Source organism: Alligator mississippiensis, chromosome 5 (assembly GCF_030867095.1).
Source record: "Alligator mississippiensis isolate rAllMis1 chromosome 5, rAllMis1, whole genome shotgun sequence".
In the NCBI taxonomy this organism is placed as follows: Eukaryota; Metazoa; Chordata; order Crocodylia; family Alligatoridae; genus Alligator; species Alligator mississippiensis.
Window position 1 is genome coordinate 61904556 of NC_081828.1, and position 60948 is coordinate 61965503.

Below are 60948 nucleotides of genomic sequence, written 5' to 3' on the forward strand. Positions count from 1 at the left end.
GTTGATTATGTAAAAACTCTGATTATTTGAAATAATCAAGCAGGGTTTTCAGAGAAGGGGGGGGGAGGGCGCGGCACCGGGCGGGGCGTGGAACAGCCGCATGTGGATTGGTGGCAGCTGCAGGGTTCAGCATGGAGCGGCATTCAGCACGACAGAGCAGCAGCAGCACAAGGCAGCACACGCGGAGTGGCAGCACAGTTGCTGCGGGTGAGCTTCTGAGCACACCCCCCCCCAGTGTGCAGCCAGTGGCAGGCGGGGGGAAGAGAGAGCAAAGGCCATATGTGGAGCGACAGCAGCACAGAGTGAGGTGTGGCACCAGCAGTGACAATGTGCGAGCTTTCCCCCACCCCCTCCCTGCATCTGGCCGGACAGAAATTCCAGTTAGTGAAGTATTCTGGTTATTTAAATGCCGGGTAACAAGGATTTTACTGTAGTATAAACACCTTAAGCCATTTTGAGCAGACCTGTCATTTTACTAACAAAGACAATAATTTCAGTATGAACAACAAGCTGATGGCTATTTTTCTCAGACAGAATATTTGGGCTGGAAGGGACTTCAGGAGTGTCAAGTTTCAGATCTATCTAGTCCAGTGGATCTCAAACTTTTTAGACTCAAGACACCCTTTACTAGCCTTGAAAATGCCAGCTCTTAAGTTTTCACTCCATTTTTGACTACAGAAAAAAAATAGAGGAATTCTTCTGTTGGAAGGTAGACCACAGCAGGTCAGCATATTTTAACTCTGTGGATTCTTATTTTAAGTCTCTGGTTTTAATTTTATGAATTTTCACACACCTAAACAATGCTAACACTGTGTGGTACCCCATGGCATCCTTCAAAGGGTATCAAGGCACCTCAAGGTGCCATGGTTGAGAATCACTGATCTAATTTGTTCTCCTACTCAAGGCAAGATTATCCCTAACAAAAATTACCCGAGTCAAGTGTCTGTTTAACCTGCTCTTAAATCTGCTTCCCAAGATTTGTGTCTGCCATTAAAAAAAATCTGGTATTTTCAAGTCTTTGATGAATTTTGTTTTTGAGGGGGAAAAAGTCTGTCAAAGTATAGGTTGAAAAAGTTAAAATTAACAGACTATTAAATAAATAATATTTGTAATGCCTCTTCAAAAAAACTGTGAACTTCATTACATCAAACTTGCAATGCTCCATTCAAGCAGCCAATACTTCCTATGCCAAAAGTTGTCACACTGTCCTATAATAAAGCTGCAAAACACAACCTGAAGAAAGTTTGCCAAAATAAAAATGGGAATATTTATTATCTTTTCTACTAAAGCAATGCAGATCTTTTGAGATTATACATTGGTCTTTGCAAATGTTTCCATAGCTTAATTCATACTTTTCAACTCTATAAAAAAAGAAAAAAAATCAGACAATGTTCATAAAAACCAAAAACACAAGGGAAGTCACTGAACAGACAGAGACTATTATAACTGTTAGTGGTGATGAGCAGAGAAAGCTCAACCGTTATTTTGAATTGCTGACACTCTCTGTATCATTATATATCCAAATCCTTACCATGGGACAAGATATTGAAAATATTTTGTTAAAAAAAAAATTAGAAGGTATGAATACATTATTTTGCACATTTTTAGGTCTATAACACTGGCAGTTCTATTTCCCAAGAAGCCATGAGAAATCAGATGCAACTGTCAAATAATGAAGTTTGATCAAGAGAATATAGACATTATTTAGTAGATACACATGCACATGATGCAAGGGAAGAAGTATTTATAGACCCATGAATACAGTACAAGACAAACTGTTACAACTGTCAAACGTGCGTTGGACATATCTGAAGTTTATGAAAAGCCTCGCAGTCTTATTTGTTGTCCTGAAAACAGTATAAGCACATTGTTTTATGTATTTTTCCAAAATTATCTTCACTTGGCCTCCTGAACTTTCTTGGCATTCTGTTTTTCTTTTGCCTAGAAGGCAAAGATGGAAACCAAATTAAAGTGCAGAAGAGTAACAATACATCCTATATTTTTCTGTAACTCAAAATAAGTTCACAAATCATACAATATAATATCCACTATACGTCATGCCAGAACTTTTAAAACAAGATTTGGATGCTTGAATGCCCTAATACTACTCAAAAGCAGATACAAGGCTTTAAAAAAAACCAATGTTGGAGCTTAAATTTATTGACCAAAAAGGACATTAAGTGACCCATTTACTTTTCAAGGAAAGATATAATCTTAGATATTTGTATTTCTGTTCTCATTTCACCAACTTAGACAATGTGCCTAACAGATTTTTTTATTGCTTTGGAATTTATCTTCTCATGTTGCTTATTGCCCATCTGAAAATCGTAATCCTTTGGGTAAACATTCATAAGTGGATCCATGCGTCATTGGAAACTTTTTGCAAAAGATGATTCTGAGGAACACAAGGAACCAAGAGCAGATTGGAAATGGTCTAAGATAAAATTGGGGACAGGAACTCCAGACTGACTGTAAATGGTGCATGAAAGGGTTTGCAGATGAAAGGGTGACGGCAGGCAATCAAAGGTGAGCTCTTTATGTTGTCATATTGTTATAGCCACACACCTGCCTAAAGCATCCAACAGCCACTCGGAAAGCAATCTGCATGACTTAGTTGTGCTCTTCCATCCTTTTAACTATAGAATGGCGGACAACAGATATCTGCTACAAGACTTTAGCAGGCTTGGTAACCCTTCACTTGCTATGAGGGCAATCCTGATCAACATTAGTATACCAGACTTCTCAGACTACTTCTAAAAAACAAAATTTTATTTCTAGACAATTTAAAATCCATTCTTATAAGCAGATTGTGGAAGATCTTACTATTGCAAGTTACTATTGTCTTGCACTGATACCAGTTCTAGGGTTACTATTTCCTCTGGTGAAAAAGATAAGAAACCTTTGGGAAGCAAGGAAGACTGCAATGTGGCTGCCAAAATTCTGATTTACCTGATAATAGTTATCTGGCAAAAATTAACAGTGAAGAGCAAGTTCAGTTGCTGGGACAGTATGGGAATTGGCTCGCATGGACTACTCCCCAGTAAACTCAAAAATACCATGGCAGCATATGACAGGAGATATGGCTAGGCTATCTTACATTAATTAGGTCAGTGGCAGTGAAATTGTGATGGGGCCTTATAAAAAGAGAACTGCCTGATCTTTCTATGGCATCACTTGTTAATGTCAGCCAAGAGGTCTCAAGTAAGAAAAGAACACATATCCTTCCTTTAGAAGGAATCATCCTAATGAGGGACTGATTCCTTCTAAAGGCAGTACCAGTACACAGGGTACTCTTAGAATCATGGTGGTTGCTAACGCAAGTCTAGATTTTCCCCATATCATATATATACTAGTATCATACTATGGTCCATGTTGGCTTTGGTGCCATGTCTTTACTCTAGGCCCCAATCTTGTGCTGTGCATCTGCTGAAAGCTGTGTCCATTGATGTTTCCTTCAATACTTGTTGGATTTTGATAATCATTTCATCTGGGTTTGAAGTACTTTCCCTGATTGCTCCAGGAAGAAGAGCCTAAATCCCAGAACTTGAGTTCTTCAAGAGAAGACTGACACACTATGCATCCATTAGCTATAAGACTCTCACCCAAGCAAGGTCATCTGCTATACTCATTTGGTATTGGATCAGGCAGCTGCAAGAAAAACAGAACCTGAAGCCCAAAGGTTTAGGGTTCAACATGGGGGGGGGGCGGCGGGCTGACGACGAACTGCCCTGTATAAAAGGTATGATAAAAAATAGCCCACGTTGTTGAATGGGTATAACAAGTTTCCTCTAAAGGACGTAACGCAGGAAACTGGTATGCTCTACAGTTCTGTAAAGTTTAACCCAACAGTAAAGAATAGCAAGCTGGACATTGTCTCATTTTACCATACTATGGGTTCCTACATGCTAACCCATAATGTAATAAGAATCCCAATCAGGCCACTGCTTTAGCGGTTTTATATTCCTCCCAGGGTGACAATGGCCATGTTACATACTTTGCTTGAACATGCTTCAATTTAAACCTCAACAATGAATTAGGGTCAATAGCTGGGTCAACAGCTGGAAGTAGGAAAAAACAATGAACTGGCAGATGTAGAAGCAGGAAACAGCAAATGAAAGGAGCAGAAATCTACTGCATGCTGTACTGTATAAATTCTTCTGTGTATGCATTGCCACCTAGTGTTCTCAGCTAGACCTAACAACTGGGCATAGCAATCTGAATCCGATTTTCAGATCTGCTAAATCAAAGTTATAAGCCTTGAATACATAACTTTTAGAATGTTGGGAATGTAAAAGTCCTACTCAAACTTCATCAGACACTTCTGACAGCACATAACAGGGCTGCCAATACACATTATTGATATAAGAAATTTTAAGTACTTTTCAGGAAAAAATGGATTATGTGTCAGAGTTAGTCATATGACAAATTTAGCCTTTCCTATTCTTTTCCCTCAGACTTGACACATTAATGTCTCAGGATTAATGTGCATGGCTAAGACATTCTGGCAGAAGATGCCTGGGGCCTCAGTACATTAGTGTCTACCTCCTATATGTGTAATTACAACTAGAGGTAAAGAAATTCCATAATTAGCCAGCAATTTAACTGTATGTAGCATTTTAAGCAAATAAAAATGCCTTTTGCTTGCGATTCTAATTTAATTTATCTAATTTAAAAATGTAGCTATATGTCTATTCAAACAGCAAGTATAAGAAACTATGCATGCAGAATTATTTCTTAAAAAGAATTATGAAAACCCTCACCTTTTCTACTAGTGGTATTAACTGTTGGTGTTCTGCTAAAGTCTTTAACAATTCCATGATGAAAGGCAAGTAATTATGTTTTCTTCTAATATTTTCAATCTGAAAATTAAAATTTCAGACATTAATGGAAATGCTGTGTTGCAAAACCTGCTAGGTAGAAAAGGTTTAAATGAAGAAATCCAAAAAAAGTGACTGTATTCTATGCAGAACCATTACAAAAGTTTTCTATTCAAATGTCACCTTTGACGGTACACCTCATTATTTAAAACAAATAATCATCATTATCCTCCATTTTGTACTTCACAAAGATTAAAGATTTAAAAACAAAAGCAAAGTTGTTACTTAATTTATCCTTTAGTTTTCCAAGTATTCCCTGGAGAAAGAGAGTATCCTGTAGATGGCAAGAAAGACTGGAACTGGCTAAAACTCTTCTAAATTCTCCAGCTCTAATGTGAAAACCACACATCATACTGACTTTTTATTATGATCCTTCTAACAGTAATCTGAGAAGAAAAAAACTCCACATACCTTGTATCTTTTTAATTTTTGGTTCTCTTCATCAATTAGCATCTGGTATTTTGCAACTTCTGACTGAATAGAACTCAGCATATTACTACTCTGGTCTGTATCCATGGGCTCCTCCTTCAACAAAAAGGTCAAATATGCCACAGATGAGGTTAGGATTTTTTAGACTCTCCTGAAGTTTCTGGCTTGATTCACGGCTGTACAACTTCTGAGTGACCGGGGGGCCAAATACTGTGCTGGCCCTCTTCCTCTCTCCCTCTCTGGGCCCCTGCAGGCCATGCTGCCCCATCTCTAAGGGCAAGACAGGAAGCAGAACCTGGAGCACAAAGGGAGCCTGGAGAGACCATAGTGACAGCAGGAGCAGTGGTCAAGTGGGAGCTCATGGACTGGGTGTTAACTCTTCACAGGCTGCATATGACCTGCCAGTTGGAAAGCCCTGCCTTACTTGCTTTTTCAGTTTTGATGCAGTTTTAATGATAAACAGAAGTAACCAAAGACAAGAAAGATATGTTAGAAATGTATGCCTCCTGGTTGCAGCTGGGGACTGGATGCAGATAAACCAACTGAAACTGCACCTAGCCGAGACAGAAGCAATAGTGGTGGGCTTGACCTCAGGAGAGGGTAGGGAGAGGAAGAGCCAGAACAACCATCACTGATGGGGTTCAGCCTCCCCTTGCACACAAGTTCACAACCTGGGTCCTCTGCTGCACTTGGGCCTTCACAAATTCCATCGTTCAGATCAGGTCCCCTTGCTGAAAATATGTAGAAGGCCATTCTCACTAGTTGCTCCCCAGTTCCTCCCTCTTGAAGCCCACCAGAGCCCAAGCCTGGACAACTTCCAGAAGCACTTTAAGACCTTATTTGGGCAGGCATTTAGCAAAAAAAGCTAGATAGAGACAGATATTGTTCAGGGAGGGGGTGTATCTGTCCAATGCTGTCCATTAATTCCCCTTTTAGTTGTTCTGTTGTTGTCTTATAAAAACAAGTATTCTGTTTCTCTTGTTAAGTCATCCTAAGCCTTGTTGGGAAGGGTGGCTTGTAAACTGAATAAATAAAGTCTCTAGGCATACCATATAAAATCAACAACACAGCATAGTGCAAAGCCATTTAGACCTAGCTTGCATATCAGAAGCAGTACAGTTGCCAGGGCCATCCCAGGGAGGGTGGGGTACGAATCGAGGCAACTGCCCTGGGCCCCCTGGATTGTGCCATACAGGGCCTGCCACCCCCCCTCCCCTTGCCACCCCTGCCCCTGCTCCGGCCACTCTCCACCCCTCAGCCCCACATGGGCTGATATCCCCCAGGCCCTGCACACCCCTAGGGACAGCTCTGATGACTGCATTAGCCACATAAATTAGTTGGATTGGAGTGCTGTACTAATGCAGCCATAGTGCTTCCAGTATCTGAGCTAGTTTGTTCAGAGCTATTTTGGGTACCAATACATGGGACTATATTGTTTTGTGTAGATGTAAACATTCTCTCTTGCACTTTTGCTTTTTAGAGTCACTCCAATTGGGGAAGTGCTTTCAGGAAGGGGTGGAGGGAGACAGGGAAAGAGAAATGATTGGCAGGATTTGGAATATAAATGGGTAGTGGTAAGATAAACACTAACCTATTTAGGAAGTTCCACAGCATCACCAGTCTTTGCAATATTTGTAACTAATGTATTAATTTAACTACCATGGCCTACCTCTGCAAGTTGCCGCTGTAATTCTGCTATCTTCTGTTCATATATCATTTTTCTGTCCGACACAATGGCCATTAGGTTAAACCTTATCTCACCTTCACTATATCTAAAAGGAGAATATGCATTTCAAAATTACAGATTTACAAACCTCAGAAATATTACTCATCTGTCCCCTCCCACCCAACCAAGTTCCCTTCATCAAAGATCTCACCACTTAAATCACATAATAGATTATTATGCCGAGATACACAAATGCAAAAATGGCAAATAGCCCAACATTACCTTTTGTCAGCATTTGTGCCAAAGTTTATTTTCTCAAATGGGATTATATATTAATTTATTTACTTATACAATTTAGCCGTTAGGCAACTGCTTTTCCAAATAGAAGTGTTTTAGAGGTGAAGACTCCTTTTGGAACAACCCCATAACTAACATGGCCAACACAGTTTCTACTAATAACTTCTACCAACATTTCTGAAGATGTTATTTGTGGTCAAGAGTTGAAATTAAGAAAATTGATGGGCATACAAATGTAACACAAAAAATGACAATAGTGTCTTTACAATTAGAAAGCTAGTTTTGTGTGTGTGTGTGTGTGTGTGTGTGTGTTTTAAAGTCATGATTGCTTACTTTTGTATTCGTTTCTCTATGACAGGTCTTACAGCACTGATCCAGTCATCTTGATTGCATGCACCTAGGTAAAATATATGAAAAGGCAAAAATCAGCATCACCACAAAATGTAATACTATTTCAAGTTATTCAGGCCCCTAAGATATCCCCCCACAGGTAGTACCAGAATATATTTTTCTGGAGAATAACAAAGCTCAACTGTTCAAAGTGACATTTTTAGAGACAGATAAAAAGGTCTACCTCTTTTTAAATATAGGAAGATACATATTGGTACTTGTTATTAATTTTTAAAGCTTTGAGTAATATTTTTACATTGTATTGGGGAATGCAACTGAGCTGGAGAAGATTTTTAAAAGGGGAGAAAAAGTTCTAACACTAAAAAAGCATGAGTCTTTTTGCATGTGAGGTATAGATCTGGTTTTACAAATGGGGAAAAGTAATCAAAAATAAGCACACAGAAATTTATCTAGCAATTTCTCCTCAGTAATTCTGACTCTGCAAGCCCTTGTGAAATTAAAATAATGTTTCCTACTTTTCAATTGTTATGTTTGAACAAAACAATATTTTCAACGTGCTTTGAAGATGATATAATATGTGGACATTATATTTATCCATGTGAGCTAGGCCTTTTCTTCATCTCAAAGAGGCAGAAAACATGGCAGAGAAGTTAAATATCTCATGAAAAGTCAGAAAAAGTCAGTTGCAGGTTTGAAGGCACAAGCTCTATCCTAATCTTTGTGATTTAAAAATGCCTCCAGAGTATAAGAAGGGAATGAAATACTAGTTAAGTGGCACTCTCCTTTGAATCAGCACCAATTTCTCCCAAAGAGTAGATTAAATAAAAATCTTGTTCTATTGAAGTCATTAATTACACCTTGAGTTTTCTTTTTGTTCTGCAGCTGAATCAAGTTTTAACTATAGCAATTCAATTTTGGTATCTAAATCCCACTCATCTTTTCAGGGGCTGCCAACCTTTAAGCCATGGACTGGATCTAGCCTGAGGGCTGCCGACCCCTGGCATACATCATTCTTTGCATCCTGTCCTATGAGGCTAGACAGTGTACTCCTTTGCTATTGAGATAAGCTGAACAACTATTACATGTATTACATGTATACACCTGGACTCTGTAGTTTGATCTATGACAGAGGTACTCAACCCCTGGTCCATGGGTCAAATGCGGCATACACATGCAGCCCACAGGGTTCCCCATGGACCAGGACATTTGGCAGCAAGGGAAGTGGTGGCAATCAATACAGTCACACTCCCCCACTGCCAAATTCTCAAACCCTGAGTCCCTTGCAGCAGGTTGGGGCCAGGTCACACCCCCTCCCCCCACTCCCACACCTGAATGAGGCCAGGCCACATCCCTTTCCCTAGGTAGGATGGGGCTGGGCCATGCCCCCTTTTCCCATAGGGCTGAGCTGGAGCCGGCTCTGGTCAAACCCCATTTCCCCCCCCCCCAGCCCCATGTGGGGCTGAACCATGTCCCTCTTCTTCCATTGGACTGAGCCATAGCTCCCCACCCCCTAGGTGGGACTGAGGCTGGGGGGCATGGCCACCATGGGGCCACGTTTAGGTTGGGCCATATCCCTTTCCCTCGCAGGGCTCGGCCCCGACATCTCGCTCTCCCCTGCAGGCCCAGGTTGGAGCTGGATGCGGCCCTGTGGTGACTGCTCCATGCTGGATCGGAACCATCAGTTCATTCTGGCCCATAAATAGCCTAGACACTGCCCATCCAAAGGTTGAGCACCACTGATCTACAACAACAGAAATTTACGCTGACAGGGAGTCTGTGCTTCAGGTGAGACGAGCAAGTTTGACTGCAAAATGAAGGAGTCATAGATTCATAGATGTTTGTAGAGTCATGTTTGTAAGTTTTGTTTAAAAAAAAAAAAAAAAATTATATATGAACTTACGGATCCTTCAGAATAAAACGTCTGCTTTTACTGGAAGTTTAATATTTCACTCTTCTGCCTTAATAAAATTTAAGGGATCACATGAGATGAGAGAAACCAGGAGCCTCTCTTGATCTCTAGAGGTTCTCAAGTGCACATGAAAATGCTCACTGGCTATCCACCATACTCACTCGCAACTCTCCTAGTCAGAGAGGAAAGGAGGGAGGTGGGGGGAGGGCAGGGAGGAAACAGAACACTTAGGGCACTTTTACACATGCTCCAGGGGTGTCAGGGGCAGCAGTTTAATTAGAGTAGCTCCAAGAGCCACTCTAATTAAAGCGCCTCCACATCTTCTGTATCAGCGTCCCCGCACTTGAAAATGGTACTGGGGGTGCTTGAACTAAAGCTTGTTCAACAAGCTTTTAGCTCAGGTGCCTCCACTGCCATTTTTAAGCATGGGGATGCTGATACACAAGACACAGGAGGCTGCTGAAGTGCAGCAATTGCCACACTTTGCAAGATTAATTGAGTCTGCTCTGACACACTGAAATTCCAATGTCAGAGCAGCCTCTGCGCTGCTGTATAGGTGCCCTTAGGGATGCTGAAGGAGAGCTGAAGCATACAAATACTCAGGAAGCACTTCAAAAATGTTTCTCCTTTTTTTAAAAGCATTTTTGAAGCACTTCAGCCATGTATGTCTACACGCTCACTATTTGGAGCACTTCAAAGGTAACTGGCGTGTTTCAAAGAGTAGATCCATCCAGGGCCAAAATGGAAATCAAGAACTTATTTTTTGATACTTTATATTTAGTAATTGTCCTCCCACAGAGGAAACTGAAGGAGAATGTCAGTGCAGCTCCTGAAAAAATAATTCTTTGTGGACCAAATATTTTAAATTTCTTAACAGGATGAACCCAATGATCTCATGAGGTCCCTTCCAGCCCTAAGCTTCTAAATATTTCCAGCCCTAAGCCCTAAAATATTTGGTCCACAAAGAATTATTTTTCCAGGAGCTATACTGACATTCTCCTTCAGTTTCCTCTGTGGGAAGACAATTACTAAATATAAACTACTACCATAAATTACTAATCTGTGAACCAGCTGGAAAAAAAGAAGATGCAAATGTGATAAGAATGCATGCATATATTTTATGCATCTTAAGAAAACAAATGATAGGATAACTTATGACCCAGAAAAACTTGGAATCCTTGATAAAATTATTAGGCTGACTACTGCAGTTTGTGATTCAAAACAATATAAGAAAAGGGAATGAAATGCCCCACTCATTGTCAATATGGGATTAGGGCAGGGAGATGCAGTATCCCTGGAAAAAAGTACTATGACTATGGAAAAGTTGGGAGATCATTCTTAAGAGAGGAAAATTTAAATAGCCTCCCCAAAGTTTTGGGATATGCTGATAATCTGTTTATTTTATCATGTCGTCCGTCTCTCTCATTAAGGATCCCTGGAAGCCTGAACGAAATATTATTAGAAAACACTGAGATTTAAGATTAAAGATAAAACCGAAGTACAAGACTGCAAATGTATCTAGATAGAAGGCACAGCAATGTGGTACCTTAGAAATTAACTAAAATATCAAAAAGTATTAACAAGAATTATATGCTCTCTCTTGCAGACAAGATAATTTTTTATGGTCACTAGTTGGATAACAAATTTATTACCATAAAAGTAGTGCTAAATTACAAGTTGGTCAGATATGTAAATTAGGTTCAGTGAAATAAAACATTACCTAAATCAATTGGCCCTTCCCTAAGTCCATCTAGCTCATACAACCTTCCATTAACAGGAACATAGCTTACGAAGTGAAATGCATCTTCTTCTTTTGCTGAAGCCTTTGCATCGAATTCAAACATCTGTTGTCTGTAAACACAAGTAAAAGACAAAGCTGAAAAAAGTGCGCACAAAATCCAGAAATTATTAATGTGGGTTTTTTTTAATTACTACCTGGCAAAACTGTTGTGAACCTGCCGAATCACTTCAGAGTTGCTTAGTGCCAAACCCTTCATCTTTAACATAAAAGTAATAAAAAATAAAAATATAAGTCAAACATTCAAGTCAGAATAGTGGAAATCCAAAAATTAATTTTACTTACCGCTGCATCAAAACTTTGTGAAAATTCTTTAAATTCTGATAGTGTCTCTCCCAGATGGATATCTTGATGGGTACAGTTTAATAGCACACTTACTATGGCTTGAGTAGCACAAGCATTATTTATAACCTGGCAGGGGAAAAAATAATGAAGTTGGGTCAACTTATCCTTTATAACCCCTTACTTTCTTGAGCTATATTGTTCTGGCTAAAATTGCAGACGTTTCGATCTTAAAGTAGGAGAGAGAGCGAGAAAGCGAGAGAGCGAGAGTCTCCCTGATAAATTAGCCTGAATAGTCAAGGAGAGAGAGTGCTGGAGACTAACCAAGAGAAACCTGGATGGTAGTTTTAAGGGATTAATGGACAAGCATAACACTTAAAACTGCTCTTATTCTAAGTACATATTTTAAAACCACACTGTCCTTTACCTCTTGCCTATTCAATTAAACAGAGTAGAGAATCAACTATGCAATGGTAAGTAATGTCATTGAGAACTAAAGGACAAAAGCAGACAAAAAGCTTCAAGAACCATTTGGTACTTTCAATTTATATGAACTAATGATTCCCAGCTGAAGTCTGTCAACCTTTTAACAATATTACTAGCAGAGCAAAATACTGGGCAAGACAAAATCATCTGATTTTAGCTGCTAGCAACTCAGTTTTCTAAGAAAAGCATTTCCCCTAAGAACATGAAAATGCAAAGTAGAATGAACAACCATTAACATATTTTTAAATGATAGAGAAAAGAATAGATTAGTAGGGAGTAAGAATATAAAAATACCAGTTTTAGAAGACAAGATTCCTATGGAAACTAAACATTTAAGATGGACATATCAGGAAAACAAAACCATTTTATCAAACATGTTGGAGCTCTGTTAATAAAGTTAAGAGAGATTTCAGGTGGAAAAATATATATATTTGGGAAACCACCACTCAAAGACTTTGATTTTTTACTTATTTTTTCTTAAATGTTTCAAGGCACATCTCTGACTTAAGCCTAGTTTCTTGTTAAGAAGTACCATACTGTGCCAGATCAATGGTTCATCTAGCCCAGGATCCTGTCATTGACAGTGGCAAGGAGCAGATGCTTTACAGCAGCGGTGCTCAACCCCCAGCCTACAAGCCAGACCCATCCTGTTGGATGAACAAGAAGCAGTAGCAGTGTTACTTGCCACTCCTGTGCTGCCAAATTTCAAGACCCACAGGGACCCTGGTGGGCCAGCTAGTGTGAAGGGCCATGCTATAAAGTGCATGGGCCTGGGGCAACAAGGGGCCCAATCCAGATGCATGGGGCTGGGTCAGAACAGCACAGGCTCCGACCCTTTGAAGGATCCAGCTTGCAGAATGGCTCCACACCACTCATCTAGCCCATGGGGCTCAAAGGGTTGAGCATACAGGACATGTTTAATGTATTGGATCCCCATCCTATGCTCCCTGGCATCAATCAGCACTGGTTTAAGGATGTAAGATGATACATTCCTGACTGATCTATTTAACAGTTCTCAAAAGACCTGTTCTCTAAGAATCTGTCTAATCCTTTTTTGAACCTGGCTATACTGTCTGTCTCTACAACCTCCAGCAGCAGCCAGTTCAATAGGTGAACTGTGAGCTGGGTAAAAAAAAAGTATTTCTTCTTTTACACTTGCCTCCTATTAATTTCAATGGATACCCACTTGTTCCCATGTTCTGGGATTTGGTGAATAACCATTCCCTATTCACTTTATTCTCACCCTTCACCATTTTATAGACCTCGCATACGAGGGCTGTTCAGAAAGTATTGAAACTGATGCTGTAAGAAACAAAATATTTAATTTACAGGGGATTTAGCATAATCTCCTTTGAAGTATGCTCCTTCTGCAGCCACATGCTTCTTCCAGCATTTCTGCCATTGTTGAAAACACCTCTGATAAGCAAATTTGTAGAACTACTAAAAGCTGCTCAGTGGCATGTTGTTTTATGGTTTCTACATCACAAAGTCTTCTTCCTTTCAAGGTTTTCTTTAGTTGAAGGAAGAGAAAAAATTTGCATGGGGCCATATCAGGTGAATATGGAGGCTGCAACACTTATAGGATAACGGTGTTTGGCTAAAATTTGGCTAAAAATTGCTTCACAAGCTGTGCTGAGTGGGCAGGCATGTTGTCATGGTGAAGCATCCAAGAGTCAGACACCCACTTCTCTGGTTGTTTCATTCCCAAATCGCCAGTTAGACTTGAATGACGCAAACCAACAGAAATACAACTTCTTCTGCTATCTCTCGGACAGTCAATCACCTATCATTTCGAACCAAACTGCAAACCACTGCCACATTTTCATCATTTTGTGATGTTGAACAGTGTCCAGAATGCTCATCACTTTCAACTGATACCATTCAAAAACTCTTGCATGGCTCATAGTGTCATTACCAAATGCTATTTTAAGTAAGTAATTCTAATGTTTCACTTGCCATTTTCCCAATTTTCATGCAACATTTAACGCACATGCATTGTTCTGGACACACTGACATAACAAAAGGGGACACAAACGATCTTACTTCAACTGCTGGCCACAAACAACTGGGGAAAATATTCAGCAAAGCCATGCCCCCCACCCAATACCTTGTACCACAAATACATGCTCAGATACTTGTTGAACAGACCTTGTATCCTCCCTTAGCTTTCCATGCCAAACTGAAGAGTCGTTGCCTTTTCAGTACCTTGTGGGATGGCAGCTGTTCCATAACCCTTATCATCTTTGCCCTTCTCTATACCTTTTCTAATTCCAATACATTCTTTCTGAGAAGGGGAGACCAGAATTGCACACAGCATTCAAGATATGGTTGTACCATGGATTTTACAGTAGCATATTTTCCCTTTTGTTTTTAATTCCCTTCTTAATGATACCCAGTATTTTATTAGCTTTTTTGGTTGCTACATGCTTGTATTTTCAGAGAACTGTCTACAGTGACTCCAAGGTCTGCTTCCTATGTCATAACAGCTAGTTCAGAGCCCAACACTATGTATGTACAGTTGACATTATCAACAATGAAGTTAACATGCCACTATTTTGCCCACTCACTTAACTTAGAGAGATTTTTCTGCAACTCCTGACCATGAGCTTGGGATCTGACTACCTGGAATAATATAGTATCAGCTACAAATTTTACTGTGAACTCCCTGTTCCAGGTGAATTTATAAAAATGTTGACTAAGACTGGGCCCAGCACAGATCCTTGGAGTACTCCACTACTGACCTTTCTCCTATGCTTTGTTTCTTATCTTTTAACCAGCTTTTGATCCATGAAAGGATCTTCCCTCCAATCTCATGACAGCGTAGGGGGGGTTTTTGTCTTTTTTTTTTTTTTTTTTTGACACACAGGTGAAGGGGTTTGTCAAAAGCTTTTTGGAAATCCAAAAATGTATCAACTGGATCTCCCTTCTCCACATGCTTATTAACACTTTCAAAAGAACTCCAGAAGATTGGTGAGGAATTATTTCCCTTCACAAAAACCATCCTGACTCTTTTCCAAGATATATTTATATGACTGCTGATATTCGCTTTTATTATAGATTCTACCAATTTCCACAAATAAAAGTAAAATTCACTAGGTTGCAGCTACCAGGATCATTTCTGGAGCCCTTTTGGAAGCTAAGTATTATTTTATGTTAGCAAGCCATCAGTCTGCTGGCACAGAGGCAGTTTGTAATAATAGGTTAGGTATCACTGGCAACAGTTTAGGAATTTCACATCTGAGCTTCTTCAGAACTCTCAGGTGAACAACGTCAGGTTTAATTTAGCTAAGTAACTTCCTAAGGTTTAAATTAATTTATTTATTCTAAAACCTCCTCTATTAAAAGAGAGCAAGTATGAGAGCGAGCACACAACTAGTTTATGTAACAATCTTATATACTAATGGTATTTATATACAAACAATTTACAGTGTGGAGGGGAAGGAGGAAGAAGCAGGGGAGACAGGGATTTAATGTACAGTTGCCGCTTCATAGCAACTGCCCATGTACAGTTTTACGCCAGGATTTGCTGAAGCTAAAAATGGAAATAGGTTGGCTTTTAAAGGAAGGAAGTAACTTACTACAAGTTAGCTTACACCTACTATGGGTAAAAAAGCACATGAGCTATTACCATAGAACTGTTAAGATACAGTAAGACTTATCCCTGTACTCCAGGCAGGGCCATCGGGGGGGGAGAGGGGGGGAGCGGGGATGGGAGGCGGGAAGGGAAGGGAAGGGGGAACTGGGGCGACTGCCCTGGGCCTTGTGGAGCCAGGTGGAGCAGTGGTGGCATGAAGCTGGGCAGAGCGGTAGCTCCGCATCCAGCCGGTCGCTACCCCTCCCCTGACACCAATGCCGCTATGCGGCAGTGGCTTCTTCAGGTCCAGGGCCGGAGATCGGAGCGGGGACGAGGCACCGCATGGTCTGACTTGCACCCTGCTCGGGTCGCCTCTGACTCCAAGGTAAATTTTTCATATATTCATTCCTAAGAAATCTAGGTAAGTTAACAGTAAGGTGTAATACCCCCTTAATTCACCTCGTAGGATTTCTTTTTGTTCAAAAACACATTCAAATTGTAAGTCAAGCTTTAACATTAGTTATATAGCTTTTGCCCAAAAAGATATACAACTTAACGCATGACATTTCAAAAAGGGAATGTGAATCTGAAATGGGGCTACATATTAAATGACAGACAGTAATAACTCAAAAATTATCTTAAAAAGGCAGAGGTCACAATCTGTTCTTGGTTATCTTTGTGCTACCTGAACTGAATAGAATCTATGAAGCTGTAATTATATGCATAAGGAATCAAGTAATACTGAGCACATGCAGCACAAGGAATTTTTTTTTAGTGCTTTCCCTTCAAAGAGCTTGCAGGCTAGGAAAAGCAGCATATAAAATTTAGAGTCAGTTGGACTACTGGCCAATATAAAATGTTACAAAAAACTTTAGCACTGTGTAAGGGATTGTTTTTATAATATGGAATAGAAAAATATTTCAAGGCTGTAAAACATGAAACCACTTCCAGCAAAAAGGTAAAACAGAAAACCATCTGTTTTGTAGACAAAATAGGTCAGAACAAACTGACACCTTTTCTTTAGCGAGATCAAGAAAAACAATGCTAGGGTACAACAACCAGTTCTACTATGTATTTCTTATAATTAACAATGTATTGCTTAACTGGGTCTATCATTACTCTTCATTTTCCCCCAAAATAAACCTGTCACTAGAACACTGGAGTGCATCGTTTTCTGAAAACAACTTTTATACCACAGAATTTTAATCCATATATAGGATTTTCCTCAAAGCCCATCTGCAACTTTGCACACAGAATATAAAGTTAATTTGTATCAACTATCTAATGAATGGAGACAGTGAAGATCTTGATCAAAGATTTAGTGTTATATCTCTTGCAATATAGTTAGGGGGTGGTGGCAGGAAGACAAAAATTATCCTTGTTACTTACCTACATGAAATGTAACTATCTAAGGCAGAGGTGCTCAAACCCTGGCCCACAGGCCAGATTTGGCCCCTGGCACCATGCCAGCCAGCCTGCAGGGCCACCCACAGGTTGTGGCCCTGCATGCAGGGCCCAATCCCCACACACAGGAATGGACGGAGAGGCAAGGGGCCTCTGAAGCCTAATCCCTGCACACAGGACTGGACAGAGGCAGTGTGGGGCTCCCAGAGCCTGATCACTGCATGCAGGACTGAGAAGAAGTAGTCCTGGGCCAGCACGTGGGACAGCAGACTAATCTTAAGTCTTATATCTGGCCCATGAGGCCAAAAGGTTGAACAACCCCGATCTAAGACACAAAAGACAAACCTAGGCACACAACTGTTTCATAGTGACAGAATACACTGAGGCAGATTATCCTGTTGCTTCAACTGCTTTCTCCTACTGTTTCACATCTCTCCAGCCTCACCAGAGCCTCAATAACTACTTGTTTACTGGACAAACGTATTTATTTATTTTTTGAAATATGCTAATATCCCAATATCATATGTTCCACGTATCAACTGATTTGTATTAGGACAATGTCTGGGAGTCCATAGTTGAGACTGGCATACCAGCAGTTTGGACCCTAAACAAACAAGATAGCCCTGCTTCAAAGAAATCTGTATCTAGTTTGAAATAAAACACAGTAAGCAAAACTAATGGTAGATTTAGAAAGCAGGTAAAATTGTGTTTCTGTCACTGTGATGTGCAAAATCAAGCCAATGGATAGAGCCCAGATGATCGTTAACCAAATTTTCTTTTAACCATGGGAAAGGGGGAGAGGTCACATTACTGAAGCAACAAGTAGAGTGGTAGAAAGAGAAGCATTACAGCACATATTTGTAGGACAAGATTTGAAAGAGCAGATGGCTGAATTTGAAGATGGCAAGGTGGTCAAGCAAGGTACAGAAGCTCCAAGATGTGACCAGGAAGAGGATATTAAAATATATAACAAAAAATAATGGGAGTAATTACACTAGGGTGAAGCATTACAAGTCATCTTAGAAGGGACAAATTCTCAGATGTATACTCAGAAAAGTAGTCGGTGCTAAATAAGATTGCTAAATGAAGAGAGGCCACAGCAGACTTTTGTATGAGAGACAACAAAACAATGACAACACAATAATGAGAAGGATAATAAAAGAAGAAAGACCGTTTAATCATGGGATATTATCCATAGATTCTCTGAAGAATGGAGCAAATTATGTTAAGAGTGATACCAAAAGGGTGTTGAGGGAATGGGCTTTGCAACAAGGAATCAAAGACGACAATGACTGAGTTAACAAAATAGAAAAGGGGGTTGAAGTTAAAGGTGTGAATGGCTGAAAGCCAAAGGGGAGATGAGAAAGAACAGTGCTTACTGAAAATAAGGGTGAGCAAGTGGCTCTTTTGATCAAGAGCAACCTTGATTCAAAGCTGCAGGTCAAACAAGGAAGAGGACAAGAAAGTGGAATGCTAGGATGTTGGATGGGAAATCAATGTGGAAAGAGAAGTAACTGAAGATGACAATTAGAAGATAGAGTTACCAATCCCCATCACCCTGGTCATACTGGGATTTTCTCAAGTATTATTTTTTGACTTGAATACTTTTTTCACATGCAATAGTGGTAGGATGAGGATTATCTTAACTAGGCATGTACCAGGTTTTTGGCTCCATTGGGTCTAAACCCAACATCTCATATTCCACACAGAAAACAATATACAGCTAATATAAATCACATGGTAATGTTGTTCTGTACTCCAAATTTACATTTAAAAAGCAGGTGTGGCATCCTCCCCAGCTTGAATCTATAGGTTGATATGAAGATGGAGAAACATATAGTATGGTAGAACAATCTAGTACTCTAGGCCAGGGGGTTCTCAACCTTTTTCTTCTTGAAGGACCCCCTACCATGCTATAAAAATTCCACAGCTCACTGCCCCTCCCTACCCAGCAGCAGGATGCAGCACCCAAGGCTTGGCAGTGGGGAACCCTGGGGCCCCACTCACTAGAGCAGCAGCAGCGTAGAGCCTCACCCACCTGCCCAGAAGATGGAGCCTGTGGGGCAGGCCCACCCCAGCCCCTTCTGCAAGGCTCACCCCAGGGGGCCAAAGCTCCTTCCCTGTGTTGGACCAGCTAGACCTCCCTAAACCGGCTCATGGACCTCCGCCCCCCCCGCCCTTGAGAACTGTGATTCTAGGCCAATTTCTTGCACCCCTGCTATTCCTCCTCATTCTCATTAGACTGTCTCTTTTGAAGGGGTCTGGAGAACCAAAAAAAATATGAGGACTTGCACCATAACACATGGGTTTGTGTCCTTATTAATCTATTAAGCTTCTGAATGTCTCAAAATTTTGGAAGACTGTGACTTTGATTATATGTCATATGTATGCAATGTGATCTGTTTATTATTTCATACTCATCCTCCACTTGGGCTGATCACACACAGTATTTAGCATTACTAAATCTGAAAGCCCCAAGGTTTAAGTCAATAGGAGTTCTAAGAACATAATCATGCTTTCCTGATTACAAGGATGTAGAGAGCCTTAGTGTTATTTTTTGTTACTAATATCAGGGACTCAGCATTCTTCCTCCTATCAGATATATTGTGTTTAGTTCCCAAATATTGTTCTATAAATCACCACACAGCAACAAATAAATACTCAGTGTGAATTTGCGTATAACGGTAATACATTTAGCACAATACTGAAGTTCAAAAAAATTAGTAGAAGCATGTAAGCTCACAGTAATGACTTGTAAAAGTTGATTACTTGTTGAGCAGTGTCTGCTTCTGCTAAGATTTCTGCACCAATTCATGAAAAGATGTTCCTTGGGAAACAGTGGTTTTAAAACAATGCTGAACATGGTCAAATACATTTAGCAGCAGCATTAATACAGGTAACCACTGTGATAGACAATGCATGTTAATGTTCTAGTTTAACAAGACAGAAGTTAGGAAATTTAGAGTTAAGGCTGAAACTGTATCCTTAACTCACCTTACTGTGCCTAGGTATCCTAGCTCAAATGGTATGTATGATCATCCACAGTTCTGAGGCCCCAATATGAGGACCATATCATACCTAGGCATAACAGGGAGGCCAAATTTAACATGAATTCACATAAAATTGAGCAAGGTAATAAAAAAAACCTTAATATTCATGCATAGTAAACCAACGTTTTAATTAAAAACTGTCCCCAGTATATTCAAAAGCCGTAGCCTACTTGTCAACTTTAATACTATAAGATGACCAGAGAAGGAATAATGAGCTATAAGAACACACCAAAGTGTTTAGATATGTTTTAAGACTCTTTAACTCTCATAAGATTAAGTTTTTCTTTTAAGAGACACTGTTTCAGAATCATGATCTTCGATATATCAAGTTAGAGCTCTGAATATTTAAAAATAAAGTTGCAAGATGGAATTTGTGATGGGAATTTGAACAAATACTAATCTATAGTAGTGATAATCCTTTTGTAGTTTCCAGATTGCATCTTTACCAATACTGATACACATTGTTATGGCTATCTACATTTTACCAATATCAAAACTAAACATACAAACACAAGGTCTCTGTTTACATGTAAATTAAAAAAACAAACAACTTAAAGAAGTGAAAGAAGTTCAAGAACTTGAGTTAGGAAAGCAAAAAAAAAAAAGCTGTAGCTCCTCAGAACATTTGGTACTCTAATTGCATAGTTATATTGAAGACAGAATGACAAACCACCAATCCTTAATGTTCAACATTAAACTGGCTTACTGCAGCCTTGTCAACCTGTATTGGAAGTCTGCTAGCACATACATAATATCTGCTCACCTACCTTTGCAATACAGTGAATGAGATATAAATAATGGAGCAATATTTATTTTTCCAAAAAAATAAAAAGACAGAACTAGAATTTTGCAAGGTTGTCTCAGAGCTGCCAGATTATACAGAAGAGTGGACTTATCCCCTCCTCCCCACCCCAAAGTGGCTTATGCCTCTTTTCCTGTCCCCCATCTCAGCTCCCACCTCCAGTGCTTTAATTTTTTTTTCTTGCCTTCAGTGTTGTTTACTACATACTGTACTTCATTTATATGAATAAGTACATACACTTCACTTAATCACATAACACAAAACAGGTTTCAGTTGGCTGCCTATTAATTACACTGTTACACACTCTGGCTATATTCATGTTACAGTGATTCTCAACCAGTGTGGTGTAGCACCCTGGTTTGCAGTGAGACCCTTAAGGCTGGGGACAGACATTACATATAAACTGGTTTAAGTGATCAGAAACTGGTTTAAACCTGTAACAGATGTTCAGTGCACATAAACCAGTTTGAAAATGCCTGAAACTGGTTTGACATACATCTGGTTGAATGTAGTATCAGACTTAACTGATTTGGGTCAAACCAGTTTAGGCAATGTTTGTCCCAGAGCCCTTGCTCATTTAAGATACACCAGACTCCCCCAGCATCCTGGCATGCTCTCTGGGCTGGGTGGGGCTCTCTGCTCCACAGCAGAGCTGTCCCCTCCCCTCTGCTCCCTGGCTGGAGCTCCAGCAGAGACTGCAGATATCTGCCTGGCTTCTCCCTGCTAAACAGGGATTATTCCCCCTGCCCGTCTGCTTTACACAGACGCCTCTCAGCATTAGCTAATAGACCACATGCTGGCTACAGTCCGTGCTGTGGGAGATCACACAGGCAGAGAGGTTTTTTGGAGCTAATCAACAGGTAGCTGGTAATGTCCTTCCTTGGAAAAGCTGTTTAAGAAAGCTTGAAGTACTGGAGAGAGGCTTTGTTTTCTTAGTGGGCTGATAAACACTGAGGTAGGGGTAATAAACATTCCCTGCTGGGCTGCTGGGGTGGGGGAAAGAGGCGAGGGGCTCTCAGCTCAGTTCTGTGGCAGGGAAGGGAGGGCTGCTCTAGCACCCCATAGCTTCTAGCCTGAGTCACTGAAGTCATGTGCCTGAGTTTTTTCAGTACAAACATCCTCTCTGGACACTTACAAACTGGTTTAGCCTAGCCAGGTTAGACTAACCTGCAAAGATTGAATCAATTCAGGCTCAGGCTTTTTCAGTGTTTGTTCCTAGCCTAAAGGCTGCAGGGTGCCACACTATAGCACCGCTGCATGTACAAATATCTACACATAATTCATAGAATAAGCCCATAGATTTCAAGCAGGAATCCAGTGTCAAAAACATTCTAATTTCTTGTGGTTTTTCTGAGTTCTTTATAACAGAATTGCCCTTTTACTTTTCTGTAATCAAAAAAAAAAAAATGAGAGAAAGCTAAGAGTGGGCATTTTCAGGAGAGTGCCTTGAGAGTGAGGTTGAGAATAACTCACATATTAATTAAGTGCATAAAACGCTTATGTGCATAGACAGCATTTTTCAGCCACACTACAGTTTAACTGTACTGCAGTTAAGGGCACACTAACTCTAACTTTCTACCTTATAACTAACTATTCTTTGTATCAGTGCCTCATAAACAGTGACATGGAAATCAGCTATCAAGGGCTGCTATCAGAAAACTCAGAAAGGACAGGAGTTAATCAGTTTTACGGCTGCTCTCTCCCCTTATTTTCAAAGCTTAACTGCCCTGAACCTGATTTTTAGAACAACTATTATTATATCAATGATTATCAAAAGTATTGAAAACTGGGGAGGAGCTAATCAGTTTTGGAACTACTAATATTACAACACTGAGAGGACTGTGCATGTAAGAATTGTTTATATTTAGTTCAGATAAGTACATAGTCCTTTTTCAGTCCCAAATATACTGTATACTGCATACACTGTATTTAGAAATACAGATTATAACAACTCTAATTTCCTCATGTTTCACTGAAGGACTCACTGGGAGTTTCAGAAGACAAACTGGTCACAGTCACATGATAACTGAGACTGAAGAGGCTTACTGTTCTCAAAATGGCTGTCACTGAATTTAGAGATGTTAGTACAGAAAATAAGAAGAAAAATCCTTTCAGCCTCTATATTTATCATACTTCATGTGTTTTTATTTAGCTAAGCCATTGCACTTGACTAATACAGACACGGTCAAAGCAGCAAAGAAAAAAAAGGAGCCCAATGGTAACCCTATGAAGGACGCTTTTGAAATAGTACTATTGAGTGACACACACTTTGAGAGTGGTTAATGCACATTTTATGTCAGTGGTGCTGAATCTTTATGGCCAGCAGGTTGGATGGACAGCACCTAGGCTGTCCATAGGCTGGATCTAGCTGGTGATCCTGGTCTGGCAACAGTGGTGGATGTAGCAGGGACCCATTTGGCCATGTGGGAGGAAAGGGAAGGAGGGCAGGCTGGCCCCAAACTGGCCGCACACAGGGGGACAAGGCATGGCCAGGCTCCGATCCAACTGCAGGGGGAAGGGGCATGGCTGCATGATCTAGCCTGGGGGAGGGCAAGGGTATGGCCCGGCCCCAACCCATCCATGCAGAGGGAATGGGGCATGGCCTGGCCCCAACTTGGCCCTGAGGGGTTTGCCAATTTGGCAGCCAGGGAGGGTGGCCATGCTAATTGCCACTGCTCCCCTGTCACCAAATTTCTGGACCTGTGGGAAGCCCTGTGGGTAGGATACCATGATTCTCTTTGTTGCATTTAGCCTGCAGGCTGGAGGGTGACCACCCCTGTTTTATGCAATTAATTTTAAAAAACTGAAGGAATAATTAAGCATCACAGTCACTTGAGTGTAATCCTTAAACGGAAGCTTTCCACAAAACCTCGTGACTTCCTTATCTTCCAACACAGAGACGACCTATATTTTTAAGCTTTAGAGAATGACAATAGCCTTAAATTAAATAAAACCTTTAATTAATTATCCCTCCATACAATTACATTTTAAAACAGATTCACTGACTTCTTATTTGCTTGCTTTTAAGCACCCACCTGCTACACTTCAGAAATGAGTTTAGCAGAAAAGTAAGGAAGAGACAAACTAGCAGGAAGCAAAACAGACAAAATGATTTGCAACTTCTCACAACAGCAGCAGCATGTTTGATTATGGTGGAGAGCAGAGATGAATAACTATCTGCCTACTTTTATTGTAATACCAGACTAGAAATATAGTTGGTATTTTTACTTCACCAAACTAGAAATATAGCAGAGAAAGAAAATAAGTAGGATTAGGAGAGAAAGAGGTAGAAGGACACTTAGACCAGAGTGAGATAATAGGGAAATAAAATGGACACATGAACTGAAGTTGTCAACATAAAGAAATGTGCATGTGGAAGAGCCATGAGACATAATGGAGACATTCGGAAAGCTTTTATTTTCCACTTTTCTACTTGTGACTAGGCCCAAGTAAAAAACTCCCAATGATCAAAACCTCAGATGTGATGCACTGTCTAAATCTGTGATGAAAATACAAAAAACAGTTGTGTTGCATAAAGCATTTTCTGTAAGTTCTGTTTCAAGAATCTGTACTTCTGATTCATGTACTTTATGAGGAGAGAGAGACAGAAAGAACACTGAGTGGGAAGAATACAGACTTAATATAAATTTAGTAATGCTTATCAGTGCTTGAGAGATGTCTTTTAAGCTTAAAGTCTTACTAACCTCCCTTTTTTGTGACAGTAAGCTTACATTTGATCAGGTTATTCTCCTTTATTTCTTTAACTTGCCAGCTATACACTGACAAGCCAGCCAAAGCTAAAATATGGGACACTTCAGTATTAAGGCAGGATAATTGTTAATGAAAAAAGATGAATTCTTTTTGCATAAAAAAAATATTTGCTTTAACTTCCATTTCAAATTTTTCACATTTCATATTTAGATAAAGTTAGTTAAATTTTTAGATCACATTTGACAGAAAACAGATAAATATTGATCTAGGATGAAAATGTTTCCAGTGATGAACATTTGAGAAGTAGTGACAACGTATCTACTTGGTTGAGGAAACATTTCTCCCAACAATAATTTTGTTGAAAGTGGTTTCAAAATGTCATCTACTCATTAGACTAAAGAAAACACCTACCACATAAACCCTGCTGAAGCTAAAAGGAAATCATCATTCACATTTATTTTGCAGCGGCCTCCCCCACAGAATTTCACTTCTGTTTGGTTCATATGATTTGGTCTAACTCAGCATACCAAACAGGGCTACTTTGCCAGATCTTACTCTAATACTGGATGCCTACCATCTGGATAGCTTTACAATCGCTTATCTTTAGGGACCTACCAAAGTTGAGACAGCTGCTGGCCAGTTTCGCAGACAAACCCCAGGGCTGGCAGCCATTTTTGCCCCCCATGCCTCCGATTGGTCTTGGGGCCTCAGCAGTCATGCCCCTTGCTGCTGATTGGCTGCAAGGGCTATCAGCATGACCCCACCTTTCCCCACCAACTGGCTGCAAGGACTGTCTGTCATGTGATCCCACGCCTCACCACTAATCAGTTTCAGGGAGCTTGCCAAAAGCAAGAAAAGACCCCACACTTTTTTGCAGAGCCTGCCCAAAATCATGGTTTCTGCAAAAATTGCAAAAATCATGATTTTGGTCCATCTTTACTTATCCTTTAACAGCTGCTTAACTCTGCAAACATTTTAACAGTAATATCACTGAGTTTAAAAATTTTGCTTCATGGCACATTTAAGGAAGTCATTAAACTGATTGTACCTGCTTAGCAAAAAATATTGTATCCAATCTGGAATCCTGAACAACAGAGCCTGCTGGTTCTTCTCCTGGCTGCCACTTGAAAAGGAAGATCAGCCCATGTACTGGTCTATAAAATAAAAGTCAAAACAAAAAGTGAGATGAAGAATAGTACAAAGAATAGTACAGATTATTTCTAAGGTAACTGCACACTGAACTAAGGCAAAACAACTTAGCTAATTTGTTCTTCCTAAACAGGCCATTAAGCTTAGGCTTTCAGAAGCGCTCCCTAAATTAGAATGACCAAACTTTGACTGATTTGCAGAGGTGCCACCTGTAAATCTAGCTAGAGTTAGTGCTTAACTGGCACTTCTGATAAGCATGGATCCTGGTTTCCCATGATATAAAAATAAAGAAATAAATAAAAAATAAACAAAAACAAACAGAAATTCTCTGATAAAAACCTCAAAATCCATGGTTAAACTTAAATGACCCCCACAGCCCTGCTGGTGTCCCACACTTCCCATCCCGCCAGCTCCCCAGCCCTGCTTGTGCTCCTTGCCCCCCACCCACAGCCCCTGCCAGAGGGGGTGCCAGCTGCCATGGCGATGGGGCCAGGCACCCAGGTCCACAGCCTCCTGCCCTCAATGGAAGGCAGCGGCTGCTGCAGCAGGAGCACAAGCTGGCTCCTCCACTGCTGCTGCTTGCTGTGGGCTCAGGCAGGGCTGGCTCCTGACGGCAGCGTGAGCTCCCGGGATGCAGGGGGGGGAACCATGCCCCCCAGATCTGTTTGGGAGGTGAGGGCAGGGCGGGTACAGGCTGCGGGCTCGTGCTCCCCACCCTGCTGCCCTCCTCCAGGCCCTCTAGAGCGCAGCGTGTGCAACCCGGCGCAGCAGCGCACAGGGGGGACACAAACAAAAGCTGCCTGCCACAGTGAGCTCCATACTGCCCTGGCCACCTTCCCCTGCATGCGGGGGCAGCAGTGGGGAGCGCAACCCTGCGCTGCCCCTATGCACAAAGAGGAAGCGTGGCCAGGGCAGCGCAGCGTTTGCAGCAGCAAGCAGCTTTCCTGTGTGGCCCCACTGTGCTCTGACATGCCAGTCACACACACTGTGCTCCGGAGGGCCTGGGGGAGGGCAGCAGGGCAAGGAGCGCAGTGCTTGCGACCCAGGGTATGCAGCCAGCTGGACCCTGGGGGGTGGGGGGTTTGCAGCCTCCCCGTTCCCAGCCGTAGTGCCTGGCTGGCTGCAAGCCCCACCTCCTGGCCAGAGAGTGCCCAAGCTGGTTGAGAGAACAGAGGGGGAGAAGCAGCTGCAGCTGGCCAGGCACTCCGGGGCGGGGGAGGTTTCCAATCCCCCGGGCACTCGGGTCGGGAAGCAGGGTGGGGATTGCAGCCTCTCCACTCCCTCAGCCCCCAACCAGCTTGGGCACTCCCTGGCAGGGCACTCCGGCCAGAAGTGGGGATTTGCAGCTGGCCAGGAGCAGCGGGGATTTGCAGCCAGTCGGGAATGGGGAGGCTGCAAATCCCATTCCAGCCAGCCTGCAGAGCTCTTTGCAAAAGGGGGAAATCCATGCGTTTCTCTTCTAAAAGGGAAAATCTGCATTTTCTCCGATAGAGACTAGGAAATCCATGTTTTTTTCTGTTTTTCCATGGGAAACTTAAAAGCTGGATCCCTCCTGATCAGTCACTGCTTGTCCTGTGGTTCAGCTGGTAAGCCAACATGTTACTCTGATTGAATTCTAATATACATTTGGTCAGTAAGGATACAGAAATCAAGCATGCACTAAACCTCACAAAAAAAGGTTTAAAACACTGCTAGGCTTCTCTTACCCACAGTTCCACCAGTAGTATACGCAATTTTCAGATGCCCGCATGGGTGTTTTTGTAACTAAAGCAGCCAACTCTCACAACGTGCCCCTTCCCTCGCCCCTCCCCTTCCACCACAATAGACTTACCAACTGCACACGGCTCTCCAAGCTGCCGGGCTGCACTCCTCTCTGCCTACATGCTATGCTGCAATTGTGCGCATGCACGGGCATTTATGGGCCAAATTATCAGCCACATCAGGTCAATTTCTGATATACTCAATTTTCTTTGTATCAGTGCCAACCCGATATCAGACCAATGCATCGGTGCACATCTACCTAAAGGAACCGTGAATTTACTGTACTATTTAATGTGCTATTATGACCTTGTATGGGACCTAGTCATATAGTTATATTGAACTTTCCTCTACAAATGTATTGGTTAAGTTTATCAGAAGGATGATAATGGCTCTTTATAAGCAGGTTCCTGAACACTTACAAGACAGCATCTTCACTGATGTTTGGCCACTATTTCCTGACAAAGTTACACAGCTCTTTTGACAATGATGGCAACCCAGAGAGCAGGGGACTTAAATGTTAAACATTTAAAGTGTTAAATGCACATTGGAGAGTGGACCTTGAAGTGAGCCATGCATGCAGGTACAAACTGACAGGACACAAAAGGAAGTTTGGTAGGCATAAGCAAAGTAGTTGGGACCTTCTATAGTCCCAGTGTGGCAAGCCTTACAGCATGCAGAGAAACTAAACTGTCCAATTAGAACAAAGTAAATAAATACAGCTGTTTCCCTTAAGAACGCTGCCTGGTTACAAACTCCTTTGCCACTCCTGCCCAAGACCCAGTTTAGAACCAAAACTGTGCAATCCCACCTTGGTAAGTGACAGCCAAAAGTCTTAGAAAGAGTACCATTAAAAAGACTCAGAGAGGACAAGGGATGCAGCTGCCCTAAGAACTACAACACACTTTGAACATTTAGACCCAGAGTCTAATGCTTCTTAAGAATGAGTCACAAAAACCAGAACAACCCTTCCTAATTTTGCATTAACATTGTATTAGGGATTCCAGTAGGATGGAAAAAGATCATAGGTGCCTGGTTATTTACTTGCCTAACAGGTCGAATACAATTCAGCAATTAATGTTTTAAGAATATAATTTTTCCCATGTGTACTAGGATTTTAAGACATGTACAAAACACAAGATAAACAAATTTGTTTGATCTTTACTATATTAACGTCAGGAGGGCTTGCACACTGCTCTGTTCTGAGGCACTAGAGTATTAAGTCTCAGCTACATACGCTCTAAAAGCTTTCTGTTACCTACATAAAAAAGTTACAAAGTATGGCTCCTATCCTGTAATTGGCCATATGTAGGCAGACTTAAGTCTACCAGGAGCCCCGCTAAAGGTAATATTGCTCCATGGGCATACTAGCCTATCCATGCCTAATCAGTTGCTGGGTAATGATCTAAATGAAGTTTGCCACAAAAGCTTAAATAGGGTTGGTTATTCTTGAAAGACTCAGATCTTACTCGATTCAAAAGACAAATCTCACTGAGATACCCTATGTTCTATTCTGTATTTGATATTCTTCACTCAAAACTACCTTCTGTTCTCCTCGACAACCCCTTCTAGGATGATCTCTACAATAGCCCATTGATGGGTTTTGAGAAGCCTTAAGACCTTCCACTCTACTTCCCAAAAATAAGGGAACAGCTGTTAAATAAAATCACTTGCCTGTTACATTAAAAGGATTCAATCCAACCTGCACTGACTCCAAAATAGACTCCCACAGGCTTCACTGGGAGTTAGCTTGTGCAGTATATAACCTAAGAGTATACAAATTCTAGTGAAAGATAAGGAACTTCTCAGTCAATCCTCCATTTTCTGTAGATAAAAGTATTTCTAATCTATATTTTACTGAACATATGAAAATAGAAACAAAAATAAGGCAATACTCAAACTGCTAGGAGGTCCACAATATACCTGGAACATTTAGTTGTCAAAGTGGAGGCTCTAAATAATTTTCACTCATTAAAAACACTTTAAATAAAAGTTAGATGTGACAACGTTAAATGTGAAGAATCTCATGAATGCAGGGGATAAGCAAATATTTTAGGCCCTGACTAGGAAACATAAATAAGTCACAAATTTCCCCAGATACTGGGCCCACTGCAGTCCTATACGGTGCCTATACTCCAAGGGTTAAGAGCAGTTGTGAACACTTATATTAAAGTTAAAATACTAGAGAAAGTAAATGGGGAAATGACTAGATACCAAACTGGCCACAATATGAGGTTACAGAAATTTAATCCAAAGAGAATGGGAAAGCAAAGCAAAGCTGTTCTCTCATGAGTAACAGCTACTATTCTGGGTATTTTTTTAAAATAAAAGTTCAACCTACAAAGATAGCTGATGGCAACATCTACTATCTCTGTAGTCACATATTGGTGATTCCTAGTAACAAAAGACTGCTAAATTAATTTGTAATCAAACAGCACTTCAAGTCATAAATTGTGTACTTCATATATTCTGGAACATTAATTATATAAATGTAGATAGTTACACAGGAAGTAAAAGGGACTTGCATTTGATAACCGTAACTGCTTGTAGATGTTAAAACAACGAAAAATAACAAAACGCACTGGCACTTTACTTTAAACTCCATGCGCTCCTATGCCAAGCTCAGTGCATTCCCAAGAGAGGCAGTGCATTAGGTGGACCCAGCTCACCTGGAGTCTATATAGCTCAGACGCTATAGTGGAGCTTTTTTGGTGCTTTTATCTAACAGCTGATTGACTCAGCTTTAGATAAAAGTGCCCAAAAGCCCCACCGAAGCACATGATCTATAAAGACGCTGTAGAGCCAGATCAAAGCAACACATTGCTGCTTCTGGTAAGACTTTTTTTGTTTGTTTGGTTTTAAAGGTCTCCAACCATCCTATTTCCTTTCAAGCTGCTATACATGAATAAATACAATGCTCTTCATTCATCATATGGATGGAATGGCAAAGTACTTAGCGTTTCCAGTAAGAGCAGGTTACAGCAGTCCAAAACAAGACATGACAAGAAACAGAGAGGTTAAGCAACTTTTGCTTACAGACAGATCTAAGAGACTCCTTATCTAGCCACTGAACCACACAATTCTTATAAAGAAGGCTTTGTTGAAAAGCTAGTTTAAACAATCTAAAGATCCTACTAAAAGGCTGTAAATTTCATGTGCGATGATGATAATATGCTGATAAACTGCTGCTGAAACAGGTAATAATGTAGCATATTGCTATTGGTCTAATACAATTCTTTCATTCATGCAAGGAGCTTAGAACAATTCGTTCATTTATGAAAGGAGCTTAGAACAAACAAATATGATTTACAGAGATTGCTAGAGATAAAAAACAGACTGGAAAAGCCACATTGCTTTTCTACGTCTAATAACTTACTTCAATTTTTCAAAGTTCTCAGGCTCCAAACTCCATATTTCTTCAACTTGTGCTCCTCTGCAACCTAGAAGAGCAAAGATACATGTTCCTTTACTTACCTTAATTCAAAAGGATACTATCACGAAAAAGGCACACAACTACAAGTGATAATGTAGAAAGAGTGGAGGAGAGTCTTTTTTCATATATTGTCTTTTGACAATAAAAAAAAAAGTTGTTACTATCACCAGTTGTCCCTGATTTCCAGATGTTTCAGTCTTTATATAAAGAGAGACCCTGTGAATGTAAAACCACAGAAATCAGTAGGAAGGGTTCTTGGACAATTGTGATACCAAAGATACTTTAAGAGACTATTTAAGAGAAGAGCCTGAACTAGTCACAAGCAGGACTCAAAAATATTATAGACTTTTAAACTTTCATTTGTTGACCTCATAATTTTTCATAGATATGACTGAATTAAGCTTTCTAATTACACGTGGAAGGGGATGTCATGCAGCCGTTAAAAGTGGAAACAGACACTGAGAAATTTAGTGGTCTGGTCAAGACCAAAGTAACACAATTCTAGAGTCAGAAGTAGAACTTAGAACACTTAAATCCGACCCTCTAATGCAAGAGTCGCCACAGTGGAAATACAGTGAACAACAACAGACCTATACAGAAATTTTCTTTTTATCCAGCAGAGTTAGAGGTAGACTTGCGTTCTGAAGTTTGGGGGTTCATAGCCTGTGTAGTGTCGTTGTAAATACTCCCATTATTCAAAGGCATCAAATTCTATTATTCTCTATATCAACACTGTCTTGTGAAAGTTTGTTTCACAAATAATTTATGCACTGTATAAAGATATGAACTCCTTTTTCCAGTTATGTCTTGCTTTTTAATGTCAACCTCTGCCACTCTATTCTTGTATACACACTAAGTTACAATAGTCATCCTACTTTCTCTAAATGACAACACATGAGTGACGGAATAAGAACTATAAAATACATTTTTTAAAGTTGATTAGTGTGCAGGCCGGGGGCGAGCCGGGCCCGTCTTTCCGCATGTGGGCTGTGGCCAGCAGCCCGGGCACGTGGGGCCGGAGGAGACCGTACGGCGGCCAAGCACGCACGGGCTAGAATTAGTCACAGAGGCGTAATGGTTGATTTAAAGATTATTTACTTACACCCAAGATGGTCGCGGTGTAGGCTGGACAGTTTTCCAGGTACAGCTCCGTTTAAATCCTCGTTGGAGGACTACGACAAATTCGGTTCTTTGGCCCCGGAGTTGTTAAGGCTCCGCGGGTTCGGCAATTTCTTTCCCACGGAGTTGTCAAAGTTCCATGGGTTTGGTTCGGCTCTCTGGCCCCGGAGTTATTAAAGCTCCGTGGGTTCGGATCTTGAGTATATAGGAAAGGGATACGTCTAGGATTGCGCTCGGCGACGGGGAGAGGCCAGAGGCGGTTTAAACCTCTGTTGCCTTCTTAAGAAATGCGTTGGGTCCATGAGGATCCGCAGCGTTTAGAGATCTTCACGCTCTCTAACTGATTTCTCTCCAACTTGGGCGGAAGCCACCCAAGCTCTTTATACAGCTAGCAAGCCAATCGCTAGCCGCCACCTGTGCATGTATTAGAATCGGCCAATAACATGGCACGAACGTTCATACAAATGGCGGGAACTCCTTTGCACCGTGCATTTCTGAGATGCAAAAGAAACGCACCATGCAAAGAAAGCTACAAATTTGGCGGGAATACTCCGTTGCACCGGGGTTCTCTTCTGCAGCAGAGAACTCCACCATGCAAGGAAGCTGCAATTTAGTGGGAACATAATTTAGTGATGCCAAAGCACACACAAACAAAAACTCACAACTTTGGGTTGTGACAATTAGATTTAAGGTTAGTAATGTTCTTGATTCCCTTCAAGGAAAGATATGCTAAACACATTCTGTATTTTGTAGTAGTAGTAAAAGATATGACACAAGAGCAGCACAGTCCATTACAGGAGATCAGTATGGCTTGCAAACGTTAATTTAGCTTCTAACATCCTTTGAAGCAAGGAAGTATTACTAATTTCATTTTACAAAGGAACCACCTTTCAACAGACAAAGATTAAATAACAGTCTTATGTGGTATTACTAAGTCAGGAAGATAACTTCAGAAATTGTAGACCTTTTCTGGTAAAGGAAAAAAAAAAATCTCATTCTTAGAAGCAGAAGAAAAGCTAACCCCAGAGGGGAAAAAAGAAAGGTTCTTTCCTGAGTGAAGCACAGTCAATTAAGCATTTTACTGCATAAGCTCATGAACCTCATCATCTCTATATTACATGGTATTTTTAATCTTAATTTAAACAGTAGAACTGTAAACTTTAAACTTCAGACCAATAAACAGACCAATCTAATAAACGAATTTAATTACAGTATAAGCTTATAAATCTGGCATGCTCAGGACTGAGCACCTGCCAGAAATTTGAATATTCCTGATTTCTGAAACCAGAGCTGTGACCAATTGTGGAGCAGGGGGGGAGGGGGGAGGGAGGAGGTCCGGTCCCGGAACAACAGATGCACGCAGAGCCAATGATGGATGGCGGCAGCAACTGCTGTGTGCAAGCTTACACCTCCATGTCAGGGGGAGGAGTGAGGCGGGGGCAGGGTTTGCAGCGGCCAGTCCTGGAGCAGTGGCCACATGCAGAGCAGCAGCGTGGGCTGGTAGATGGCGGCAGTAGCCACCGCGTGCAAGCTTTGCCCTCCGCATCTGGGAGAGTGGAGTGCAGAGCTTAAGAAGTGCCGGATTTTCGAGAATTCCCAATTTTTTATATCCGGATTTATGAGGTTATACTGTATATAAAACTTTTAGATTGTCAGAATGAGCTACTTTACTAGATAATTTAATTAAGCTAATTTAGTGCTTAGAAATACTCATCTTTGGCAGTTCAAGGAGACCAGAGTTCTCAGTTTTCCCCAAAACCACAACCTTTTACAACAGGCTGTCAACATACTTCAGGGCTGACCTGGGAGAATCACCTCTACAATGAATATGGTTCAGTCTTCCTGACCCATTCAATCTTATACTTTACTCCTTACTGCTAACAAGGTTTTCAATTACGGTGGCCATTCAATCAGGACAGGGCTTCCAAATCTCTTCTAGCGCAGTGCAAGATAACCTAGCACAATCCTCAATCATTAGTGAGATCTCAGAAGAAATATAAATAGAGGTGCACCAATACATTGGTCCCATACTGGATTGCCCATACAGTCAATTTTCATTATATTGGTGCCAATCGGCCTTTTTTGGCTGATGTGGCCGATAATGCCACTGATAAACGCCCCATGCACGCGCGCAGCCCCAGCATATCATGCAGGCAGCCAGGAGCACTGCCCTGCAACATGGAGAGCAGAAGGGTCCAGCTGGTAAGTCTGTTGTGAGGGAAGGGGGCTTGAGGCCGGCAAATCAAGGCCCCAGCTGTGAGGGAGGGAATGGGGCTGGGGCTGCACAGCCAGGGCAGGACACAGGATGGAGCCGCGCGCGGCTCATCCAGGGGGCACAGAGCAGGGCTGCTCCTGCCACTCTGCAGACCCCAGGAGAGCATGGGGGGTGTGGCCCAGGATCCACATGAGGGGAGAGAGTGGGCTGCCTCTGCAGGCTAAAGCCAGCACCAGGCTCTTCCCAGTGGGGGGTTGGGCCAGGCTGCACTCAGGGCAGGTGGAGGCAGCGTAGGGAGGGTCGGGGGGACTACAGCAAATTTTGGGGTAGTTCAGGCCCCCCGTAGTCCCCTCCCAGTGCTGCCACTGCCCACCCCAAGCACACCCCAGCCCAGTCCCCACAAAGAAGACCTCGGCACTGCCCCAACCTCAGCCCACAGCAACAGCCCGCCCTCGCCCCATGCGCAGATCCAGAAGCACATGGTTCTGATCTTCTGCAACATTCCCCCGTGGGCTTGCAGCTGGTTTCCAGCAGCTACAATGCAGAAAGGATCTCTTCCCTGAACAGTGTATACAGATCTACACTATCTTATTCTTCCTAGGCATCCTATCATAAAAAAGAAGAAATTTTCCATACATTATACAAAAGAAGAATTTTTCATAATCACAAATAATTCTCTTATCACAACTTCCCCAAGCTGCAGGAACATGAAGCAGATGCGACTCGGCAGACCCAAAAAAGGTACTCAAGAGCAAGTTTTACTGATCGAAATTCAATTCCACTTTAGTTATGTTGCCATATGCTCGTATCTCCAGAGCAAGAATGCTCCAGATCTGCACGCGGTGCAAGATTGTTCTTTAAAATGACACGGGGCAGGGCTTTTTTGGTAAGGTTTCTGCACAGATTTCTGTACCTTTGCAGAAAGCAATGGCTTACCCTGCCACGTGACAGAGGGGAAAAAAACTTGTATTTCATTCACTGGATTTCTCAAGCCAGGTTTGCATGTTAGGCACAGGCAAAAAAGGGTGAGAAAGCAGACCCATAATCGAGAGCTGTGAACTATGATCCTGTTATAAGTTTCTCAGCTTCTTCCTACCACATTCTGCACTAGTGGTGTGCAAACCGGCCTCTAAAGTTACAGCTAACGCCAGCCTCGTTGTTTCAACAGTGCTGCATGAAATACAACTCAAAAGTGATCCCAGCCCTCAGCAATGCAATGTGTTACACCACCGCACCCGCCTCACACGAGTCCCCTGAGCGCTGGGGGACGCGGCTAAGGGCGCTCGGAGCTGCAAGAGACCCGTGGCCTCCCGCAGGACCGGGCCGGGCAGGTGTCTCTGCACGCTCAGAGCCAGGCAAAGACCCAGACGCTCGGGAGCAACCCCACTCCCACCCCCACCCAGGGGGCCGCCCAGGCCTCTCCGGGGCTCCCTCTCGCCCGCCCCCTCACCAAAGCCCTTGATGAGTTCCGTGAAGACGCCCGGGTCGCTCTCCATGAGGCACCACTCCCCGGCGCTGCCCCCGCCCGCCATGGCGCCGGCTCGCCAGGCGACCGCCGCTACCAGCCGGCTAACCGTCGATGCCCACGCACGCTGCCGCTTTCCCAGCAGGCTCTGCGGCCCGCGCGGCCCCTGTCATCTCTATGGTGAAGAAAGTGCGCTCGGGCCAACCGGAAGCGAGAACCAGCTTCACATCCGGGGTACTCGCAGCGGTTACCACGGTAACAGCTACCTCCCCTCCCCTGCTCGGAAGGCCTCCATGCGGGTAGTGTGCGGCTGTTTGCTCAGGCTAAAGCCTGCCGGGCTCTCGCGGAAAGTGGGAGAGAAGTGTATCCGGAGCACAGGGCTCCACCCGGGTGTAGGGCGGAGTTCCATCCGGGGACTGCGGTGGCTGTCAGGGAGCGGCTGAGCCTGAGCAAAGTCCGAGGAGAAGCGAGAGCCCGAACCGGCGGCAGCAACAGCAACACTGCTCCGTTCCCCCCTGCCGCCGCGTCCCCCCGGTCCGGCTCTAGCTCGTAGGTAGGGCTCGGCCTCGCGGCTGCCAGCGCCACCTCCACGGGGCACCCCGGGCTGCGCCACGGGTCCCGGCCCGGCGGGAGAAGCGGGGCTCGGAGCCGGCCGCGCTCCCCTGCCGCACGGCGACCGGCTTCACCCGCAGCAAGGAGCTGGGGGAGGCGGGGCGGCGTTGTGCGACCCGCGGGGGGGGGGGGAGGCGAGGCTACAAGTTCTAGGTGCTGTTGCTAAATGTGTAGTTATTGATTTCGATCAGAATCAGTGCGTTACTATCAGCTAGTTATCTTTGGAACGATGCCTTGAGACTTGAGAAGGAAGGGTGCTATTTATAAAAACTACTAGAATAAGTTAATAATAATTATAATCATTCCTAGAGAACAGTATGTAACAGTTTTAGGCACGTTAGCTATTTTCAGTGTGTGTGACATTTAAGTCTAAAGAAAAAAGTGTACAAAATGGTATCAGTGCAGATGGTCTACTGTTATTTTGGTTTAAGTCTAACAAATTTGTCATCATACAGGAAAGAAAGTGTTGTCTGTAAGAACTACACGCTGTTGTGGATTTATATTTTGAACACACTTTTTTTTTTTTTTTTTTTTTAGAAGAGGGAAACTATTGTAGATTGTGACCCATTTTGTATGCTTTGACAATAATCAAAAGTGATTTTTACTGTCTCTGCATTTTTCTTTTTATTGTAGAAAGGAATTTCAGGTTGTCATGACAAAGAAGGTTAATTAGAAGTTAAGAACTAGCTTTCTGGGTGCTAGATTTGATGTATGTCATCTACACATGTATGCTGGAAAAGAAATATGTTATTTGCCAACTTTAAATCTGTGAAGACTGGAGGTTTTGAACAGAAATAACACCTTTTTGGAGTTCTAGGTTTGAGGGAGAAGAGTCAAAACCAAAACATATTTACTTGAATGTAGATAGAAAAGCACTGAATATGGGCTTTTTGAAGGTTGTGCTGGCAAAACAAAGTTTCTTCCCATGATAATATTGAGTGCATCAGTTGGCCACTTTGGATGAATTCATTTGGTACGTTCAGTTTAGCTACTCATGCAATAATGCTGAAGGCATGCTAAAATATATGTATGGTACTACTCCTCCAGGTAGCAGGAGGAGTACTAATTCATATATCATGCACACAATACCACACACACACATTCAAGTTCCTAACTTGGATGGTACAGTTTGTATGTGTGTGCTTGGGATACTTGGGGGGAAGGTTCAGGTGAAAGAGTGAGAGAGTTAGTGTAGGGAGTGAAAGTTGCCAGAACCAGGATTAGAACCGCTGGACTACAGAAAAGCTGGCTGAGGAACTGAGGCTTGGGTTAACTTAAGTTAGACTGGGGCTGGAAACTGAGGCAGATAGCTGAGATATTGGGGGGCAGAGGGTGCAGATAAGTGGTGGCAAGGAGGAGACAGCCAGGAAAGAAACTGAGGCAGAAACCTGGTTGCTCAAGGGAAAAAGGAAAGGCAGTGGGGATAAGACAGTGGCAAAGAAACAAGGGGTTTGGAGGCAGAGAGGAGCTCAGGACAGGTGTTGGAGGTGGCAGTGAGCCAGAAGCAGGAGAGGGAGAGATGAGACAGAAGTTAGAGGGGCGAGGAGCAGAGATTAGAGCAGGGCCAAACCATAATAAAGCAAAACCCAACTCAGGGGTCCAAATAACAGTTTTATTACACAGACAACACACTACACAGCCCCATGAAGTTATTGCTTCACACACGCACTCACTCACACACGCACTCACTCGCAATGGCAGCAGGAGAAAGAGACTCAGTGGAAGGGCTGGAGTCCAGGTATGGAAGAGAAGCAGAGTGCAAGTCCTTGGTTGAAGAGGGGGTGGGGGGTGATGGCCACCTCTCCAGGCTGGAAAGGGGTTGTTGTCCAGTAGGTGTTGTCCAGAGGGGGGTCGCCAGCAGGGTCTCTGGGTGGATAGGTGGTGTGGCGTGGTGCTGGTCTAGATGGAGAGGGCGTCCCAAGGAGTCAGTCTTCACTACCGCCTTTTATGCAGCAGACTACCTCTGATCTATGGGGAGGGCCTGTCCAGGCAAGGTGAGTCCTGTTCCAGAGGGCTCCAGGTGTTCTTACAGAGCATGTGCAGCCTTTGCACAATGGTGGGTTGCCTCATCTTTTGTTTCTTGAATGCTGAGGGTGGTTCCAAGGGCCGGGTCCTTGGTCCGGGTATTGGTGTTGATGGTTCGGTCATTCAGAGGGAGCTATTTTTAGACCTACTGCCATTGTCTCTCAAGCACGCTCATTCATCCCCATTCATTCAGGAACCAAGTTACATAGGAGGGGTAGGTGTGAGTCATGGGTTATACAACCGGGCCTGGGGACAGGATGGAGACTTGACAAGCAAAATGGAAACTTGTCAAGACTTATGCTAACTTACATATGTAGGCCTAAATCATATAGTACTAGTAAAACAGTAATATAGGACAGTAAAAATCAATATAAACATAATAATTATAAAGAAGGAGAAAAAACAAAAGAAATGCAACTTGCTACCAAAATAAAATGCTGAAGCTTATCCTATGTCTTAGCTCACTTATACTTATCTATAGGGATTAGAGGGGGAAAGAAAAAATCAGAAATGGTTGGGGCAGGGGAGGGAATGCATTTAAAAAAAAAAAAACTGGGGGTTTTGCTACATAAGGATTGCAGTTTTGAAGAATTTAGTAGTTGTTGGTCACTGGAACAAAAATTACGAAGTAATTACATCTATATGCTTGTACCCATCTTTGCACATTTAGATGTTAGCTTCACCAGTCTACAGTAACTATGTACACATGGTTTCAGTGCCTCGATTACATGTAATACCCTAATAATAACATGCCATAGTACACAAATAGACTATGTGTTAGACCAATAATGCTCAACTTCCTGGCCCTGCGGGCAAATGAAGGTTGCAGGGCAGGTCCGTGGACTGGATTATCCTCACCACTGGGATTGGGCTCTGGGGGCCCTGGGCCACCTCTGTTTGATCGCATAGGCTGAGATCAGGCTTGGCACTGACCTCCACACCTAATCTAGCATGGGATGCTCCGTGAGATGGATGACGTATTGCCAAGGGTCAGATCTAGCCAGCAAGCCAGGGATTCAGCACCCATGTTAGACCATTTTGTAGAGAATTGTTGGAAGGAAGGGTGGGGGGGTCTCTTCCCTAAATTTCTAGTGGATCACCTGGTATCTCAGAGAGACCTTTTTGATGTGCTAATTAAAAACATACTTGCTTGTAATTGTTTAGTTCAGTGGGGACTGACCTTTTTTGGGAGGTGTGCCACAAATTAGCTCTGCACCCTCCTTAAGTGCCATTTGGATCCCCTTCATCTGCCCAGTCTGCTGCTCTGCTTTCTGTTCCCTATTCTGTACTCCTGGCCCAATCTCCTCTGTTTTCTGCTTCCTGCCTGATCTACTCAGCTTTCTGTTTCCTGCCCTATCAGCAGCTGCTGTGTTGATCTGCCGGGTGCCAGGCACAGAGACTGGTCATGCCACTTGTAGCACTTGGGCTGCAGGCTGACCACCCCTGGTTCAGTTGCACTTTAGGCTCCCTTTCAGTGCTGTTAATTTCTATTTTTCAGTATATTTACATTGGCATATAGTTTTATTTTTGGTTGACTTCACTGTAGCTGGATTTTCTTTTTTACTTTTTGAAAAATAACTTTTTTGGCGTGAATATAACTTTTTTTCCCTTAATGCTTCCAATTGAGATTAGAAATATAAAAATACTAGGTATGCTTCAGAGTGACTTTTTCAGTAGTCTACTTACATATGGCGTGTAGACAAGGCCCAGAAAGTTTGGGATTCTTTCTTTGCTTTTTGTTTCTCTTTTTAGCCTTTAGAAATAAAGAAATGTAAAATTAGGGGGCTTTTTTTTGTGTGTTTGTGTGGTTTTTATGCCCTCATTGGAAAGGGTGGACATATTTGAATCTTATGTAAAGGTATACTTTTCCTTCATATTTGTTACAGTTTTCCTTCTGCCCTTTCTATTTAGCTGAGGTTTTAACAATTCTGCTTCCTAATATTAATCACCATTTTATTAGCTTCTTATACTAGAGAAATTCAGGACATTTTTGTCTCCTACCTAGAGAGCAATGATGACACTATGGTTACAAGCATGGAGAAAGTAGAAGTTGACCAGCAGAGGTTGGAGGTTTTCAGTCAGGTGGCTATTCTTTTCACCAACTTTATTTAACATTGGTGACTTACTCATATTTTTGACAAAGGACATATTTGTAAGATTTAGTTACTCTATTCCTTCAGCAGTTGGCATTCACAATGAAATGCTTTAAGATAGCCAACAAAATTAGTTGGCTGGATGGGAGAGAACAGACTTTAACCACAAAATCCTTTCACAATTTCTTCATGCCCCAGGAATCTGAAAAAGGCATCAACCTGATTTTTAAAATATATTTTGAAGGTCATCTTTACTAATAAAGCATTTGCTGGACTACATTCCTGCTGTTCCATTACATGATTAACAATAAAGATAGGAGGAAAAAATAAGGCGTTTCTGATGTGATGTACTCATTTGGCTTTAGATCTACATTGAAACTGATCAAAGCCAAAAAAGCCCAACATATTTCCTCATTAATATTTAATAAAACTTTACTGTCTCTCTTTTTTCCAGCAGGCTTCCTAAAATTATAAGCAATGGAGGAAGAAGTAAGCCAAATGCAACCTCTGAATGAGAAGCAGGTGCAAAACTCAGAAGGTGGCTATGTATGGCAGGTCACTGATATGAACAGACTGCACCGTTTTTTGTGTTTTGGTTCAGAAGGTGGCACTTACTATATCGGGGAGAAGAAACTGGGCTTTGAAAATACAGAAGCTCTAATAAGATTGATTGAAGATGGCAAAGGCTGTGATGTGGTACAGGAAATAAAGACGTTCAGCATAGAAGGCAGGACAGCAAAACAGGAACCATTGCTTTTTGCTCTAGCAGTTTGTTCGCAGTGCTCTGATGCAAAAACTAAACAAGCGGCGTTTAAGGCTATTTCTGAAGTGTGCCGCATACCAACCCATCTCTTTACTCTTATCCAGTTTAAAAAGGATCTGAAGGAGGGGATGAAATGTGGCATGTGGGGTCGTGCCCTGAGAAAAGCTGTTGCAGACTGGTATAATGGGAAGAATGGCATGGCTCTTGCTCTAGCAGTTACAAAATATAAACAAAGGAATGGCTGGTCTCATAAAGACCTTCTGAGGTTGTCCCATCTAAAACCTGCTAATGAAGGTAACAGTATTTTATTAATCTTTAGTAAAAACAGTATGCAGTCTTGTAAATCTGTTTCTTGCATGTCTGTGTCTTGGAAGCTTAAATGTCATTTTGGCGTGATGGTGTCTCCTGATGGTATCTTACAGATTAGAGAAGACTACAAAAGGTGGCCCATATATCTTCACTCTTCAAGAATAAAGCCAGTTTCTTATTACTTGTCTTGTTGCTGTCAAGGCTGGGTTGAATAGTGCTTACAATTTTTTTTCTTTTTTCATATCAGTTGGAAGATTTTATTAATACACTTATTTTTCATTATTCAACTAGATATGTTGTGTGCAATTTAGATTTGACCGTGATCTTAGTTGTATGCCTCCCCTTAAGTTATAAAAAACCCTAGTTTTACAAATGAAAAGCACAGGCAACCTGAGAATACTCTGCTGCATGGAACTTGGGGTAAACATAATATATATAAGCTGCAAATTGGACATCGACTTTTCATTGCATTTTCTGAGCAGGTTTTTCCTTGTATTCTTCATACTTAAGTGTTTTGTGTCAAAGAGGGTAGAGATGTTAAGAGCACAGATTGTGAATTATACCTGTTAATGTATTTCAGTCTCCTAAATTTAGAGAAGTGAAACCTTAGTATGCTTCTAACTAGTATATGTACAAGGTCTACTAAAAGCTCTAATACTTCACCATAATCTTGAATACAAAATATTTTTCTTTTTCAATAGGAATTGCTATACTCACTAAATATATCACCAAGGGATGGAAGGAAGTTCAAGACACATATAAAGAGAAGGCACTTTCTGTTGAGACTGAAAAACTCTTAAAATATCTGGAAGCAGTGGAAAAAGTAAAACGCACAAAAGATGAATTGGAGGTTATTCATTTGATTGAAGAGTATAGTTTAGTTAGGGAGCATCTCCCAACAAACCATTTGAAATCTAAAGAGGTGGGTAAATTAGAATAGTATCATACAAGCTAGTGTTTTATAAAGCAATATTTTGTGCCTCTTATGAAGTCTAAATTGCTAACCATTTATTTTTTTTGCAAAGAAAACATTTTAAGGCTGTTTTGAAATTATATAAGTAGTTAATCTAAAATGAGACAAATGTGTCTAATAGTTTTAACATTTTAATATATATTTACATTTTTACTTTGTCTTATGTACACACAAGATACGAATTCTTTACTGAGTTTTGCCTCTCTTTTTTATATGAGGTATGGAAAGCGTTGCTACAGGAAATGCCCCTTACTGCAATGTTGAGGAATTTGGGAAAGATGACAGCAATTTCAGTACTAGAACCAGGAAGCCCAGAAGTGTCACTAGTATGTGAAAGACTGAAAAATGAGAAAATGCTAAAAAAGGTATGAACTGTTTTTATCACTTGAGGCTTGTATTTGTGTGGTTTGGTATCTTTGTGGAAAAATTGGAAGATTGTGGGCTTAACTGCTCAGCAGTTCAGTGGGTGGAAAACAGGCTGCATGCTAGAACCTAGAGAGTTCTCATGAACGGATCTGTATTGTCCTGGCAAGAAGTGGCCAGTGGTGTCCTGAGGGCTCCGTGCTTGGGCTGGTTCTTTTAAACGTCTTCATCAGTGACTGGGATGTGGGAGTGAAAAGCTCGCTGGCCAAGTATGACATCATGTTATGTGGGAGCATGGTCAGGCCAGAAGATAGGTTGCAGATACAGGCAGACCTGGACAGGCTGGAGAGTTGGACAGACTGGAACCAGATGAAGTTTAACACTCAGAAGTGTAAGGTGCTCCATCTGGGGACAAACAATCCCCAGCATACCTACAGGCGCAGTGGCGACAATTTGACTTGCACCACGGCCGAAAGGGATCTAGATGTAGTGATCGACCATCGCATGAACATGAGATGGCAGTGCGATGGTGTGGCCAGCAGGGCAAACAACACGCTGGCATGCATTAACCATTGCATCTCATGCAAAACTAAGGAAGCAATACTTCCACTGTACTGTTTGCTGTACTAAGGAAGCAATATTCCCACTGTACTGATATTGCTTATCTGATGGCCACCTACAAGTTTATCAGGGGTGACCACCAGTATCTGGGGGAACGTTTGTTCACCAGAGCGCCCCAAGGGATGACGAGGTCGAATGGTCACAAACTACTTCAAGATCGTTTCAGGCTGGACATAAGGAAGAATTTCTTTACTGTCCGAGCCCCCAAGGTCTGGAACAGCCTGCCACCGGAGGTGGTTCAAGCACCTTCATTGAACACCTTCAAGATGAAACTGGATGCTTATCTTGCTGGGATCCTATGACCCCAGCTGACTTCCTGCCCTTTGGGCGGGGGGCTGGACTCGATGATCCTCCGAGGTCCCTTCCAGCCCTAATGTCTATGAAATCTACTCCACACTGGTGACACCGCAGCTGGAGTATCGCATCCAGTTCTGGACGCCGTGCTTGAACAAAGATGTGGAAAAACTTGAGAGGGTCCAGAGAAGAGCCACAGGTATGATCAGGGACTTACAAGACAATCCATACGAGAAGAGGCTGAGGAACTTGGGCCTCTACAGCCTACAGAAGAGAACACTGAGAGGGGACTTGGTTGCAGCTTACTGCTACATCGGGAGTACATCAAGAACTGGGTGAACAGCTGTTCACTAGGGCACCCCTGGGGAAAACCAGGAGCAATGGATACGAACTCCTGGAAGGCTGCTTCAGGCTCAATTCCAGGAAAAACTCCTTCACAGTCAGGGTGTCCAGACTGTGGAATAAACTCCCTCCCGTGGGAGATGGAGGCAGGGACAGAAGGTGTCTAGGTTATTACGAAATGGGACAGCTGATAACCAACACCCAGGAAAAGGCCAATCTGCTTAACGGGTACTTCACGTTGGTCTTTCGTCAGTCCAGTGGGACCACCGTGCCTAGCAAGACGCGGAACGGCCAGGATGAGAGTGTATTTATACCCAGGATTGGTGTTGATCTGGTAAAGGATCACCTAGAGAGGCTGGACACCTTCAAGTCAGCTGGTCCTGGCAGATTACACCCTATAGTAGTCAAGGAGGTGGCAGATGTCATAGTCCAACCATTGGTAAAAATATTTGAAAACTCGTGGCACTCGGGTGAAGTACCTGAAGACTGGAAGAAGGCCAATGTGGTACCCATCATAAAGAAAGGGCAGAAAGTAGATCCCAAGAATTACAGGCCAGTCAGTTTGACCTCAATCCGCGGGAAGATTCTGGAGAAAATTATCAAGGAGACCCTACTGGATAAGCTGGCTGAGGGCAACATCCTGAGGGATAGCCAGCACGGGTTTGTCACGGGTAGGTCTTGCTTGACCAATCTCATCTCCTTCCATGACCAGGTGACATATCACCTGGACAAGGGAGAAGAGATTGATGTCATATATGTGGACTTTAAAAAAGCTTTGATCTAGTGTGCCATGACCTCATGGAAAAATTAGTCAACTGTGGCCTCAGCTACACCACAGTCCGATGGCTGGGAAATTGGCTCTGAGGTCGGACCCAGAGAGTAGTGGTTGATAGTAGCGAATCATTATGGTGCTCCATGAACAGTGGTGTCCCCCAAGGCTCTGTCCTTGGACCGGTTCTCTTTAACATCTTTATGAACGATATGGACATTGGTGTCAGAAGCGCGCTTGCTAAGTTCGCTGATAACACTAAACTTTGGGGCATAGCGTCCAAACCTGAGGACAGGCTAATGATCCAGGCTGACTTGGATAATCTTAGTAAGTGGGTGGATACAAACCTGATGATGTTCAATACCAAAAAAGGTAAGGTACTCCACCTCGGGAGTGCTACAGCAGTGCTATGCTTGCTAGCATCATTGCTGAAAGAGACTTGGGGGTCATGATTGACCACAAGATGAACGTGAGCCACCAATGCGATGTCGCAGCTGGTAAAGCAAACAATATTTTGGCTTGCATCCATAGATGCTTCTCAAGTAAATCTCAGGATGTCATTCTTCCGCTGTACTCAGCCTTGGTGAAGCTGCAGCTGGAATACTGCATCCAGTTCTGGGCTCCACAATTCAGGAAGGATGTGGAGAAGCTTGAGAGAGTCTAGAGGAGAGCCAGGCTCATGATCAGAGGACAAGAGAATAGGACTTATGAAGTGAGGCTGAGAGCCATGGGACTCTTCAGATTTGAAAGGGGTTTGAACTGTAATTGGGATGGGCCAGAGGGTTTGTTCTCTTGGCTACGGGTAAAAATGGCATGTTATGATTTTGTGTTCATTTGTGGATGAGTGGCTATATTATTTTTTTAAAACTTGAACCGGTAATAAAATAATCAGAAAATTGCAACCATAATTTACCTGATGTGTTGTCTGTTCTGTATTAAAAAAAAAAAAAAAAAATTACAACCTTCCATGTATTTTTAAACCTTGGCTCCTTGATATGTTTTCCTTGTAGGCTCGAATACATCCATTCCACATTTTGGTTGCATTAGAGACCTATAAAGGAGAACGTGGAATCCGGGGCAAGCTTCAGTGGCGTCCTGATGGGGATATTTTAGAGGCTCTTGATGCTTCATTTTACAAAACATTCAAGGTAATGGCCCATTCATGACTAACTCTTGTTAAAGAAATTGTAAGGCTAGAATATTTTAAAACATCATAAGCTTTTGGGGGACACATGCGCTAAGGGTCTAGATTTACGACCTAACAATGTTCATGTAAACAAGAAGCAAACAGACCATGTAAGCCTCTATGAGAGAACTTTACCCAATCTAGAAAAAAGAATAAGGGGTAAAGTGTACTAATATACTTTATGCTAATTTAGGTTTCATGTTTTTGTAGCTTACTGTGAAGTAACAGTTTTACCTAATGTAGAGGCTGTTACTGGTTACCCACTGGGAAGAGCCTGGCGCTGCCCCAAGCAGCCCACAATCGAAGCACGCACCCCCCCCTCCCCCCCCAATGCCGTCCTGGGGTATGCGCAGTGATAGGAGCTGCACTCTCCTTGCACTCCCAGACATGGCGATCGTAGGTCCGTCCCTCACCAGGCCCCTGCCCTGCTTCACCCTGGCTGTGCAGCACCTGCCCCACCCTCTCCCTTACCGTGAGGGCCTCTATCTGCCCCCCCCCAACGCATCTTCCTTCACCCCTGTTCCTCATAACAGACTTATCAGTCAGACACCTCTCCCCACGCTGCCTGGCTGCATTTTGGAATTGGATCATTATTGGCCGTTATGGCTTGCTAAAAATTGGCCATCAGTATCGGCCCAAAAAATCTCTGTTGATGCACCCCTAATTTGAAAGGTTAGAAGGATTTTTTTTGGGGGGGTGACAGGCTATCTAGTATCTGTTTTAATAGCTGTGGGTTTGCTTTTTAAAACAGATTGATATTGCTCTAAAAAGAGAAGAGGAAATAATTTGACTTCCTGAATTGCTTTTAAATGTATTGATGGATTAAATTAGTTGAGAGAACTAAAAAATGCATATACATAGCAAAATGTGGATTTACGGTATTTCTTTTTCCATTTTAGGTGGTAGAACCAACAGGAAAGCGCTTCATACTTGCAGTTGATGTCAGTGGTTCCATGTCACAGAAAGTTCTTGGTAGTGTGTTAGATGCTAGTACAGTTGCTGCAGCAATGTGTATGGTAAGAAATTGATTAGTTGGATTAATTGTCCTGAATTCTTTACCATTCACAGTCCAGTGTGCTGAGGTAGTTCTCATTGCTCTTCTTACTTTGAAAGTTGCCACTAGATGTTTCTACCTCACTGGGGAAATCTGTGCTTGATGCACTGAAAGTGGCTCCTATACCAGCCCTCCTGCAGGTCCTTTTATGTCCATGAGGCTTTTAGTAAGTAACCAGATTCAATAAGAGTAAGCATTGTACTAAGCTGGTCCCTACCATAATCGGGCAGTCTTCAGGCTACTTTTGTTTGTTCTATGTATTTATTCTAATTCTTCCTAATATCTATCCTAAGCACCTCATCAAATATCGCCTGCACCCAAATAATTTCCTACCCCTGACTTAATTGGAATTTTAATATAGGAAGACTGTGAGCATCTGTTTTTGAGGCTAAATTATGTAACCTTTTGCGTTTAAGGTTTTAAAAAGTTTCCCTTTTTTTTTTTTTATGGGATGAGTTAAAACCTGTGCTGACAGATTTTTTTTTCTGTGTGTTAGAGGCAGCAGTTTTTGTTTTGCCTTTTTGTAAATTTGAACTTTAAATTAGTTTTGTGTTTAAGTTACAGACCTTTTCTGCATTTAAAAATATAGTAGTTTCCCTTAACAGGGTGAACAGAAAAAAAAATCAAGTTTTACAAATGGAAGCTAAAAGCTAAGTGTGGGTGTGTGTGTAGAGAGAGAATGAGTGATTAGACTTCCCAATTATTTACTTAAGATCTTTACAGGATGTAGAAGAATGTGGGGAGCTTTGTAAAGGCAGCATTGAGTCCAGGTATTAACCTTGCTTTGTTAGGGGTTGGTTGATCCAGAGGGAGTACAGTGGTGCAGCTGCATCTCCCTTTTTGGAATGAAGTACAACATGGGAGTCTCTGAAAACGTTTAAGACGTAGAATCATAGAACATTAGGGTTGGAAGGGACTTCCAGAGGTCATTTAGTCCAACCCCCTGCTCAAAGCAAGACCATCCTCAACTAGATCATCCCAGCTAAAACTTTGTCTGGTTTCAAAACCTCCAAGAATGGAGCTTCCACCACCTCTCTGGGTAACCTGTTCCAGTGTTTAACTACCCTCTGAGCGAGAAAATTCTTCCTAATATCTAACCTAAACTTCCCTTGCTACAACTTGAAACCATTGCTCCTTGTTCTGTCATCTGCCACCACTGGGAACAGTCTAGCTCCATCCTCTTTCAAACACTCCTTCAGGTAGTTGAAGGCTGCTATCACATCCCCTCTCAGTCTTCTCTTCTCTAGATTAAATAAGCCCAGTTCCCTTATCAAAAGCCTTGCTAAAATCAAGGTACACCACATCCACCAGTCTCCCTGCATCCACGGAGCCAGTCACCTCATCATAGAAAGCAATCAGGTTGGTCAGGCATGACTTGCCCCTGGTGAATCCATTCTTACTGTTCCTAATCACCTTGTTCTTCTTCAACTGCTTAGAAATGGATTCCTTGAAGATCTGCTCCATGATTTTTCCAGGGACTGAGGTCAGGCTGACTAGTCTGTAGTTCCCTGGATCATCCTTCTTCCCTTTCTTAAATATGGGCACTATGCTTGCCCTTTTCCAATTATCTGGGACCCCTCTTGGTCACCATGAGTTTTCAAAGATGATGGCCAGTGGCTCTGCACTCACATCAGCCAACTCCCTCAGCACCCACGGGTGCATCCTATCCAGCCCCGTAGGCTTATACACATCCAGCTTTTCTAAGTAGTCCCTAACCTGTTCTTTCACCACTGAGGGCTGCTTGCCTGCTCCCAATACCATGCTGCCTCATGCGTTAGTTAGTCTGGGAGCTGACGTTGCCTGTGAAGACTGAAGAGAAGAAGGCAGTGAACCACTTCAGCCTTTTCTGCATCCTCTGTCGCAACGTTGCCTCCTCCACTCAGAAAGGACCCACACTTTCCTTGATCCTCCTCTTGCTACTGACATACTTGTAGAAACCCTTCTTTTTACTCTTCATATCCCTTGCTAGCTGCAACTCCAGTTGTGCCTTGGCCTTCCTGACTTCATCCCAGCATGCCTGAGCAGTGCACTTATATCTTTCCCAGTTATTTGTCCAAGTTTCCACTTCTTATAAGCTTCCTTTTTGAGATATACTTTACTGAAAAGTTCCCTGCTCAGCCAAGCTGGTCTTCTGCCATGTTTGCTAGTCTTCCTACACATCAAGATGGGTTGTTCCTGCACTCTCAGTAAGGCTTCTTTGAAGTACAACCAGCTGTCTTGGACCTGTATTCCCCTCAGGGGAATCGTGCCCATGAGTTCCCAGGGGATCGTGCCCATGAATTCCGTGAGTGAATTGAAGTCTTCTTTTTTTGTAGGCCAGGGTCCTTACTCTGCTGCTCTCTATCCTTCCTTTCCTCAGATCCTTTAAAGCAGGTGAACCCTTCCTTCACCCCTAACCCTTGATGCTGAGAAGCACCTCCCCTCCACTTTGCTTTCTACCTGCTGCTGCTTTTGCCACTGTCCCTGGGACAGGAATACTCCAAAGGTGCTTCTGCCTGCCTCAGCCAGGCTATGAGGGGCTGTGCTCAACTGCAGATGGGGTAGTAGCAACAACACAGTGGCAGAACAGTTTTCCCCCTCCCTGCCTTGTCCCTTAGGAGCAGGCATATGTGGGGTGGGGAGGGGCAGAACCTTCCCACCCCACCCCCCCAATCCATCTTAGTTGCTGCAGTCTGGCCTGTAGCCCCAGCTGAGCCCAGCCCTTTTGCAGCTTGGCTGGGGCAGGCATAAGGGTTTCTGGAGCTTCCCTTGGGACATCAGGGAAAGCAGCAGTGTGGTAGGTGAAGGAGGGGCAGAAGAGATGGGGAGGAGACACGCCTCTGAGCATGAAGGGTAACGGGAGTAGGATTTAAAAAGTTCCTGGAGGCTCATGTAGTGCTGGCAGGGAGAGGGTTGGCATTACAGGGGATGCAGACACCCCTGCAGTGTGGGTTACTGCTTCTGTGCCCTCCTTTGGGATATCTTGGATCCATCTGCTACTTTGGGCTTGGGTTTGCAGCATATCCATATGGTGGATGTAATTTGGTATTTGGGTGTTTTGTATGTTCATTAGACACTAATTTGAATGGCTAAACATGTACATGTATTGCAAATTGTTATTATTGCAATGTTTGAATTTTTTATTTTTTTTTATTCCTAGGTTGTTGCACGTACTGAGAGAGATTCCCATATTGTTGCCTTTTCACATGAAATTGTCCCCTGTCCAGTGACAGTAGACATGACATTACCTCAAGTATTAGAGGAAATGTCTACAGTATGTAAAAACTTTTACTTCTCTTAGACTGTGGTGGGAGTGGTGATGATGATAAATTGTTTCTTCATTTTTGACAATCATGAAAATGACTTAGAGGTGCACTGATACATCAGTCCATATTGTATCGGCACCAACAAAAGGAAATTTGGCATTATCAGCAGTCGGCTTTTTTTTGGCTGATGTGACTGATAATGTCACGGATAAATGCCGCATGTATGCACACAGCCGCAGCATGCACGTGGCCAGGAGTGCAGCCTGCCAGCCTGGAGAGCAGTAGCTGGCTGGCAAGTCTGTTGCAGGGAAAGGGTGTGGGGGCAGATCGAGGCGCCCCCACAGTGAGGGAGGGAGTGAGGCTAGGGCAGGCGCTGCTCAGCTGGGGTGGGACGGGGCACAGGACTGAGTCAACAGCTTGTCCAGGAGGTGGCTCCTTCTGCTCCCCACATCCCCAGGGGAGGCAATGGGGGCATGTTGTCCGCACAGGGCATACAGTGTGAATTAAAACCAGTTAGGAATCTTCTCAGGGGATAAGGCACAACAACACATTTGTTAAAACATAAAACACACAGCATGAAAAGAATAAAAAAACCCCAGTAAGGTTATCTGCTTCACTCATTCCCATACACATTCATTCATTCATTCATTCATATGAAAAACTAAACACACACACAGATAGACAGTCCTGCAAAGGTTAAGGTTACCAAGTTCTAAAGATGCTTGGGTTAGTCTGGTGGCCAGCCGGACTGATGACAAGGAATGGAGTCAGGTCTTGTTGGATGTGTCCAGCACTTTTTCGTGCTGGACATCCAAAGTCTTTTCTTTGTGTTCATTCTTCATAGCGATAGCTGTCCATAAATGCCTATGGATTCCGCTGAGTCAGACGCGAAGGTCATCTTCCTTGTTATGTTGACAGGCATATTGGTAGGACGTGATCTTCCAGATTTCCAGTTTGCAATCTTCAGCAGGGTCACTGCTTGTAGTCTTCAGCCATCGGGGTGAAGGCATGATTTAGTATTTGGTAATCCTTAACTGCTGACTCTACATCACTGCAACCTTTAACTGTTAAACCACAGAAACCTATTTTCACCTGCTGCGAGAGGACTGTCTTCCTTCACATTGTCACATACATACATCATTCCTTCTTTCATTACCCCTTGTCAAACATGCCAGACATACCACAGACCTTACATAAGCATTTTTCTATACCAAATTTAAGTTTTAAAATCATGAGACCAATAGGTCAAATATATTTATGCTAAGCAATAGGAAATTTTAAATAGATGGTTAATTCCAGAACAATAATGACTGATTAAAATATTATGGGAAGTATATCGTAACAAGATTAACTTTATCTTAATGGCTAAATAATTAATTATAAAAGATAGCAATATAAGTAATTAAAGCAATTATAGCTACTGCAATACAACAATGTGCCCTCCATATCTGGGGCGAGAGCGGGCTGCCTGCTGTGCACTTGGGACTGGGGCTGCTCTAGTCTCTTCCCACTGGTTGCTCTTGGGGCGGGGTGTGCAGTAGTGGTGCTGGGAGGTTGGGGTACGGCGAATTTTGGGGTGGCTCTTGCCCCACCCTTTCGCTTCCCTCTCAGCACTGCAGCCACTGCCCACCGCATTCGGCCCAAGCACAGCCACCATGAAGAGGCTGGAGTAGCACAGGCCCTAAGCCCACAATGGGCAGCCTGCCCTTGCCCCGCACACAGATCTGAGGGGGGCATGTGCCCCCCATGCTTCCCCTTGGGATGTGCGCAGTGGCGGAAGCCACACCGCAGGTCAAGCTGCCGTCTTCATTCCGTGCCGTGCCCTGCCCTGCCCTGCCCCACCCTGGTTGTGCCGCGCCTGCCCCTGCCTCGGCCCCAGCCCCACACTGCTCCTCTAACAGACTTACCTGCTGGACGGTGCTTTCTATGCTGCTGGACTGCAGATCGGTAGTCGGATCGGAATCAGCCATAGTTATTTTCATAATTAATTGTAATATTGACTTCAATCTATGTTTTGTTTTTTGTAGATAGGAACCTACCAGATTCACAGCAGAAGTGGAGTATATGGTAGCTCCTTTAATCTCTTACGTTTCCCCCATGTGCCCCTTTTTGTCCTCCCTCCCCTCCACCTTTGATTGGCAGAGGGGCCTCACTGCTCCCTCTTGATCAGCAGGGAAGCGAAAACCATGGTTTTAAACATGGTGTGGTTTTTCCCTCCCTGCTAGTCAGCAACAAGGATCAGGACCCTTGGGAAATCAGCGGCAGGAGTCAAAAATGGCACCATAGTTAAAACCACAGTTTTTGCTTCCCCACCAATCAGGAGCTAGAGGCAAGCGTGCCCCCTTCACCAAGCAGCGGTGGAGGGGTGCACGGGGAAGCCTGCAAGATTAAAAGAGCTGCCAAGCACCCTACTTCTGCTACAAATTTGGTAGGTCTTTATTTATAGGATATTATTTCCCCCGGTGACCCTTCTTTGGTATATCTCACTTAGTTTATTTTTGCAACATGTCCAGTAAATTAGATCATTTTTTCCATGTCACTTTGCTCTAAATAAACTTGAGATAAGTAGCTTTAAAAAAATGGATGGAAGCGAGGTAAAATGGATGAAGAAGATGCAGGATACTTTTGCATATAATATTACTCAGAACATAATATTTTATTTCTTCAAAGCAATATATAAGCAATTATCTTAATATAGTCAGTTCTTTATAATTGCAGCACTGTCCTAAGTCTTATTTTTTCAGTGCTGCTAAATTGTACTTTATAACATATATGCCATACATTATATTAGGCTGTGGGAAGTTAGCACATCCTAAGTTCCACCTAATTCAGTGAAAGGACCTAACTCACTGCAGTGGTGTTCTTGGCTTCCTAATAAGTAGTCAAATTCTAAACCTCAGTCTTGCAGTGTAATTTGCACAAATAGACCAGAGCTTCGTTAACATCAATGACATGCATTTTGTATTGCAGGGTAGAACCTATTTATGTTGTTCTTAATCTTTGGGAAGAGAGTTTCACAGACTGTTTTAGTCATGAGAGGTTGTGTTGGTGTTTTTTAATTGTTCTTGCTATATTAACTTATTGCTTATTGTTTTACTATACTTTGTTTCTCTGCTTACTTACAATTTTGTTTCTTTGTCACTAAAGGAAAAAAAAAACCTTTTAAGCTCAGTTTATCAAGTGTCACATATCGTTTAACATATTTATTTCCATAACTGTACAGTTAATGTCAGTAGAAAATTGGTCCAATGAATGGTAACTTTCGTAAGCAGAGATTGGGAGGTTTCTTAAGTTTTGTTTTTCTGTTTTTAGATTACTTTGACATTTCCAGAATTTTACAGTGAAGTTCATAATATTTGTATGTATTTTTAGATTGAGATGGGTGCCACTGATTGTGCTCTCCCAATGATATGGGCTGAAAAGACTAACACAGCTGCTGATGTTTTCATTGTTTTTACTGATAATGAGACATACTTTGGAGAGATTCACCCTGCAGTTGCTTTGAGGAAATACAGAGAGGTAAATATTCTTTTGTAAAATGATACAGCACCAATAGTTAGTGAAATAGTGTTCAGAGGGTTCTTTTAAAGAGAGGAATAGTTGTGGTTTTGTGAAATAAAATGTATTAGGCTTTATTTTGCTGAAAAAGTATTAGAATCTCTATATATTGAGGCAGAAATTAACAGCATTACTTACAAATAAACATATTTTAAAAAAGCAATAAGGACTAGAATTACTTGCACGTGATTTTCCATCATCAGTATTGATGGCTTGATACTAATGTCCTGCATTTAAGTTTTTGTAATGATAGTTAATGTATCTGGTATTCAGCGAATTTATAAACTCCTGCTGCTACCTGCTGAGAGTTCCTTTTAGCAGTGGGGATTCTCTTCAAGCAAAACAAGTGAAATTCCGGTTTTCCTCCCTGCTCTGCAGTGGAACTGAATGCGTTAGCAAAGCACAGAGCAATATACACATAAGCCACCCGAGTGAAATTATGGGAGCCTGCAAAGAAAGTAGTGCCACAGGAATGCAAATCTATTGAAGTCGGAGTTTATTTTCTTTCCAGAAGGGAGGCTACTGAAGTTATGAGCTCTGCATGCTACTAGTGCTCAGCAATTCTGCTGATCTCATGAGCTCTGAGTTTTCTCCTCCTGATTCCACCTGAAGTGACATTTGACTTGAAGTGAATTGAAATTGAAGAATAACTTTTGTAAATATTTTCCCGTGCAACAAAACTTTATTCAAATTCTGAACATAATCTTTTGATATCCCAAGTGATATATATACCTGTATACCTTTCTCATTTAACACCTTGTGCTTTTATGCAACTGTTACAGATAAGGGTGTAAAAATGTTTTACAAACACAAATAAATTAAGAGTTACTCCTCTCCATATCCTTGTTAAGTAACCATCACTCTCTCTTATGCAGGAGTGTGAAACTGAGATGGGTATCTTGAACAACCTGCCCAAACTAAGTTAGGAAGCTGGTGGGAAAGGACAAATTCGTGGCTGAGAATTCTTTTTTTAGACATAAATTTGTTCTTACCCACTTGATAGATGATATGATGGTCATGACTGATAATGATAGACCCTTAAACATTTACATTTAATTTAGGCTATATTTTATATTAGCTGGCCTGCTTAGAAGTACATTTATAAGATTTATGCCTATCTATATGTCTTCTGTGGTACTTAAAGGCAACATATTGCAGTTACCTCAGTTTTATTGATATCAGACTGAGGTCTGGTTTAAAAAAATACCAAGGGCCAGATTTTGAAGTCTTTGCTTGGGGAATCTCTGGCTTTCAGCAGTGTGCTTTCTCAGGTCGAGTTTTGCTGGTGTAAGGACAACATAATTTATTTCCAGATAATTATTAATTTGCTGTATAGGTATACATTCTCAAAGTGTTTTATTTGCTTTCCTTTCTGCCTGTAGAAGATGAGCATTCCAGCAAAACTGATCGTTTGTGGAATGACATCAAATGGTTTTACCATCGCAGATCCAGATGATACAGGCATGTTGGACGTGTGTGGTTTTGATGCAGGAGCTCTTGAAGTTATTCGAAACTTCACCTTAGATTTGATATAATTCCTGGATACTTACTATTACCAGTGGGTCCATTGCTGGCAATAGACTTCACCCTGGGAACTACCAGCCAAGTGTACTGTACTAGAAGATGGTACATGATTCATGTATAAGAATGATGTTGCCTTCTGAAACAGAAATCAAAAAAAGCATACAAGAATTTTCTTTTTTTCTGTTGCATATAGGTTAAAAATAACTACGTAAAGCCTGCTAAGACTAGCTACTGGGGTACATGGTATATGATTTAATTACTTTATAGTTTACCAGTACTAAGATATTTTTCTGTCCTTGTAGACTATTTTTGTTTGTAAGAATAAATTGGTGAGACACTACTGGTATTGGTGGGTTCAAGGAGGAAGGAAAAGTAGTTTGTTTTGATGGCTCTTGTAAAGGCGTGTGTCTTAATGAGGGTTTTTTCATGTTTGTATTTGAAAAGATTAAGATGCAACATCTCTCTTCAATTCTGCAAAAGAAATATTTTCAGAGCACATTTGACCATGTTACTGTGATTGAGTACAAAAATACTTGTCAAATTTTATATGGACAAAGTAAAAGTGACAGTTTTGATTTATCTTTTCTAAATAGATTGTGATTTTGATCTTCTAGAATTAAATCTGTAACTTTCTGGTAAATTGAAAGGCAGTGCTATGGACTGCAAAGTTAGTTGACACTCTTGTAAAACTGGTATGCTTTGCAGGAAATAGTACAAACCCTTTGTAGTAGAGAAAAGGTCCCTGAAGTTGTTTAGGTTGCTCATCCAATGTGAATGTGCTGAAGTTTCGGCAGTTTTTCAGTGACGAAGATGGACAGAGACCCTGGAATTGGTATTACCCTAAAGTGTGATCACAACAATCGAAAAGAACTTCATTGCATGTTTTTCTTCCTCATCCCCTCCCCACCATGTGTTGATGCTACAGAAATAATCATCTTGAATAGTGCTTTGCATTATTTAAAAGTGACCATTTTTCTCTGATATTTACTGATTAGATCGACTCAATCTAGCTTTTTAATACGGTTTCAGTTCTTATAGTGACCTATTCTGAGACTTCTGCATTATATAGCTGCCTTGTTCACAATTCCAGTCTTACTTGTTTAGAAATTTGATTGCCAATTGGATTTTTAAACTTCCTTGTGATAAGAAATATGTAAGGGAGAAAATAACTAAGAATGTCCCAAGTCTGTCTTAGAGGAGAAATTAATAATGTGTGCATAAATGTAATAAAATGGTCTTTTTGATGTCACATGCTAAGATACATAGGGGTTTTAGTCATACTTTTATATTTTTCCCCAAATTGTGTGATCATGTTTTCTACTAAGGGTGATTGTTTTAAAAGGTGAATTTGTATTTAATCTGAAAATGATTGCAGGTTATAAAAATAATTTAATTATAATAAATACTACATCAAACTTTGTTGCTGTGCTACAAAACATGCTCTTAAATGTAAAACACGTTGCAATTTAAATAGTAAATTAAATTCATGTTGCTTAACTCGTTTTCATAAGTTTAAAGTATAAAGAAATCTGGGTTAAAAATAGTGTTTTGCAGGGTGAACTATCTTCCATCTTAAGACATTATTTAACATTTATACCTACGTGCTCCATGCGTAGTGCCTCAGTTTGTGAGATTTCACTGAAGACATCATACCACCTATTAACTTGCTCGGCATGGGATAAATTGGGGGGGTGAGGAAACCCACTGGCACTAATTTGTACAGGCCCGTTGCCCAAGCTATTATTAAAATAATGATATTTTGAAAAATTGTCAGTAGAAACAGTAGCTTTCCGTCAAAGTGAATGAGGTTTTGTAGATTATCAATAAGTAATGCCATAAGCCTGAAATACAATTTATAGAATGCAGGACCACTGCTCATTAGATTACATATAACACCCCCCCAAAACAAACAAACAAAACAACTAACAAAAGAAACCCCCGCCGTTACCTACATAGGTCAACAGTTGAAGTAACACTTCAGTCCAGTTCTTTTGCAAACAGTTCCCTATTCTTTCTGTTCTCTCTTCCAATTTGTGTCTCTGCCCTTCCTTTCTCCCACGATATTGTTTGGTTCTCTTTCTTCTTGGCTCCCATTGCTGGTGTGATCTCTAATCTTTCTTCCCATACAACTTCTTTGCACCATCCATCTCTTGCTTCTGTTCTCATTCTAATTAACAAATTCTTAACCAGGCTGTTTTGCTGGGTAATAATTGGAACCAGACCACTCCTGTTAAGGCAATGTTTTGTATTAAATATTTGTAAATATTTCCCCCGTCTTTCTATAGGAAAGTAAGTTCGCTCCGTGACCGCTGGACCAATGATATAACATGTTTAAAACAGATAGTTGCACGTAAGCTTAAACAAGTAGAGAAACAAATTATGCTGCTTAGGTTTTCCAAAGAAGGAAAAAAAACAACAAACGTTTCTCAAAGTTAAATTTAACATTTACCTGCATGCAGACTTACCAGGCTTTTGTTAGAAAGGTTTTTTTGAAATTGGGTTGTGCAAAAATGTCTATTTAGTAGACACGTTGAGTTTGTATAGTGTTTTATAGTCTTTTTATTGTTTGGTATAAAGGGTTTTGAGTTGTTATTTGCATAATTAAATGAATCATCTGTCTAGGTAGTCAACTTTTGGTTTCTGGTTAATGGAATTATTTTAGACATAAAACAGGAATAATTTGAGCAAAGATGATGGTTTTTAAATCTGTCAAATGTTCTTTAATTGATGTAAAGCTTTAGTATTTATGCAGGATTATGCAAACTATTTTCAAGGAATTTATATAGAAAGATGTGCAAAAAAATACATTGTTTAAATTGATTAATTGTTGTAGCAGGTACATGTTTTCACTGCATAATCTACAACATTACTGACAAGAGAGATTTGGAAACGGTAAGTCAGTAAAATGGCAAAATATTAATGAGTCCTAAAGCTAAGGTGAGGATTAGCAAACTTCAGCAGATCTTGGTCTTTTAAATATATGTATATAGAAGAGTTTATATGGCTGAAATTTATAAATTATTTCTCCTGTGGATATTTCTGGATCCTGAAGTTGTTTAAATGTATATCTATATATGAGCATAAGTGCAAACTCCTAAAAAGTAAGACTATTTTAAAATGCTTCATTAACATATAATGAACGGATATAGCTACTTTTGTAATAAATGTTACCAACTTCCTAATCATAAATGAGCATAACTGGTAACAATTAAAAATCTTAGTTTATTACATTCTTATTTTAAAAACATGGTTCTGCTTTGAAAAACAAGTCTATATAAGAAATATCACTTTCTTAAACAGCAAGTTTGTCTGAACTCAGTATTCTATCTTCTTACTTTAATAAAAGCCTGTTTCCAGCTTCTTACTCATTCTAGTAATGAACATTTTAGAATTTGAGCTGGGGGAGACAAAGACTTCAGTTGAACATCAAGAATATTTGAGTCTGTTGCTCTGAAATTCATATTAATAATATATGAGTTTAACATTTAGATCACAAATTGACATTAAATTTCTAAGAGAACAAATGCTTATGTCAGTTCAAACTGAATGATTCTGATTTGAAAGCACTAATAAAGAAATACATAACCCTATAGCACTGCTTATAGAATCACTTCTTTTAGAAAAGAACCACACTTTATATGCCATATCATGTTTAGATTGTATAAGCATAACCAGGCTCTATGCCATCCAAAAATATGGGTGCTTTTTGCTGCTGCTACTTTCTATAGAATAAAACAAAATTATATGAGAAAAGATCTTTGAAAGAAAAAGCCTTATTCTGGTAATAATGGCATAATTAACCCTTCAAATGCCTTAACACACATCTTTCCTTGGTATATGGGCGCTTACTGGTATCTCTAGTGTGTTTCTGAACTATTAATGGTATTTTGCCTTAAGCAACAATGCCCTGCTAACCTTGGAGTATAGAACTGAAGGAGTTTTGGGGGAGGTGTGCAGTTTTTATTTTTTATCTTTTTATAGGGAACAAACTGAAAGGCGGGGTCTTTAAAAACTCCTTTTCAAACTAGTTTTTCTTTCACATTCTACAAAGATATACAAGCTTTCATCGTCTTATGGGGAAAAATAAAGAAATTTAAACAAAAAAAGAATAAAAATCAAGCATTTGTGCAAAATAGATTTATTTAGTACTGAAGTCAGTGTGACAGGTATACATCTGTGTGTGCTGAACTGGATGAATGTGTCTAAGCAACACTGAAGGTAGTGAAGAACTTAGCAAAATGTAGTAAACTTTGCAATAATTTTTAAATATAAGTGAGGTCAATATGTTAAATCTTTACATGTGTTTAAATATGCACTGTTCCTTCAAGAAACTGAGGGATTCATAGAGAGTCGGGGGTGGAGGGGAGGGAGGATGGTTTATCAAACAGAAAAATTACTGCAAGCTAAGTAACTCAGGCTGATTTCTATCTTTTTTCATTTTCAAATTGAAATTGTGAGCATAAATGTGCAGGTATTAAAATACAAAAGAGTTATTTGATAATCCTATTGTTTTATGATCTGAAGAGAAATTTGTTAGGTTGGAATTGTTTCCCCTGGACTTGTGGCATCTAGAACAGTTGGGCCACTGCCTTGACTAAGATCATTGGGCACTTCTTTACTACAAATAATAAGTAAACCATCAGGGATAGGCTTTTTATTCTAAATAGTGCACCTTTAACCACTTATTGATCCCTTGTGGGGAAGAAAGGGATATACCTTCCTGTTTGCATGTGAACTTCCCTGAAATACTGCAGGGTCTCGGCGTTACCAAAACCCTGACCATAGATGTACGTTATATTGAAATTATTGGTTTTTAAACATTTCCCTGCAAGGGAAAGTATGAGTGAATTGCATTATGACTGTAGACCTTGAATGAATATTAAATAAACTCTATGCATATCACACACTTTTGTTTGCTTTTTCATAATGGTGTTTCATTCGTTTCATATTACACAAATCTCTAACTGTATTTTTATGCAAGAAAACAATTTTGTTCCTAGACTAGCCTTTTATGTACCTAGAAAAAGGTGTATAGTTGTTTTCTAGGCCAAAACTAGAAAACAGACAAGAGCCACTCGCAGAGAATTGATAGACTAGTCTTTGAATATGAAAACATTAATGTGCCTGGGGTGTAGGTTGTAGCCGTGTTGGTCTAAGGATATAGGCAGACAAGGTTCTTTGGATGAATCTGATATCTTTTATTAGACCAACCTAGATAGTTGGAAAAACAAAATTTTAGCAAGCTTTTGGGTTTAAAAATCCTTTTTCAGGCTGAGGAAGCCTCTGCAGTTGGTGTGTGCCCTTCCTGGATGGAATGAATAGTAAAGAAGCCAGAGACTGGGCTGGCATTCATGTAAGAGAGGCAGTCAATGAAGATGTAAATGGAGGAGATCCCTCCCCAGATTTGCACTGAGGAGAACACCCAAGATTGCCACCTCACTA

At 41.6% G+C, this 60948-nt stretch overlaps 2 protein-coding genes across 7 annotated transcripts; one reads left to right on the forward strand and one right to left on the reverse strand.

The window, feature by feature from the left end:
- Positions 1–1239: 1239 nt before the first annotated feature.
- On the reverse strand, positions 1240–35996 carry UCHL5 (ubiquitin C-terminal hydrolase L5). 3 transcript variants are annotated; one of them, XM_059728408.1, is made up of 11 exons: positions 35761–35996; positions 30920–30983; positions 25685–25790; positions 11613–11738; positions 11465–11526; positions 11250–11380; positions 7603–7666; positions 6976–7078; positions 5289–5402; positions 4761–4859; positions 1240–1941 (listed from the first exon to the last, which is right to left on the reverse strand). In XM_059728408.1, exons 1-11 carry the CDS (start codon positions 35840–35842, stop codon positions 1897–1899), a joined length of 996 nt encoding a protein of 331 aa, XP_059584391.1. In that variant the 5' UTR covers positions 35843–35996; the 3' UTR covers positions 1240–1896. The 3 variants fall into 3 exon arrangements, with proteins under 3 accessions (XP_059584391.1, XP_059584393.1, XP_059584392.1); XM_059728410.1 differs by lacking the exon at positions 30920–30983 and adding an exon at positions 20068–20151 and having other exon boundaries at positions 35761–35851; XM_059728409.1 differs by lacking the exon at positions 11613–11738 and having other exon boundaries at positions 35761–35993.
- A 66-nt stretch (positions 35997–36062) lies between these two features.
- On the forward strand, positions 36063–60410 carry RO60 (Ro60, Y RNA binding protein). Of its 4 annotated transcripts, none has more exons than XM_059728404.1 (9): positions 36063–36328; positions 40960–41562; positions 42279–42499; positions 42769–42915; positions 45950–46087; positions 47025–47141; positions 50319–50432; positions 53797–53943; positions 55365–60410. In XM_059728404.1, the coding sequence occupies exons 2-9, from the start codon at positions 40983–40985 to the stop codon at positions 55515–55517; spliced, it is 1617 nt and encodes a 538-aa protein (XP_059584387.1). In that variant the 5' UTR covers positions 36063–36328; positions 40960–40982; the 3' UTR covers positions 55518–60410. The 4 variants fall into 4 exon arrangements, with proteins under 4 accessions (XP_059584387.1, XP_059584388.1, XP_059584389.1 ...); XM_059728405.1 differs by having other exon boundaries at positions 40963–41562; XM_059728406.1 differs by having other exon boundaries at positions 36063–36324.
- The last annotated feature ends 538 nt before the right edge of the window (positions 60411–60948 follow it).

Excerpts from the sequence above, each read along its gene's own strand:
- UCHL5 (XM_059728408.1), bottom strand. The coding sequence starts at position 35,842 with ATGGCGGGCGGGGGCAGCGCCGGGGAGTGGTGCCTCATGGAGAGCGAC. Across the intron at positions 7,667-11,249 it reads GGAAGGGCCAATTGATTTAG|GTGCATGCAATCAAGATGAC; the intron begins GTAATGTTTTAT and ends TATTTTACCTAG. Across the intron at positions 4,860-5,288 it reads AAAAATTAAAAAGATACAAG|ATTGAAAATATTAGAAGAAA; the intron begins GTATGTGGAGTT and ends TTTAATTTTCAG.
- RO60 (XM_059728404.1), top strand. The coding sequence starts at position 40,983 with ATGGAGGAAGAAGTAAGCCAAATGCAACCTCTGAATGAGAAGCAGGTG. Across the intron at positions 42,500-42,768 it reads ACCATTTGAAATCTAAAGAG|GTATGGAAAGCGTTGCTACA; the intron begins GTGGGTAAATTA and ends TTTTTATATGAG. Across the intron at positions 50,433-53,796 it reads TATTAGAGGAAATGTCTACA|ATTGAGATGGGTGCCACTGA; the intron begins GTATGTAAAAAC and ends ATGTATTTTTAG.